Raw genomic sequence first — 70,234 nt, 5'->3', positions numbered from 1 at the left:
ACACAAAAGAAAGAAAACAAAAATGTTGGTAAGAACTCTGCGCGCACAGACTGCTGAAAACATTCCCTCCTGTTACTTCTGTCACTCACACCACGGACTATTGAGTGCTCCACACTGGGGGCTTCTTCTCCTTTATTTGTTTTATAACGCCATAACCAAGCGGTCAGCGTAGTATACAGAAGCATGTGCCGAGTCTGGCCTGGAAGTCCCGAGGTCAAAGTGGGAGACGCCCCCTAGAGTGGTGGAGAACGGCTGAAACTACTGAGTGAGAGTGATTGGATCACTCGAGAGGGCTCATCCGCTGACGGATTCTTTATTATTATTGTTATTATTAATGATTTCATCAGCTTTTCACCTGCAACAACAGAACTCTACAAATACGGGATGAATGAGGTACTTTTCATTCATTCACAACAGAGAAACAGCTGTTAGTGACCAAGGGAGACTTTAAATAAGACAACATAGGATCTGTGCGTTACCTTCAGTAGCTCTGGCATTAATACGATTCTTTGTGCTCTCTGACTTCTGTAGTGTTTGCTGAATTGCCCTCTGGGAGTCAAACTGAGCATCCTGTAGGACAACAGATAGATGAGCGTGAGCAGCTGTTAATCAGCTGAGTGGTCATTGAATAAAACTGTGCACACCTGCAGTGACTGAAGCCTAGTCTTCAGAGCCAGGGTAGAATTTAGCTCCGCCCTCTCCAGACAGCTCAGGTCATGAGTGGATGTTGGAGCAGGAGGTTCCACCACATGTCTGAGGCCTACAACGAGCAGCAGACGGGACAAAGACTGAATAATTCATTCAGTTTAGTAAATCAGTCAGGCGGACGGCCTAACGAGCACAGAAGTACACTCAGCTCTATTGGAGACGACAAAGCTGACGTCATCATCCACAACAAAACAAAAACGAGTTGTTGGTATTTCAGGAACCTGCAGTTCATTCTTTTTTTATAGTCTTATACAGTTTTTACATGAAGGATCTGTGGGGTCTCAAATATATACATACAGTCACTTAAATCTTTTAATAAGTGAATGAGGCCGGAGCCTTGGTGCTTCCAGAAACTGCTGGAACAAAAGCACCACTGTCCAAGAAGAAGGACACTTTCATTTCCTCTGTCATCCATCCGATCGCCGGGTGGAGAAGCGTAGTCATTCCACAGAACACAGTGGCAATGTGCTTTACACCACTGCAGCTGACACTTCACATTGTGCTTGGTGATCAATGTTAAAGACACACAACAACATAAGCTTGTCTCACATGGTGCAGAGAAAACACAAAAAGTAACATATGAATGAAGAGGTGTGGCTCAGCACTTTTGTCCGTGCAGTATATAATCTCCAATCTCAAACTGTAAAATACTGGCAGCCTCCTACAGCAGAGGCACCTGTGGTATACATTTGAAAATCTCTGCCTTTGAGTTTGAGGTTGAGATCAGTGAGATTCACACTCGTCCCAAGGTTTTAGCAAACGTACGTATGGTATCTATTTGGCAATGCTACATCGCTTTGTTCCAGAGTTACTGCATTCACAAATTTGGGTTTCCAGGCCAGCCGCCGGCCTGCCTCCCCAGCAGGGTGATGACACAGCTGAGGGGTGAGAACTACACCGCAATATAGCCATTAAAATATAATGATCTCGAGGGCCGGTGTCCTGCAGGTGTTAGATGTGTCCTTGATCCATCACAGCTGATTCAAATGGCTAAATGACCTCCTCAACATCTCTTAAAGTTCTCCAGAGGCCTGGGAATGAACTACATTTTGATTCAGCTGACCCAGGGTAAGATCTAAAACCTGCATGACGGCGGCCCTCAAGGCCCCAGAGCCAGATCGTGGCCCTCGAGGCCCCGGAGCTGGACACTCGGTACACATTTTTTGTATCAATCTGTGTTGCCCTGCGATGGGCCCGTGTAGAGTACACCCTGCGCTCGCCAGCTGGGACAGGCTCCGCCTCAGGAAACATCATTTTCTGCTGGGCTGGGTCCAGGTTTATTCACAGCCAAGAGTTTGGCAGAGAAGGTTCGACACAGTGACTCTACCAGAAATCCCCAGCACATGATGGCATCTTCCATACCAAGTACATCTGACTTTACTTTGGTACAGTTGCAGGTCATAATCTGCTGTGAAGCAGCAGCAGCAGCATGCTCTCACCTCTCAGCCAGTCCTGAAATGGGGCGTCACTGCTGGAGTCGATGTCAGGCTCTGGTGTTACTGTGATGACTGCCTCTTTAGAACACACCTGCAGGACACCATAAACGTGATGTCAACACACACACACACACAGACAGACACACACACACAGTCATTACCTGTCTGTTCCTCTTTCTGTCCGTCTGTCCTTTAGGGTTGTGCTTCAGCTGTGCTTGTTCACTCTGCTGACTCTGTTTCAGTTTGCGGGGCTTTGGTAGTGATTGGCTGGTCTTAGGGGGGAGGCCGAGCGTGACCGATAGGTTGAGTTCAGGACAACACGTCAGGGAGGGAGATGAGGAGAAGGGGAGAGGGACCGGGAGAGGAGAGGGGGGGGAGAATGGCCAGTGGAGAAACTCATGCTGACAGGAGAAAGCAGAGTGGATAACAGTCTGAGGTCCTCCTTAACCCTGATCATCATAATCACACAGCTTTACATATGAATATATTATAAAGACATGAAATAATCATCACAAAAACACTGCTGTGTGTTCATCAGGTGCACCAAGAGCCCGGTGAACACAGTTTTCATTTATAAGACGCATTACAAACCTGAAGTGGATGTTCCTGTTTCAGTGCAGCTGGCCAAACAACGAGGAACCACTGAGTGGCAGCTGGATTCTACGCTCCCACTCTAACCCTCTGAAACCTAACCTGTCGCTAGCGTCACGTGTTTCACAGCGGTTTTTATTTTCAACATCTTTAAGTCCCATAACTCCCGAACCGTTTGCTCATTTGACAGAATTCCAACAGTTACTGAAAGCCGCGCTTTTCAGTGATGTTAGGGTGATTAGTTGTTTGAGAGAACAAAGAGTGAGTGTGATGCAGCTCTGCAGACATTTCATCCTGCATGAGGGTTCTTTTTTCCTTGGTTTTGATTGTTGGGTTGTTTTCTGTGTTCATTGCCAGGGTTTGGATGGGGCACCCTGCCTGGGATCACCGCAATGACCCTAATATCACTGAAAAAGTACAGAGTTGAGTTGTTCAGGAACCATTGGAAGTTTTCATTGCACCAATGGTTCAAGAGTTCCAGTAGTTTGACCTAAAACCCAGCACTCCCATCAGTTTTAAGGGGCTACCTGTTAAGCTCCTGGGCTTTTTCTGAGCTTCCTGTTTGAAAATAGCATGTCTAAAGTGAACTGACTATTTCTGTGCAATTACAAACTCTGTGTAAACTATTCAGTTCAATTCTATTTTATTTATACAGCGCCAAATCACAACACTAGTCGCCTCAAGCTGCTTTATATTATAAGGTAGACCCTCCAATAGTACAGAGTGGGCGGGGCATAGCGCTGCATCCTTACCTGCATCACTGAGTGTTTCCCTCATGGACCAAACTGCGTCATTAAGTGATCCCGTAAACATGGTGCCATTTATATTACTGTATAACTGACAGCGTTGTCTTTAACACCGAGGTGTTTCATGACACTGATGCATGAATAATATTCCTCACTGCCAAACACCTGTTTTACGAAGGACGAAGACCTTTGACCCCTTCAGTTTCCACCGACACCGGAAACGGGTCCGTAGCATATACTGACCTCAGCGGAGCGGAGGTGTCACCGGTTACCGACTTCAACGTGAGACTGGTTGTTTGTATTGTTTGGTTAATTTCACGGACTAGCTAACGTGCTACCCACTAACCCACCGTCACTCTGCCGTATGTGTTACCTGCTTTAAGGCACACCGCAGGGATCTGTGCTGCTCAGCCTCCCGCAGTTTTAACTTTATATCAACAGAACTCAGCTTCTCTTTTGAATTCCCCTCCTTGTCTTCCGCTCTTCTTCTTCTTCTTCGACGGTTGACAAAACATCTGACGAAAGACAAGCCAAAAGCGTCTCTATCGCCCCCTGATGTCCGGCTGCAGTATAGGACATAAGCCCCGCCCTCTCCATGAGACTGGAATCAAACCAGCACACAAACATTTTCTTATCAGGCTGATTTGTGTTCAAGGGTCTCCTTTGTCATAAGTTTGATTTGAATTACTGTGTTGATGCTGTAAGAACAACGTCATCACACGGCTTGTCTGGCAGCTGCAGTCACAGCTGCACAGTGGGAAATCATAGTGAAGCTTTTCACTTCAAGCTGTAGATTTAAGCTGCTCTTCATGCTTTGGCCACCAGATGCTGTAAACGAGGACTGTGTTGAAAAGCTTCGAGTAATGAATCCTGTTTCAAATTATACGCGTCGATGCTTCAGAGAGCTTCATTTGGCCATCATGCTCATACCTTCATTTTTCGAGCCGCCAGTCGCAGTGAAACCATCAGCAGAGAAATGAGCAAGCGATGAGTTATAAGTCACTACTGCAAAGACTTTGGCTCAAAAATGGCCCTGTGAGTGGGAACGTGAGGTCATTTTTGTGCACTGAGGTAGTGGGGCCACACACACACACACACACACCCCTCGATAGTGGACATGAGCGGCTGGATGTTTATTTCCCATACACATGGGTATCTGCTTATTGTTATCACACAGTGTTTTAGAGCATGGAATTTGAACTTGCTGTCATTCACACATACAATGTTCTCCAGTGGAATACGGTCTGCGCCTGAACACAACAGCATGGTCATTTTCAAAAGCAGTAGTTGGAGGGCCATCTGGTGGGATCGACATACTTTGATATACTGCTCCTCTCAGATTGATCAGATTGATATCTCATAGTGTAATCCATGGTTTTAAATTCAATTCAATTCAATTTTATTTATACAGCGCCAAATCACAACAACAGTCGCCTCAAGGCGCTTTATGAACACCAGCTCAAGACTCGAGCAAACCTCAGCTCTCTACACAACAGAGCATTGACACAGACAAGCCCACAGAGGTACAGATACACATATTTCTTGCCAGATGCAAACATCACCCACCTGAGGTTTGCAGAATACTGAAATGAAGGTAGGAGTCTGAACCAGTTTGTAACAGGGGCGAAAGCTGCACTGAGCAGTTAAAGCCAATTATAAATTTACTAAATATAAAATACATTTATAAATAAATACATTTAAATGTATTAATGAAATATATTTCATATTTACTGGCCATAATGAAAATAAAATATGAATTTTCCATATACTGTGTTACGGCCCTGGGCCGGCTGTGTATATTTGTTGTGCTGTGTCTTTAAGACTCTACAGGCCCTTCCTGATTGGAGAGCTGGTGGCGGCTGATCGGTCCCCTCGTCAGCAGTTGAATGGCAGCGACTGACAGCAGCAGCAGACCTGACCCTGGCTTCCAAACCTTGTGTTATTCGTGTGTGGTTCCTCAGATTGAGCTTTGTAGATAGTGTGTAAATTAGTCTTCACTTGTAAATAGACACTGAAACAGAAGGGGTGAGCTGCCTTATTATTTTCCTGTACTGTTTTCTCCTGGTTATTTCAGTTAGGGAGTTAGGTGTGGTGTGTGTCTTTTGTTTGGTTTTTGTTTCACATAGGGTTTTAGAAGCGCCTCTTCTCCTGACTTAGCTTGTTTTCTTTGTTATTTTGGCCTTTGTTTCCCCGGAGTTAAGTTTTCAGTGTAGACAAATAAACCACCGTTTACTTAAGACATTAGTTTTTCTGTGTAAGGTTTTGGGGACCAGGGCGGGGTCACTTCGTTTTTAACCCGTTTGCTATGTTCCTGTACCCCTAGACTGGGGCGTAACATACTGTTACTACACACTATTCTTGGTACAGCAGTTCTTGCACAGTATTTTTATATCCACCATGACTTCTTTAATATGTTTTTCTTTTTTATAGGGTTATGTGGAACAGTCATATTAATCATACTACACATTATTATTATTATTATTATTGTTCTTCTTCTTATTCGGCAGCACTTCACTGGACTTCTTACAGATATTTACAGAGGGGTGGGACTTAACTTTCCTCTCCAATAGGAAATGAGATCTGACTTATTAAGCCAGTCAGATCACAGTTTGAGGAAAATTACTGACTTTATTTTTCTATTCTTTATTTCTTAAAAGAGAAATTGGAAAAAATAAACAGAAAATAATACTTTAAAAAAAACTACATAAAGTCCTAACCCCTGTGCAGGAAACAGTTTGGACCTTTGTAAGAAGTGAGGCAGACTGAAAGAGGAGATCCAGGGATGTGTATATCAGGAGTAACTGTGCTGGAACTGTTCCTCGGTGAGTTCATCTCAGCTAGCCTTATAGCCATGTTGTTTGTTAGCATTGTTGGCATAGTGGTCTCTAGTTTCCTTTGCCGATATGTGAACTTGACTTTACATTTGCTGCTGTTATAATTGTTTTAAACCTTTGTTTTTGTTGGTAGGTATAAAATCTTCCAGAGTGTCTCTTTCTTTACATATTTCTACAGAGTTCATGGCGTGCATTAATATATGCAACATTAAAGTACTAGATTAATGGACAGGTTACATAAATGAACTATTTCTCCCATTTCAGTTCACACCTCTATTGTTACATACTATTTACAAATTAATTTCTAACTTCTATTTCCTGGGATGTAGGGTGGCCATGGATCAGGTATCAGAGCAATTCATCTACCAATCGGACGGTCAGTGGAACAATCTCCAGCTCCTCCTGTGGAAGTATCAAGTATCCTTAGGCAAGATACTCAAACCACTGTTGCTCCCAGTGCATCCATCAGAGATAAAAGTACTTAGGTATAGATTTAAAAAAACTATGGACTTCCGACTAATGGCGGCTTGGAGTGAGTAGTGTTTTGGTGAGCTCCTGCAGGGTCGACCTTTTTTTTTAATAATTACTGGGCACTTTTTTTCTGACTCGACCCCAAGCGATATCTAACTCGTTTTAAAATAGTACACTTTTTCATTTTGGTCACTAAAATGCCACCAAAGCCGACTAAAGGAGGAAGCTCGATTCGGCCTCACCTGCGGCCTGCTTCTCCTGATGAGCCCTTGACCCATCCCGAGTCGGGGACTGCGGCCCAGGCCGCCACCAGTAGCGATGTCAGCGCTCTCAAGGCGGAGTTGCTTTCGGCTCTCCGCGAGGACTTTGCTGCTACACTTAAAACGGAGTTTCAAGCTATCCTTGGTGAAAGTCTTTCCTCCATTAAGTCCGAGCTTCTCTCCTTCAAAAAGGAATTGTCCTCTGGCCTGTCCGCGATGCAGGAGAGTTTCACTGGGCTAAAGGTAACGGTCACCGAGATGGAGCGATCCCTGTCTACCTGTACCGATGACATCGTCAGCCTCCAGAGAAAAGTGGAGCATCTAACTAAAGCGGTAGCCAAGTTGGAGGATAAATGTGACGACTTGGAGTCCCGGTCCCGGCGTCAAAACATCCGTATCGTTGGGGTTCCAGAGGACGACCCATTGTCGGCATCCACGGCCGCTATTTCACGGTTGCTGAAGGAGGCCTTTGACCTCGCCGAGGAGCCGCTGCTAGACCGTGCTCACCGTACTCTGGCCCCCAAGCCTAAAACAGGTGAGCGGCCCCGTCCCATTGTAGCGAGGCTACACTACTACACTGACTGTGTTAAAATCCTGTCGAGGGCAAGGGAGCTTCAGCGGATTAAGGTGAACAATATGACCATCTCCGTTTTCCCCGACTACACCGCCAAGACAGCCCGAGCTCGTGCGGCCTTCGCGGACTGTCGCCGTCAGCTCCGAGGAATCGAAGGGGTCCGGTTCAGCCTGCTCCACCCAGCCCGGCTGCGGATTACCCATGATGGGGTCACACGGGACTTTACCTCTCCAGAGGAGGCCAATACTTACATTAAGACGATAACCAAGTGAGGAAAAAAAAAATGTATATATACTATAATATATTTAAGGAAGCAATTGACGTCTCCGGTTTATATTTCACTGTTTGAGGAGTGTGTTTTTCTTCGTCTGGGGTAAGGTATTCTTTTAGGTTCAAAAATGTATGAGTCAGTTTTAAAATGTTTGTCCCTTACAGGGTTAATTTAAAAACAATATTTTCACTTAGGCATTCTTAGATTAGTGCCTGTCCTATGTTTCCATTTTATACTGTGTGTCTAGGCCTGCGGGATTCACCCGACACTTAAAGGTGTTTTTGTTTTTTGTTTTTTCTTGTTCCTATTGTGCTATTTAGCTGAAAGTACAACTTTGTCAATGACTCCCATAGGAGTCTGCACCGCTCCTTCGTTTGGGGAAGGACAGTGCAAGCAAGGGGAGGGGGGTGGGGTGGGTGGTCTTTGTTTTGTTTTTTGTTGTTGTTTTTCGTTCTGTTTTTGTTTTGTTTTTTCCGTCTTGTTTTCCTTTGGGAGGGGGGTGCCTACTTACTTCTGCTATAAATGACTGATCACATGTCCTGTGACATACAAGCCTCATCAAGTTCTTCCTCAGTTAGATTTTTAAGTTGGAACGTCAAAGGCCTTAACAACCCGGTGAAGCGTTCTAAAATATTTTCACACTTGAAGCGTCTAAATCCAGATATAGTATTTTTACAAGAAACACATCTGCAAGATACACATCATTGCAAGCTCAGGTACTCATGGGTTGGGGAGACCTTTCATTCAACCTTTAACTCTAAAGCCAGGGGAGTAGCTATTTTAATTAGTAAGAAGGTTGATTTTATGGTTTCCAAAACAATTGAGGATAAAAATGGTAGATTTCTTATAATTGCTGGTAAACTATTTCATACTCCTGTTTTGTTGGTCAATATTTATGCTCCAAATTTTGACAACCCTGATTTTACAAACAATCTATTTAGCACTCTTCCTTTTCTTGATACCCATTGCTTAATTCTCGCTGGGGACTTGAACTGTGTAATGAACCCGACACTAGACCGCTCCTCACCTCGTGTCTTTACTCAGTCCTCTATGTCCAAATCAATCTCTGACTTCATGTCTCAGAATGGGTTTGTAGATCCTTGGAGGACGCGTAATCCACAAACAAAAAAGTTTTCCTTTTTCTCTCAGGTACACCAATCTTATTCCCGTATAGATTATTTTTTTGTTGATGGTTCTCTGATGCCTAAAGTCACATCTTCTGAATACCACCCAGTTGTTATATCAGACCATGCTCCACTAAGCCTTGATATAAACTTCACTGGTAGACCTCGCTCCTGCCCTTCTTGGAGGTTCAACACTCTCCTACTATCTGCTGATTCATTCAACCAGTTCATTCTATCAGCAATCGATGACTTTCTTGCCTTTAATAAAAGCGATTCAGTCTCCTCCTCATTATTATGGGAAACACTGAAAGCATATCTGCGTGGCCACATTATTTCTTATTCAGCTAATCTTAATAAAAACTCCAGGGCCAAGGTAGCAGAAATTTCAGCAAAAATTCAGGACGTTGACAACCAAAATGCCATTAATCCATCACAGATGTTATTGAAGCAACGACAGGATTTACAGACTGAACTTGATCTCCTCACAACAGCTGACGCGGAACGTCTTTTGATTCAATCCCGTGCTACCTACTACGAGCATGGTGAAAAGCCAAGTAGACTTCTGGCACACCAACTGAAACGTAGAGCCAGCTCTCGCACAATTTCACAAGTTAAAGACCAGTCTGGCAATCTGGTTTCTGACCCTGTCTCTGTCAGTGGGATTTTTAAGAGATTTTACTGCAATCTCTACAGCTCTGAATCACAGTCAGTTTCAGATGAGATGCTTGCCTTCCTCCAGAATTCTGACCTTTCCACAATAAATAAATCAGTTTCTGATGAGCTCGATGCTCCCATTAAAATAGAGGAAATTTTTGGCTCAATCAAATGTATGCAGAGCCGTAAGGCCCCAGGCTCAGACGGATTTCCGGCTGAGTTTTTCAAAAAATTTAAAGACAAGCTGGCCCCTCTCCTTCTTGATGTATATAATGAATCACTGCGAAATGGCCGGCTGCCCCCCACTTTAACGCAGGCATCTATTTCAGTTTTACTGAAGAAAGGCAAAGACCCTACGGCCTGTGAGTCCTACAGGCCCCTGTCTCTCCTAAATGTAGATTTTAAGATTTTGGCAAAACTACTTGCAATTCGGCTCGAGGCCGTTCTTCCACAGATTATCTCACAGGAACAGAATGGATTTATTAAAGGCCGTCAGTTGTTCTTTAACACACGTACGGTGCTAAGTACAATTTTTTCTGCTCACTGTCCCTCGTCTCCTGAGGTGATCATTTCTCTAGATGCAGAGAAGGCCTTTGATCGGGTTGAATGGGATTATCTTTTTGCTGTACTGACTAGGTTTGGGTTTGGAGAAAGGTTTGTGTCTTGGATCAAACTTCTTTATACATCCCCTCAGGCTTGTGTCATCACCAACTCAGTTCGATCTGATTATTTTCCACTATGCCGTGGCACTCGACAGGGGTGTCCTCTTTCTCCCCTTCTCTTTGCTTTAGCCGTAGAACCTCTTTCTGTTGCTCTGAAATCCCTCTCTTCCTTTCATGGAATTATCCGTGCAGGTGTTGAACTTAAGGTATCCCTGTACGCAGATGATCTTCTTTTGTATGTAGCTGACCCCATATGTAGTCTTCCTCCAATTTTATCTGTCTTGGAAAAATTCAGCTCTTTTTCTGGCTATAAAATTAATTTGCTCAAGAGCGAATGTTACCCTGTGAACTCTTTAGCGTTAACACTTGAGCAGTCTGACATTCCTTTTAAGCTCAGCCCCTTGGGGTTTAGGTACTTGGGAATTAATATTACACGAACTTTGCCTTTACTGTTTTCTGAGAATTTTGCCCCCCTGGTCTCACAATTTGCATTAGATTTCCAGAGGTGGAATTCCCTCCCACTGCCACTAATTGGCAGGATTAATATTATCAAAATGAATGTGCTACCCAGATTTCTCTTTCTATGTCAGTGTATCCCCCTATTTTTGCCCAAACAGTTTTTTAAGTCCCTGGACCAGATGGTTTCTTCTTTTTTGTGGAATGGAAGGGCCCCTAGACTTAGGCTCTCTTTATTACAACAGTTTACCTCTAATGGGGGTCTTTCCCTACCAAATTTTTTAATGTACTATTGGTCTTCGCATATTCATAAGCTGACCTACTGGCTAAATTCGCCTAACCTGATTTGGTGTAAACTTGAAATTCAATCAATTTCTCCATATTTTTCACCCGCCTCGCTTATCTATTCATCACTTCCTGTTAAAACATCTTCTGTTGCTTCAAATCCCATAGTGCTCTCTACACTTAAGATATGGTTTCAGTTCAGGTCGCATTTTAAATTCATATCCCCCTCTACCAGATTACCATTGTTAAGGAATCATCTATTTTCCCCTGCCACTACCAACACCGCCTATTTGACGTGGCACGAAAGAGGCATAAAGACCATGAGTGCCCTTTACAAAGGTGATGTCTTTCTTAGTTTCTCAGAGCTATCCTCAAAATTTAACCTACCTCCCACTCACTTGTTTCTCTATTTGCAAATTAGACACTGTGTCTCATCACTGTTTCCAAATTTCCCAATTCTCCCTGCTGATCCTCCATGGGTTGACCTTCTGCTTGTTAGGCCTAATCAAAAATCACCTCTATCAAATATATATTGTATGCTTATGGCGACCGAATCTGACTTATCAGGTAAAATCAGAATCGCCTGGGAGCGTGAATTAGGTGTTGAACTGTTTGAATCATGGTGGGATAAGGTGAATCTCATCATGCGTTCAAGTACACCATGTGCTAGGCTACAGCTTATACAGTTTAAAGTGATAAACAGAGTCCATTTCTCAAAATCCCGTATATCTAAAATTTTTCCTTCAATTATAGACCAATGTGACAGATGTCACACCTCCCCTTGCAATCTAAGCCATATGTTTTTTTTCTGTCCGAGTTTGAACAAATTTTGGAGTGATTTCTTTTCTGTACTTTCGGGGGTTTTGGAATTCAGATCCGAGAAGACCCTCTAATAGCCATTTTTGGAGTTCCAAAGACCCCTCTTAATATAACTCCCCAGCAAAATGAGATCTTGGCCTTTTGCTCCCTTCTTGCTAGACGGTGTATTTTACTTCTTTGGAAATCTCCCACGCCTCCATCTGCATTGCAATGGCTTAATACTGTCCGGACATTCTTGAGGGTGGAGAAGATTTCACTCACAGTGAAAGGTAGTTCTGCAAAATTTATCCACAAGTGGACACCCTTTGTGGAATATCTCAAATCTGTTCCTTAGTACAATGCAATTTACCCATCCTGCAACTATATTGAAAAGAATTTGGAATTTACTCCTTTTTTTTTTTTTTTTTTTTTTTAAGGTAGGCATAGGATTTAAGCACCCCCCCTCCCCTTTTATTCTTTTCTTTTCTTTTTCTTTTTTATTTATTTATTTATTTATTTTAATGTTGTTTCTTCAATTTTCTGTTCTTCTGTTGGTATGATGTTTTTTTGTATTTTAATTTCTCTTTTGTTTAACAAGTTAAAGTTAAAATGATTGGGAAAGAAATGTTTGAGAAAATATGTCATGTAAGACGCATACAATACAATGTATATAAGTTTCTATAATCTCTCGATAAACAAATAAAAAAAAATATGAATAGGGTAGGGACAGGCTTGGGGCGTCGGGGGATTCCCCAGGAGCATCTTCCTTGGATGGCTCAACCCGGGGTTGCGGTCATGGTCTATTAAGGGCTCTAGTGCCTCTTAGGTGATGGTTTCCTAGTGGCTGCATGCAGCGGGGCTCGGGGAGGGTCTGTGCTGACCGACGTGGGTTACTGACCTGGTAGCCTGGCTGCCCCTGGGTGGGTCCGGGGCAGGCATGGGGTTCTGGGGGTGCTCCGTCTCCGGACTGGGGCCCTGGCTGGGCCTTGGGGGCTTGGGTCCTGGTTGGTGTGTCGCCGGGGTTGTGGGCGGGTGGGTGTATGGGGGCTCAGCCCTGGCGCGGGGTGCATCGAGCCACCTGAGGGGCTCTTCAACTGGTGGGGTAGGCTGTTACATCTTGCAGGAAGTCTCCTCTCTCCAGGAACTCACTCTGCAGGTGGGGGAGATATAGGAGAGGTGGAGGAAGAACTCAGCCTGGGTGTCTATTGTCTTGTGTAGTCTGGAAGATGAGTGGAAGACGGGGTGGGTGCAGTTTTTCCTGTGGTGGGGTCGGGTGGGCTGTCCCGGGCACTGCTGAACTGGGCCCCGGTCTGGATGGGCCTGGGCCCCCTTGCCCTGGTGGGTTGCAGAGTATGGGGGTGCCTACTGGGGTCAGCGGGGGAGCTGGCCCCAGAGAGGGGTCACTTGCCCCTCCCTTCCTTCCCTCCCCATCTCCAGCTGCCTCCCTCTTCCTGCTCCACCACAATCACCCACACATGCAGGGCCTTGGGGTAAAGGTGTGTCACCAGGGTGCAGGGGAGGCATCCCCCCCCTCTGTCCCCTTCTGGCTGCCTGTGCCTCAATTTTATCCCACAACTTAGACATTCACATTACTCACACTCTCATAACACATACATATAGGATCTTGGGGGTGGGCACGCCACACGGAATCCAAAAGACCATCAGGGTGTACACCTCACCCCTGGTGTCGTTGCCCACCTCTCAATTTTAAATACATGTAGACATTGAGGGCTATCAGGAGGGGCTATGCGCTTACCTGCTGCTCTCTGGCAGGTAGCTCCATGCCCTCCTGGGTTTTAAATGCACCTTAGAACACACATGAATCAACACTACATATGAGCGGGTGGAGGGAGGTTTGGAGTCTTCACACACCCCCATTCTCTGCGGCCTGTTGGAGTAGGGGGGCTGGGAGGAGGAGTTGGCCGTCCGATTGGGGTCTGGAATGTGGGGCCTCCCTGCTGCTGCCGAGTCGGGGCGGTCTGCTTCTCTCCACCCCAGGGAAAAGGGCAACACCACCTGGGTCTGGGTGCAGTTTCCCCCTCCAGGGGCAAGGGTACCTAGACCTGGGGCTTAGAGTACGCTTGGGGAGTGTGATTGTGTGTACAGTGTCTATTTATGTCTGTCTCTACGTTGGTTGAGTGCTGAGTAATTGCATATGAGAGCATGAGGGTGGGAATGGATGTTTGTATCTGTGTGTGCCTGTATGTCTGTGTCTATATGTCAGGTTGGGTATCAGACGCCACCTCTCTGGGGACATCTCAGGCCCTCCAAGGTATGGAGGCCTATCTCCCCCACCACTCCCACTGCCAGTGGCAGACGCCCTCAGACATCGGTGCGTTGGTGGTTCTTTGTGTCCGGGGGTGGGCGCCCAGGTACACACCGGCTCACTCCTTGGTGGCTGCTTATCGGGGCCTGGAGCCTGGGGCTCGCTCGGGCCACTTCGGGGGTGGGGTGCCCTCGGCCTCTCGGCCTGGGGCTCAGTCACTCTGGCACAGCTGGCTGCCGGCGGGGCTCACGGGCACGTCACTGCAACCCCCCCTGGCTTCTGCTCCGCAGCTGCTGAGTGACCCCTCATCTGGGACTCTCCTCAGCTCTTTCTGGGATAGTGGCGCAGCTGCCCCTCTGTTGGTCTTCCTTGGTCTCTTGTGTTCTGAGGGCCTCTGGATGTCTGGAGTTTTGATCTCCTCCATACCTGCTTCATGCCCTGGAGGACGGGGCTGTGGCCCCCCCACACCCTCTAGCAGATCATTACATGAAGGAACCTTTTGAATACAAGCGCGTTCATGCTCACAGGTGTACACACGGGTGCTCACACACACAAACTACACCCTTTTTGGCTCCTACCTCAAAGCACACTGTGCGCTGTCGATCTTACGTGCTGCACAATAATGTTTAATATTTAGTATTTACTGTTATATTCCCATAGATTATCGTGATGTTGGTTATTATGTTGCTCTCTTTTTTTGCTTGTTTGCCTTTCTTTGCCTTTAGACAATAATTCTGATGGCAAAAGAACCAAACGGGACAGGCGGGAAAAAAAACTAAACTGTATGAATGTGCGTGTGATTGGGTGAATGAGCCTTACAGCAGAATGTACTTTGAGTGCTCAAACTGAGTAGAAAAACACTTCTTAAATACCAGTCCAGTTACCCCCCTATACTGTTTCATTCTGAATAAATGTTCCATGTCCTGTCCAAAATATAAACTGGCTTCAGCATGGCTTTCCCATCCTTGAGTTGCCAGGAATTACTGTACCATGAAATCATTAGGAGTAGTAAGGGCAGGTGTAAGGCCTGAAGAAATGAGGTTAGCAGGGATGGAAAAAAGCACTGGGAAAAAATGGTCAGGTCTATCAGCATTCCAAGAAACTGGGTCGAGTTTATGTAATTATGTTAGACTGCAAACTTGTGTTATGGGAGGATTGTAAGTGTGAGCACTATGTAGTATAAAAGACTACTAATATAGGAATATGAATTTTACACTGACTTTAATTCATGGGGAATTTGCAAATAAATATATAGACAAAGAATAAAATACAAAAAAATGTCAACAGTTTCACAAAATTGAACAAGCCATTCACAAATGCCAACACTTAGCCTTCTATCTGGGTCTATCTTGGGAAATGTTTTCTTCTGCTGCTGAGGTCTCCTGCAGAATGTGGACTCTAATCAGAAATGCAGTGTACTATAAAACACTTGAGGATGTGCAGTTTAGATTCTGATTAAGCTACACACTAGAGAGAATATTTTGGCCTTATGTAACAGGATGCTCAGGAAGACATCACTGTGGGAAAAGAAATTTACAGGCACGTTCTGACTACAAGCTAGCTCAGCACTTTTTCACTCGTCTAAGAAAGTGGCAAGAGGATCTTAAACTGCAGCTTTCAATGCTTCAGCTCAGGTAACAGCTGTTGGTTGACTACTTCTTTGCTTCCATCCATGGTCTTTCTTCCTGCTGGAACAGAAGAATCGGGACGTCTGGATGATAAATTAGATGAAAATGTTGGGCTAGTTAGCCTCTGGATTCTAGAGATCTGTAGAAGGAGAAATAATGCATTAATCTATATGGTGATATATGACCACAGCTATACAGTCTACAGGGAGTGCAGAATTATTAGGCAAGTTGTATTTTTGAGGAATAATTTAATTATTGAACAACAACCATGTTCTCAATGAACCCAAAAAACTCATTAATATCAAAGCTGAATGTTTTTGGAAGTAGTTTTTAGTTTGTTTTTAGTTTTAGCTATTTTAGGGGGATATCTGTGTGTGCAGGTGACTATTACTGTGCATAATTATTAGGCAACTTACAAAAAACAAATATATACCCATTTCAATTATTTATTTTTACCAGTGAAACCAATATAACATCTCCACATTCACAAATATACATTTCTGACATTCAAAAACAAAACAAAAACAAATCAGCGACCAATATAGCCACCTTTCTTTGCAAGGACACTCAAAAGCCTGCCATCCATGGATTCTGTCAGTGTTTTGATCTGTTCACCATCAACATTGCGTGCAGCAGCAACCACAGCCTCCCAGACACTGTTCAGAGAGGTGTACTGTTTTCCCTCCTTGTAAATCTCACATTTGATGATGGACCACAGGTTCTCAATGGGGTTCAGATCAGGTGAACAAGGAGGCCATGTCATTAGTTTTTCTTCTTTTATACCCTTTCTTGCCAGCCACGCTGTGGAGTACTTGGACGCGTGTGATGGAGCATTGTCCTGCATGAAAATCATGTTTTTCTTGAAGGATGCAGACTTCTTCCTGTACCACTGCTTGAAGAAGGTGTCTTCCAGAAACTGGCAGTAGGACTGGGAGTTGAGCTTGACTCCATCCTCAACCCGAAAAGGCCCCACAAGCTCATCTTTGATGATACCAGCCCAAACCAGTACTCCACCTCCACCTTGCTGGCGTCTGAGTCGGACTGGAGCTCTCTGCCCTTTACCAATCCAGCCACGGGCCCATCCATCTGGCCCATCAAGACTCACTCTCATTTCATCAGTCCATAAAACCTTAGAAAAATCAGTCTTGAGATATTTCTTGGCCCAGTCTTGACGTTTCAGCTTGTGTGTCTTGTTCAGTGGTGGTCGTCTTTCAGCCTTTCTTACCTTGGCCATGTCTCTGAGTATAGCACACCTTGTGCTTTTGGGCACTCCAGTGATGTTGCAGCTCTGAAATATGGCCAAACTGGTGGCAAGTGGCATCTTGGCAGCTGCACGCTTGACTTTTCTCAGTTCATGGGCAGTTATTTTGCGCCTTGGTTTTTCCACACGCTTCTTGCGACCCTGTTGACTATTTTGAATGAAACGCTTGATTGTTCGATGATCACGCTTCAGAAGCTTTGCAATTTTAAGACTGCTGCATCCCTCTGCAAGATATCTCACTATTTTTGACTTTTCTGAGCCTGTCAAGTCCTTCTTTTGACCCATTTTGCCAAAGGAAAGGAGGTTGCCTAATAATTATGCACTCCCTGTATTAGCCAGACCCTATTTGTTATTCAGGTTAATCTAATGAGTCTTATAAGATCCAAGCAGCTATGTTGTTGTCACACTGTAGGAGGCCCTGGGTAGATCCTGCACATGTTGGAGATATTATGTCTTTGGTGTTTTGAGAATGCCTTGGTGTGTGGGGATCGGGAATTTTGGGCATTTCTGCTTAGGCTGCTGCCCCTACAATGGAGGGATGGATCCATGGATCCATTTCTCCCACCTATAGCATCTTTGTCATACACCACCTGCTTACTTGATACATTTGTAATTCTTTGACATGTTGCATGAGAAAAATAAGAAAAAAAAGCATCCAGTAACTAATCCTTTAAGCTCCATTTGCACTTGGTATTTGGACAATCGTGTTCCAGATAGCCAAATCCTATCATATTCAGTTAATTTCAACTGACTATGAGCAAGCGCTGGAGACAGTGGGAATGAAAAACTCAATTTTAACAGGAAGAAACATCCGCAGAAATGGGCTCAACGAGGGGTAGCCATCTACTGCAACCAGTATCACATCCAGACTATCTCACCACTCCGTTACATATCCCATTTGTATGGGGAATGATCCCGCTTTGTCAGGGCGTGTGGATATTACCTTAAGACACTCTCCACAGCTATAAACGATAAAACAGCTGTGCAGATACACTGATTGTTTGATCTCCACTTCACTGTTGACTGCAGTGTCTGTGTGGTACCGTTAGTCCATTAGCTTTGTGGTGGGAGCATGTCTTTTGGCAGCTTCCCAGGGTTGCTGTTGCCCTGTCCGTTTCTCTGTAGTGACTAGTTCACTGTGATCCCTTCTGGCATAATTCCCATGGTCTTGAAGGTTTACATGTCCAGTGGGACCTTGTTGTGGCTGACATCATTAGGCCAGTGAGTGAGTGGGCCCTCAGTCACTCACCCCAGCCCTAGGTGGGAGCCAGTAGAGGACAGCTGTTAGGAAGAAGACCTTGATGTGGAGACTGTCATCTCTGGGTATAAGGACTTGTCTTGTGGACAGCCATTGGCTAGCTCCCCAGGAACAGAGTTGGGCCAGAGTCACTTTTCGGATGTGATTGGCAAGGCATCCGGTGCTCTGGATATTGCTCTCTCTGAAAACCCTGTAGTGCCTGCATCCAGGTTTAAGACGTTGGACAGCCGCAGCCTTCTCAGATGTAGGTGTTGCTGCTGCCTGACTTTAAGGACCTGATGAGCCAGCAATTTGGTTCTTCTGCACAGGTGGCCCCTGACTGTAAGAGGTTCTCTAAGGTGTCCAGGTGCTCTGGGAGCGCTAGGAGGTCCAGGGCTCCACGCCTCAGTCAGCACCTAAGGTTCCAGCATGGGGCCCCGGGGACCTCAGGTCTCACCTTTTGTAGGCATAGCAACTGCCAACAAGGTAGAGGAGGAGGACGTGCAGCTAAAGCTTGGACGTCCTCCAGTCATCCCCCTCCCTGATCTTTCCTGGAGCCAGGCTCCTCTCCTGTCTGAGTCACGGGGTGGCTCAGTCAGCTGTTCGAACCCATGGGTGGTATCCACAATTATCTCGACAACTGTCTGATCTGTGCTGTGTCAAAAGAACAGTGCCGAAGTCATGCAGTGATGCTCTTGGCTCATGGTCTGCGCATGAACAGCCATTGGACCAGCCACTGGGCAACCCAGCACATAAATGTGTTGGAGCTGTGAGCTGTCCTCCTTGTACTCCAGCAATTCCTGCCAAGGCTGAGAGGCTACAATGTGATTTTCAGGACAGACCGCACGATCACACCAGCGTACATCAACAGGCACGGGGGCCTAGGCTTTCTCCTTCTCTGCAGGATGGTGACCAATAAAGTATAATATTGTGCGAATGTCTTGAGCCATCCCTATTTTCCCCCTCCCTATAATCCAGGGGTCGGCAACCCTAGGCACGCGTGCCACCGTTGGCACGCGAAGGGTTAACTGATGGCACGCACGACCATAGCTGGACTGGACATCGGGCATACCGGACATTTGCTCGGTGGCCCGATGATTTTATTTTTTTTTTGGTGGTGGATTGGCCAGACGCTGGTCGGTCTGTAAAAATAACTCAGTTGTTTGGTGGTGGCTATGGCGTAGCTTCCACAGATTCAGTAAAATTAACAAGTGGTGGAGGCCAGCAGGTGGATGAGGGAAAGGGGAGGCAGGAGGAGCAGAGACCCGAGGCAGCACTGGTCCGAGTGTCAGGTGAACTGAACTTCAGGTAAGAAGTTATGACCTGCAGTCTATCTGGGTCAGATATAAACCAAGTTTAGGTGGAGTTTATTTTCGTTGTGCTGACTTTTTACAGTCAGTTACAATAACTCGTACTGCGTGCTAGCTAGCATGACGGAGTTTATATACTGCTGGGCGGGTGCTATGATTTTATTGATAGTGAACTTTATTTTATTCATAAGGTTAGTTAGTAGAGTTGCCAACCCTCCGGTACAAACGGAATCGTCCTGCATTCAGAGAAATTATTACGCGTTTCATCTTTGTTGAGCTGAGAAGGAACACAGTTTGTCCCGGACTTCAGCCAGGATGGAAAAAGACACACAGCTGGAGTTATTGTGTCTTTGCTGCACAGCTGCATCTTCTTCTTCTCTCATTCTCTCCCCTCTCTCTCCTGTTGCTACTTCAATCGTGAAACTGATCAGTGATCAGCTGATCAGCTTTTCTCTCTTGTTTGTTTATCGCTCACTTTGCGCCAGAAAGAGGAAACAGCAGCACGTTTAAGCTTGATCAGCTGTTGTTAGAATTTATTTAATATTAATTTCTAGTATCAGCTGATGTTTGCTGGAGCCACAGCTGTAAAGCTGCTGGTCATGATATCGGTTTGTATATCTGGTGAGAGGGAAACATGAAGATGAAACCAGGAGATGTCCTTACTGAATCATCAGAGCTGAACAGGTGATGGAGAAACAGGTTTACCTTTTAGGTGACATGGATGAGTTGAAGGGAAGTTATGAACTGTTTCTGAGAGACAAATAACACCAGGATCCTTTTCTATGTAGCTGACAGCTGGTAACTGTGCAGGGGCGGGTCTAGCAAAGTTATGCCAGGGGGCCAGGTAGGGGTGTTAACAGGGAAAGGGGGGCACAAAGAAATACTTTCTTATTCTCATTTAAAATGTCTGGCTGTTATTAAATAATTATCTGAAGCTTACAACCAAAGTTTTTATCTGACGTAAAATGAATAGAAATCATACATTTACCAACAAGACAGAGTACATCACTGTCACAACAGCGTTTGTTTTCATTCAAAGGCTTTATGGCTTTAATATCTGGGGGGCCGGTCTTTAGTCAAAATGCATCCATAGACTCGAGACACAATGCATTTTTGGGACTTTCAGGTGTATGGACCAATGTTTTATTTTCTGATCAAACCAGAAATCTTTAATGAGCAGCTGGATTTGTCTGGCATTAAATGGCTGAGTTAATGCCAGTTAATGCGACATCGAAGCAGCTGGAATCCACAGCTGTGCGTGTTCATGGAGCTGCATTTTCACCTGCTGGACATCACTACCTGACAAGTTTAACTGTCTTCAGAACATTGCAGAGGCCTTATTGACAGTATTTGGCTCTACATATCTGTGTGAGCAGATTTTCTCTCACATGAGTGTCCTCAGGTAGCCGTCTGAATGCTGGACACTCGGAGACCTGTGTCTCTGAGTGGGAGACCAGAGATCACATTAACATGTGTATCCCTGTATTAACAAACATACCATATTGGCCCAATTTATTTTTCTTATTGTTGTGAGGAGACCATAAATAGCATTTGTATTTTCTGTTGTACAGTTCATTTGCTGTTATGGATAAAAAGAGTCTTTTTTTGTTTTCAAATAGTGGATAACTATTCGCTGATAGCTGCCAACATCTGCGAACAAATGTAATTCTGTAAAGTGGTTCTATATAGTGTGTAACTGTTAATATAGAGCGTTATTAAATTTATTGCTAATGCAATCATATGGCACACTGACTTCTGAGGAAATTTTAAATGGCACTCGCCATCAGAAAGGTTGCCTACTCCTGCTATAATCATTGCACAATAAGAGGTGCAATGATTTAATGAAAAATGTAAACATACAATGAAATATATCATAAACACTTTGTCCAATTCTAACAAGCTTAATAGTCAATATAAGGTAATCACCTTTTGCTCAATTCTTCCAGACACGTTCATTCTTTTTATTGCACTGATCAAAATCTGACTGTAGTCAGTCAGTCAGCAAGATTCCCAACACCACTAATTGAATTGGCCAAAACATGCCAGAGGCTTCACCATGTGTTGCTCTAGACACTGATTGTTGTAGGTTTCTCATGATCTCATTTGTACATGTTGATGATGATTTGAAGCAAACATTTCAAATTTGGATACATTTCTCTGTAAGACCTGGTGCCACTGATTTTCAGTCCAGTTTTTGTGTCATTTGGCATCCCAAAGCATTTTATCCCTGTTTGCCTTCCTTAAGAATGGCTTCGTGGTAGACCCTTTTCCACTAAGACCATTTCTGCTGAGGTTTCGGTAAATGGTACTGTCCCTTCAGTTCCATCTGTGTTTCCCGTTTCTAAAAACACGACTCTCAGATACTGTTTACTTCCTGTGAAAAGTTTCTAGACATGTCACATCTTGGGTTGCTGTAACTCAAGAGTTAGACCAGGTGCTTGAGTAGAAAAGTGCTTTCTAAGAACCAGGTTATTCATTCTTTTGTTAAGTTTCTTTAGATTTTTAAAGGTTACCTTGCACATCATAACAAGATATGCAAAGTTACTGGTTAATAGCTGTGGCAGGGTGTGGTCTGCTGCGCGGCTGCAGGGAAAGGGTGGAGCAGTGGGTTCAGGGTGTGTGTCAGGGGAGGCCGACTCATACAGCTGACCTCCATCATCTGATAATGTCTCCATTTGAGTCGCCAGAACCAGAAGAGAGATCTGTGTGTAGCATAAAGAACGAGGAGGGCAGCTGGAAAGCTGCCACAGCGACAGTCTGGAAATAAAGAAAAATGAACAGTGCTGTGCAGGGGTCCACAACAGCTTTGATGTTATTTTATACCTCCCAGTGTTATCTTTGGCAGTTTTCTTAGACATTTCCACTACATAAATGGGAGGAATTATTTGGTTTTGTTGAAAGGAAGGATGTTGGCCAGGCCTGACTTGCCCAAACATATAGTGTGGGTCTGGAAATGTCTGACAGAGGCCTCAGTCTGCAAGATCTTTGGCAGAACTTCAACAGTATGCTGAAGGAGGTTGGGGGCATTAGCTGGACCATTCTGCACTAGGATCCTGTGCAGGACTATTTTTTTCAATCTGGCTGCCAGCGGCGGCTCATTTAAACTTATTATTATTAACTCATTGTTTTTCCATCCAGATCAAAAATACATGCAGCTGTCTGTACTTTGAAAGCTTTCATCCTGGCAGGTGATGGATTCTCTAAAACACACACGTAGATGTCACTGAACAGGAGCAATGTGAAACTATCAAATACTAGGAAATACAAGAACTTTGCCACACTTCTCACAAGTGCAGCTCTTTACCTTCTTGGTTCTTAATGATGTTAAAACTTTTCCAAATAATTGATTTTCCACTCTTTCACTCCAGCCTTAATTTTGTTACTACCATCAGTTGCACTCTCCATCCTCCTAGCATTCTTGGGACCCACTGTCTATTTTTAGCCACCTGCTTCTGCCCACAGCAACCTTAAAACCGCCTGCTCCTGCAAGATTTGTAGCCCTTTCTCATTAGTACCCACTCAGGTCAGCTTGATGTTTTTAGGGTTTTCCACTAGGTCATAGCACATGTTACCAGGTACTTTTTTAGTACCTACTCTGCTGGGTTCCAAGCAATCCAAGGCAATCCGAAAATGTGACGTCAAAAGACTGCATGGTCCCCGAGTCTGACAAAAAGCAGAGTTGCATCGAGCCAGTCTGAGTAGGTATAATGGAAAAAGGGTTTAAGTGGCTGAGCCCAGCTCGTAAAAAACAACCCCACACCATAATCCCCCCACCACCAAACTTTACACTTGTCACAGTGCAGTTAGACAAGTGCTGTTCTCCACTAAAAACTGACCTGTCCTGTGGATTACCAGACACAGAAGCGTGATTCATCCCTCCAGAGAGCATGTCTCCGCTGCTCTAGAGTACTGTGGTGTTGTGCTTTACACCACTACATATGATACTTTGCATTGAACATGGTAATGTAAGGCTTGGATGCAGCGGCTCGACCATGGAAACACATTCTGTGAAGCTCTAAATGCACTTTTGGAGTTCTGTGACTGATGCTGCAGAAAGTTAGCAGTTGACAGTTTTATGGAGCTATGGCCACAAGGCAGTTGGTGCCAGATGGTAGACACTGGAGCTGCTGCAGTATAGGGTACTTGGACCAGTGCAACGGGCCTTCAGTCTCTGCACAACTGCAGTGAGAGCTTGCTCCCTATTGCTGGCAATACGTTGGAGCCATTTCCGGTGGGTGTTGGACTCTGCACTTATACTTTGTCACTGATTCAGTTCATAATTTTTCTGGAAAGAATTTCTAGGCATAGCCAAGTTCAGGAATGTGGAGCGAGGGGAAGGAGGGAGTGACAGACAGTTTGGTGCTGCTTCTGCAGTCATGCAGTGCTGCACCAGTCCACTGGGGTAAGGAAGGTTAAGTAGTGACTGAAAGAATGAGAAATGAGCTTCCTCTGAGGGCTGGCTGGACTCTCCTCCTAGAGATGGTGTGAGGAGATCTCAGAATAGAGCCTCTCTTCTCCTCCTCGAAAGGCTGAGGTTTTTCGGACATGTATCACTTCAGTGACACATATGATTTATACAAAATGATGCTGGTAGAAGAAGGAAATGGAGAAGCTCAGACAAATTTGGAGAGGTGAGGCTGAAGATGGCCTTCAATGTCAGTAGGAGAATTTTGAAGTTGATACAGAATTTTATTGGGGGCCAGTAAAGCTGTTGCAAAACAAGAGTGATGTGGTGAACAGAGGAGGTTCTAGTGGTAATATGGGTAGCTAAATCCAGGACCAGCTGAATCATAGGGAGGAATGTGTGACTAAGACCAAAGAAGAGGGAGAACAGGGAACTGCAGCAATCCAGGCAAGCAATGTGTTTGTGTTATTTTAGCCAACATGTAATTGGTGCAGACGGACCGTTTGTATGTGCGCTAAGTCACTTTTTCCTGCATCTGCTGACCTGCTCCCGGGCCAAACAGATGAAATCTCTGACAGGCTTAGCTGACCCACTCCCATCTCCCCATGCCCACATCCCTGACACTGAACCAGCCCAACTGATATCTGAAGAAGCAGCTGTGTTATTTTATAGCAAAATATATGTCTAACTGCAGGAAGCCACTTGGGAAATATAAGTCCTTTCCTATACACTATTTATTTTGTATAATAATACATTATCATTTTAACCCACATACACAGAGAACTTTTGGAGAAGTGTGTATTGCTTGATATTGTGTCTCGGAAGATAATGCCAAGGGGCAGATGATTATGATGATGTTAAAAAGGAGCGGCACCAGGACAAAACCCTGGGGCACACCTGAAGTGACTGAGGAAGGCTGGGATGTCATCAATTTGAGCTAAATGAACCAAGTACAGTCTGAAAGGTAAGACTTAAACCAGTCAAGTGGAGTGTGAGTGATACCAATGAAAGATAATCTGTTGAGAAAAGTGGTATGACTGATTGTTCCAAAGGCAGCACTGAGGTCAAGGAGGATGAGAACACTAAGCAAACCCAATTCAAAGGTCATGAGAAGGTCATTGGTAATTTCTCTGTACAATGAAACAAGAGAAAACCTGAGTGAAAACGTTTGCACAAACTGTTATGAGATAAATGGAAATGACGTCGAGTAGCTACTATTTTTTCAAGAAGTTTGGAAATGAAAGGAAGATTAAAAGTAGGACTGAAATGACTGAAGTTAGTAGGATTAGCACATGGTTTTTCAGGATTGGGGTTATTGCAGCAGTTTTGGAGGATGCAGAGAGAGTTCTGGTAATGACAGCGGAGTCGATGATGGGAGAGTCAAGAGGAACCAGAAAGGGGAGGCAAACTTTAATGAGGACTGTAGAAAGAGGGCCCAGCTGACAAGTAGATGGCTTGGACTTACCAGTGGGGTCTGACATTTCTGAGGAGGTGGGGAGCTGGAAAGGAGAGAGAGACTGAGTGGGTGAGGGAGGATCAGAAGAAATAGTGCAGGAACTTGGACCAAGATGCTGATGAATCTTTTTGTCCATTAAAGAAAAACATAAGAGAATTACAAAAAACCAACTGAGACCAGGTGAGATAGTAAAGAGTCCAGTGGCTGATATTGTTAAGCAATGAAAACTGTGACTTGGTGTTGCCTTCTTTAGAAGAGATTATACTTGAAGAGTACCTGGACTTGGTTTGTCCTTATAATGTAGTATATATTTCTTATACCACTCTTTATAAATACTGAGTCCATTTTTTCTACAGAGCCTCTCAAGATGGCAACCTTTGGCTTTCAGTAGTCCAAGTTCAGGTGTAACCCACAGGGCAGAAACAAAGAAAAACAGATTTGCTTTTTTATTGGAGCAAAGGAATTAAGAATATCATGCAGTCCAGTGTTGTGGAGTGAAACCAGTTAAGTTACGGTGGATAAGTTACGAACATTCATGAGTCAATGCTAGAGGAAAGAGAATTAAAATCAATGTCCTCGATTGTAGGGAAGAAAATAAGAGGAGAGTGAGTTTAACACTGAATGACAGACAAAAATGATCAGTTTTAGGTGGTTCGTCTGCTGAACAGTCAAGAGGGGTTACACAAGAGCAGTAAATCAGGTCCCACATGTGTGGAAACAGCAGTATGCTGCTGATATCCAAAGCTTTCAAGGCAGGATACAAAAAAAGTGTGTTATTAATGTTGTCTTTGTGAATTGTAACCCCCCCCCCCCCCCCCAGCACTATTGTGTTTGGTAAGAGAAAGGATAGCTTTGTAAGGAAGACAGCAACGTGACTTAATAAGTCAGTGTTAAATTTAGAGGGACGGTAGACAGCTGTAGTAATGATACGAGTAGGTCACGGCAGTTGATACTCAGCAGATTCAAAATAACTGAAGACCGGAGTAGACACCAATATGACTTTTCACTTCTAGCCAAAAATGATCATGAAGCCTCCTGCCTGGCCAGTTCCACAAGCTACACACATATACAGTGGCTTGCAAAAGTATTCGGCCCCCTTGAACTTTTCCACATTTTGTCACAATACAGCCACAAACATGAATCAATGTTATTTGAATTCCAGGTGAAAGACTAATACAAAGTGGTGCACACGTGAGAAGTGGAACGAAAATCATACATGATTCCAAACATTTTTTATAAATAAATAACTGCAAAGTCCAAAGAACACACCAGACAGGTCAGGGATAAAGTTATTGAGAAATTTAAAGCAGGCTTAGGCTACAAAAAGATTTCCCAAGCCTTGAACATCCCACGGAGCACTGTTCATGCCATCATTCAGAAATGGAAGGAGTATGGCACAACTGTAAACCTACCAAGACAAGGCCGTCCACCTAAACTCACAGGCCGAACAAGGAGAGCGCTGATCAGAAATGCAGCCAAGAGGCCCATGGTGACTCTGGACGAGCTGCAGAGATCTACAGCTCAGGTGGGGGAATCTGTCCATAGGACAACTATTAGTCGTGCACTGCACAAAGTTGGCCTTTATGGAAGAGTGGCAAGAAGAAAGCCATTGTTAACAGAAAACCATAAGAAGTCCCGTTTGCAGTTTGCCACAAGCCATGTGGGGGACACAGCAAACATGTGGAAGAAGGTGCTCTGGTCAGATGAGACCAAAATGGAACTTTTTGGCCAAAATGCAAAACGCTATGTGTGGCGGAAAACTAACACTGCACATCACTCTGAACACACCATCCCCACTGTCACATATGGTGGTGGCAGCATCATGCTCTGGGGGTGCTTCTCTTCAGCAGGGACAGGGAAGCTGGTCAGAGTTGATGGGAAGATGGATGGAGCCAAATACAGGGCAATCTTGGAAGAAAACCTCTTGGAGTCTGCAAAAGACTTGAGACTGGGGCGGAGGTTCACCTTCCAGCAGGACAACCACCCTAAACATAAAGCCAGGGCAACAATGGAACGGTTTAAAACAAAACATATCCATGTGTTAGAATGGCCCAGTCAAAGTCCAGATCTAAATCCAATCAAGAATCTGTGGCAAGATCTGAAAACTGCTGTTCACAAACGCTGTCCATCTAATCTGACTGAGCTGGAGCTGTTTTGCAAAGAAGAATGAGCAAAGATTTCAGTCTGTAGATGTGCAAAGCTGGTAGAGACATACCCTAAAAGACTGGCAGCTGTAACTGCAGCAAAAGGTGGTTCTACAAAGTATTGACTCAGGGGGCTGAATAATTACGCACACCCCACTTTGCAGTTATTTATTTGTAACAAATGTTTGGAATCATGTATGATTTTCGTTCCACTTCTCACATGTACACCACTTTGTGTTGGTCTTTCACCTGGAATTCCAATAAAATTGATTCATGTTTGTGGCTGTAATGTGACAAAATGTGGGAAAGTTCAAGGGGGCCGAATACTTTTGCAAGCCACTGTAAATAACCCTCAGAGAAGTGGGATCAATGAGTCGGGAGAAGTCATGGGGTTGTTGCCGTGTCTCAGTCAAGCTGGGAAAGTCTGATTTACGGTTGGTGAGGAGATGCTGGATTAGATGGTCTTTGCACATAAGTGTGTAATAGATCAACAAAGACAGTGGTGTTATTACATGTGGCAGACCGAGTTACATTGGATAACACACTGTGGTCATTAACCTGACCAATATTGCATTTCACCAAAACAATGTGGGACTCTGTAGTTTTCTTTGGTCCCCTCCCCAATCAGACCAGGAGTGACATGTTTAGCCGCATGTTCTCCTTAAATTGCTGGCTGTCTGAGTGGTGTCCCAGAAACGATGTGGGCTTCATAGATAATTGGCAAACCTTCTGGAGGAAACCTGGTCTTGTTAGGAGAGACGGCATCCATCCCACTTTGGATGGAGCAGCTCTCATTTCTAGAAATATGGACCAATTTATTAAACCCCCAAAATATGACTATCCAGAGTTGGGACCAGGAAGCAGAGTTGCAGTCTTACACGCCTCTCTGCAGCTTCTCTCCTCCTGCTACCCCCCCCCCCGAACCCCATCTCCATAGAGACTGTGTCAGCTCCCAAACAGGCAAAAAACAAACTAAAAACCAGCAATAAACAACTTAAACATAAAAAATCTGTAAAGCCAGAACATCTTACTATTCATCACTGATTGAAGAAAATAAGAACAACCCCAGGTTTCTCTTCAGCACTGTAGCCAGGCTGACAAACAGTCAGAGCTCTACTGAGCCAACCATCCCTTTAACGTTAACTAGTAATGACTTCATGAACTTCTTCACAAATAAAATTTTTATCATTAGAGACAAAATTACCAATAATCATCCCACAGATGTAATATTATCTACAGCTACTTTTAGTACCATTGATGTTAAGTTAGACTCTTTTTCTCCAATTGATCTTTCTGAGTTAACTTCAATAATTACTTCCTCCAAACCATCAACGTGTCTTTTAGACCCCATTCCCACAAAACTGCTCAAAGAAGTCCTGCCATTAATTAATGCTTCGATCTTAAATATGATCACACGAAGGTTAATTATGGAGTTCCACAGGGACTTTTTAGTGCTAGTGCTCAGAAGACATAGCATAAATTTTCACTGCTATGCAGATGACACGCAGCTCTATCTATCCATGAAGCCAGGTAACACACACCAATTAGTTAAACTGCAGGAATGTCTTAAAGACATAAAGACCTGGATGGCCGCTAACTTTCTGCTTCTTAATTCAGATCAAACTGAGGTTATTGTACTCGGCCCTGAAAATCTTAGAAATATGGTATCTAAGCAGATTCTTACTCTGGATGGCATTACCTTGGCCTCCAGTAACACTGTGAGGAACCTTGGAGTCATTTTTGACCAGGACATGTCCTTCAACGCACATATTAAACAAATATGTAAGACTGCTTTCTTCCATTTGCGCAACATCTCTAAAATTAGAAATATCCTGTCTCAGAGTGACGCTGAAAAACTAGTTCATGCATTTATTACTTCCAGGCTGGACTACTGTAATTCATTATTATCAGGATGTCCTAAAAACTCCCTGAAAAGCCTTCAGTTAATCCAAAATGCTGCAGCAAGAGTCCTGACAGGGACTAGAAAGAGAGAGCATATTTCTCCTGTTTTGGCTTCCCTTCATTGGCTTCCTGTTAAATCCAGAATTCAAAATCCTGCTCCTCACATACAAGGTCTTAAATAATCAGGCCCCATCTTATCTTAATGACGTTGTAGTACCATATCACCCTATTAGAGCACTTCGCTCTCACACTGCAGGCCTACTTGTTGTTCCTAGAGTATTTAAAAGTAGAATGGGAGGCAGAGCCTTCAGTTTTCAGGCCCCTCTTCTGTGGAACCAGCTTCCAGTTTGGATTCAGGAGACAGACACTATCTCTACTTTTAAGATTAGGCTTAAAACTTTCCTTTTTGCTAAAGCATATAGTTAGGGCTGGACCAGGTGACCCTGAATCCTCCCTTAGTTATGCTGCAATAGACGTAGGCTGCCGGGGATTCCCATGATGCATTGAGTTTTTCCTTTCCAGTCACCTTTCTCACTCACTATGTGTTAATAGACCTCTCTGCATCGAATCATATCTGTTATTAATCTCTGTCTCTCTTCCACAGCATGTCTTTATCCTGTTTTCCTTCTTTCACCCCAACCAATCACAGCAGATGGCCCCGCCCCTCCCTGAGCCTGGTTCTGCCGGAGGTTTCTTCCTGTTAAAAGGGAGTTTTTCCTTCCCACTGTCGCCAAAGTGCTTGCTCATAGGGGGTCATATGATTGTTGGGTTTTTCTCTGTATGTATTATTGTACGATCGACTGTGCAATATAAAGGTGACTGTTGTTGTGATTTGTCACTGTTTAAATAAAAGTTTAAATAAAATTCAATCTCGTATGCATCTAATTTTAAACATTTGATATGTATTTTGTGTTCTACTGTGAATAAAATATGAGTTTATTAGATGTGCAAATCATCTGTTTTTATTTACACAGAACTGGTGGTGTATTGTGTAAACACTGAAAAACTGTCCACTGTCATTGACAATGGTCACCTGACTAGTTGCCACACTCAGGATAATAGCAGTGTGTACTCAAACATATGGTTACATGTATTACATTACATATCAATATGTGTATGGGTGCACACCACATAGAAACATGCTGACTGTAGACTAACGAGTAGCTGGTGTGCTGCTGTCGTCTCCGGGCACTCCTTATCTTCTCAAAGCGAGCCTCCATTTCCTCCAGCACCTTCGGGGTGTAGCGGACCACCAACTTGACTGATCCCTGTGCAGCCTTCAGCAGCTCAACAGCCTTTTCATGGTGCTCCCCTTCAACACTCTGCATGAAGACCAACACAAAACAGAGGTCTCACATGTTACAAGAAGCTGTTTCTCCCTACTACGTTTACTCTTTCACTCATAAAGTCAACATTTGATGACCTCCCCTCTACCCTTAATGATGTGGTTTGACAGTGATTGGAATAGGTTGTGGGTTTTTCCGAGGGTTGCCCTGGTAAGCCGTACGGACCGAGATCACCCTCATTAACTTCTGATGCACACCCAGTCATTTTGTTCTGGAAGGAGGCCTGAAATATGACAGAAATGGCTCCGTCGAGAAAAGAGAAACAAGAACGACTTCTTATCAACCTTCCCAAGAGCGAAAGGACAGTGCTAACCTGTTTCAGCTATGAAGATACACTGACATGTACTTCTACAGTATTCCTTCATTTCAGAGAGATGGATGTACTCTTATGTTTTCACATCTCTTGTCACGTATGGGTAGAGTACCTCTCCAACCTCCCAGTGATGTGGGCTGGGCAACCAGTTCTACCTCTCAGGGTGCTAGTAACCTGTTGTTATGGTTACATCTGAGACATATTAAAGCGACTGATGGAGTAGCTTTAACATCTTCACTATCAATGTTGGACAAGGTAGACTGTAGGTTAAGAGCAGTCTTTTAAGCTTTTCCACTGCATTTAGGGAGAATTTAAAGCCGTTGCACAGATTCTCTAACCTCTCTCAGCATGCCAGCATAAGAAACACTGCACCATTCACACATTTAGGAACTCAGGGTGAACCTCACCCACCCCAGAGGCCCAGCCACCACGGAGGTGTTTAACTACCTCAGTGATGGACGAGTCGTCTCTCCTGTCCCCAGCCTTTGCTTCTACAGGAGACGGATCAGTGGGCTTAAGGAGGTCCTCAGAGTACTGACTCTGTCGTCCCATTGTCCCAGTGGGAACAACAGTGAGATCTGAAGGGAACTGACAGGGAGGAATGGCCCTCGACCCCCACCCAACACACTTTGCCCCTGACCCCTACAACACCTTATCCAGGCCAACAGGTAGGCTAAATGAATCAATTAGTATCAAACAGTATCAATTATTTATACCAATTATAATATAACAATACTGTATATTTATTTAGATGTTCTACTGAACATACATAAAGTACAAAATGAACTAGAAATGATAATAAATGTGACTGTTGATGCGCTTCACCACTCCTTTCTTAAAAACAAAGTGTAAATGTGCCGTATATGAAGAGATGTTCCAGCATTTTGTGTTTATGTTTGAATTTATAAATTTTAGAGACAATGGTTTTAAATGGTGTCTTGAAACTGGATAAATAATTAATAAATAATCCCATGATTCAGTTACTGCTTTTGGTCTGGAGTTTCAAGCTTCCCGCTGTGTGCACCTCCCCTCAGCAGGTTGTCAGTGGGCTTCTGTGATCCTCTTACCACACCATTGACAGAAAGTAGCTGGTCTCCTCTCTTCAGCCCACCTTGGCGGTCAGCCACTCCTCCAGGGATAACTCTTGAGATATAGATGGGTGAGTTCTGCTCTTTTCCACCCATGATGTTAAAGCCCAGCCCCTCTTCTGTCTTGGGCAGTTCTACCACCCGTGGGTGGGCGTGCCCCTCACTGGCTGCAAAGGCTGCCACTGTGGCCTAATCAGAGAGGAAACCACATGATGAGCAAAACAACAGGTTCTATTTTACATCACATCTCCAGTTACCTCCCTCTATTTGTTACACAAAACAGAGGATCTGACCGTACACATATGGGAGGACAAATATATGCTGCATTCAAAGGATGCGGTGCAAAACAAGCTATTTCCCACACTGGTTGTGTTAAATGTGGGCCTGTTTATAGACGATCATGCTCTGAGTAACTGATGAAGTCCACAGCATGTCTTTGTCCTGTCTTCCTCCTCTCACCTCAGAGATGGCCCCGCCCCTCCCTGAGCCTGGCTCTGTCGGAGGTTTCTTCCTGTTAAAAGGGAGTTTTTCCTTCCCACTGTCGCCAAAGTGCTTGTTCATAGGGGGTCATGTGATTGTTGGGTTTTTCTCTGTATGTATTATTGTAGGGTCTACCTTACAGTATAAAGCACCTGGAGGCGACTGTTGTTGTGATTTGTCGCTGTGTAAATGAAACTGAATTGAACTGAATAAAGTAAAAAGTTGTATACAAAACTGAGCCGCCACATTGGTGTTTTGTATAAAAAATACTTTTAAGAGAAACTGCAGCAGATACACCCACAGCCCAGAGAGACCTGCTGTAGTTAGAGCTGACTGTTATTAGTTGGGTGGTTACATGTCAGATCAACCAAGCTGTATCTGATTGGATAAAAATGTTATGACACATTTGAACATCCCAACCAGTCAGAGGAACATGGAAATCTCAAAGAAACTGGCAGCTCCCAGTAGATGCACCCCTGGTAATGTCTTTCCCTCTTCAGCTGTTAAGAGGAGGGACTGACAGAGAGACTCAGCACTTTTCATCCAGACTCAGACCACAGGTCAATAATGTAAAAGATGCAAAACTGAAATAAAACATGTCACAGCTGCAGAGTATCATGTTTCCTATATGCACTGCATCTACAGTCTAAGATGACCTAAATCAACAGTCTGCTGGGTGTGTCTGTGAGCCACCTCTCCCTCTCACTATCCAGAACGTGTTGTGACAAAGACACACACACACACACACACAAACAACACTGCTGTGCTCTCTCCTCCGGTCAGCTCTGCCACTGGAATATTTCATGTGCACTTTGAGCACCTTGAGGCAACTGTTGTGATTTGACTCTATAGAAATAAAACCGAATAGAACTGAATTACATAATTTTAATAAAAATGAATAAATAGATCAAATATACTAAAATAAATACTGAAAAACAAACAAACAAATAGGAGCCTATAGAGAGTATACAGAGCTCATCTTAGAAATGCAAATATGTTTTCTGATTGCAAAAGCTGCCAGAAAAGAGGAAAGGGCAACAAAGGAAGAAAAAACCCAGACAGACAGAGTGAGGACATAAAACCAGGACGTGAAGTTGCCAAGCGCTCCAAAGTGCGGAGAGGAGAAGGCGGGGAGAGCACACTGGGGAGCCGCCTAACCAGCATTTGTCCTCACATGGCACCATGACAGGCTTTTACAAAGATATCCGTCAGATGCAAACTCTGGAAGGATGTCAGCTGGTATTCGTCAATGCAAATTCATGTATTAAAAGCTGCATTCATCTGTAGAAATCTCTGTAGCATTTTGAGATTCCCTTCAACCATGCATTCTGCTGTTTCAGTGGGAGATGTACGATCACTAGATCTTCACTTGTTTTGAGCAAAAACTAATTTCACACTCTGCCACTCTGGTACAAATGCCTTTATGACAGAGGTCAGCTTAGGGTCACCATATTCCAGGACTGCAGGAGTGCTGCACTGTTAATTAAGTTAATCCTATTTAACTGTGTTACTTTTGTTTAAACATATTTATCAGTTTAACAAATTCATATGGCACTGTTGTCAGTATCTTAGTGTCTGCTCAGTACAGTTAAATATTCCAATGTGTAGTTGGAAGCAGTAAAGATGCCACTACAGTCTGTGTAGTGGCATCTTTACTGCAGTGTCGTAGTCTAAGAACTACGGCACTGCTGTGGTTTGCAATCACAAACAGCCCAAATCTCTAAAATAAAGCTGCTTTGTAATTTGTAATACCTTGGCTGTTGCCTGGGCTCGCACCTCTGGTCCTCCAACAATGTCTAGAGTGTCATAGAGCTGCTCATAAACCTAAGGACAACAAAGCAGAGCAAAGGTGGCTCAGACTGGAGTCTAGTGGTGTTACAGCATCACACAGTGCAGCAATGGATTACACTGCAAACATCCATGATAAATTCTATTAGTAGCCAAATATAAGCAACTGCATCATGTGCTTTCAGTCAGGTGTTTGATAACAGCTTCAAGGCTCACACTTATTTACTTTCTATTCTCTTCTTTACTGTTTAGTTCATTCATTAAGTCATTAGTTGTTACGTGATTCAGTCATTAGTTATCTAAATTAATTTTTTAAATGAAAGTGTTGCCAACGTGGTGGCTGGCTGCTCGTTCAGCATCTGATTTAAGTAAATGGCCTTAAACTTAAAGTGTAGTTTTCACTGATTGGAGACTAAATATGTGGCTGCAGCTCAGGAGGCAGAGCAGGTCATCTACTAATCTCTACTAAAGGCTGTACGGCCGGTGTGCAGCGGCCCAGCTGAGTCCAATCCACGGTCCTTTACTGCGTATCTTCCATCTTCACTGCACCACCATTCAATAAAGACAAAAGTGTCCAAAAAGAAAAAAAAGTGCACACGTTCTCTAATTAGTCATTTACAAAAGTCAGATAATTAAATGAAAACAGTTGCTTTTAAACAGACTGTTGTGTGAGGACATGACAATGCTCACTTTATGCACTGGAAGAAGACATTAGGAAAAAGATTATAAAAAACATTATTTTAAATGGGCCATAGCACTTTACCTCTCTAATGGCAGCACAGAACTTGCTCTGTAGGACTCTCTGCAGGGCCTGCAGTTTGGGAGGAGGCAGCTCACCAGTCCGCTGCAGTCGGTCCAGCAGCTCGATCACCCTGCATACATCTAACCCACAACACACAAGCCAGGATTAACAACACAGCAACACAACACTGTCTGTGGACTTTACAGACCCTCCCACTGTCACAGTATGCTAATTAGGTATTACTATTATTACGACATTTCTATAAGTAAATTCACTTAAGTGATATCAATTTTATTTTATTATTCTAAGGTCTTTATCTTATTATTAAGTGCCGTGAGGCAACTTTGATGTGGTTTCACACTATATAAATAAAACTGAATTGTATTCGAGTAATAATGAGTTGATTGTGACAATAAGCAGTCAACATGATGTTGAAACTAAGGTAGGAGACAGAATAGGAGTCAAGATGGTGTTTGAAGAAGGTTTCAGTTTCTGTAGCACCAATTTATTAGATTTAACATATAACATTAGATATAACAGAAGGGTACGGTGACAGACGGGTCTTACATGAAAAAAAGATGTCCATAACTACAGAGGCTCACAGCTCTGGAAAAAATACACAAGAGAAGCAGAGGTGAACAAGTGGCCTGATCCCCAAAGATCCATCCAGGATGGCAAAAAATCCTATTTTGCATGGTTGGATCTTACGAGGTTCCAAGTAGAGCTTCAACATGCAACAAGAAGAAATGGGAGTGAGGCAAAACATTTTTTTGAGCATGCAATTTATTGAAAACAACACTTAAACTGAAACAGGCTGTTTGACAGGTGATCACAAGTTTAGGACATTTTAAGCGTTTCCATGAGGTGAGTGGGAACATTTCTCCAAGTGGTGCAGACGGCCACACGAAGGGCGTCTACTGTCTGGATCTGTTGTCCATTTCTGTAAACTTCCTTTGCCATCCATCCCCAAAGGTTCTCAGTTGGATGTAGATCAGGGAAGCACACAGGATGGTCCAAAAGAGTGATGTTATTCTCCTGGAAGAAGTCTCCTGTCCTGCAACATTGTGTACTGTAGCGTTGTCCTGTTGATAAACCCAGTGGTTACCACACAGATGAGGGCGCTCAGTCATGAGGGGTGCTCTCTGCAACATCTGGACTCAGCCAGCAGCTGTTTGACACCCCTGCACCTCCTGAAGCTCCATTGTTCCACTGAAGGAAAAAGCACCCCAGACCATGATGGCAGGAGACTACCTGACAGAAAGTGACAATGTATCATCGTCACAAGGGATGAGAATACAGGGATGTTGGAATGTTACTTTGGCAGCAATCCGAGGGGAAGGAGTAACATGAGCAGGAAGTGGGAGCTATGGAATCTTCGATACCCAACATCTACACTACAGACAAAAGTAGCTCAGTGTTCCAACTTCTGAAAGAAGCAACTGCTATCACAAGTAGAGATCAATAAGTACAACACAAAAGCCATGTCAGGTCAGGGAGCTATATCACCATCCCCACCCTCTGAGATTGGGTACCAAGCCCCAACTGATGAACTGAAGGCACTGAGTGGGAAAGTAGCTGACCTGAGAGGTAGGATCATGGCTAAACTGGAAACGTGGACCCTCCTGGGGTGATTACTAAGACCATGTTTAGTACCCTCTGAAGGTCTACTTGAAAATGTGAAAGGAGCATTACGGACGAGGCGTGAAGCATGAAGAGTTGGTGCATAGCACCAGCCCCTGACATGATTCACACCTACTGGCTAACACAGGTGGCAAAGGTACACACATTCTGTACTTAAGTACACATATTAGTGTATGGGGAAAACAATTACAACTCACAACATTTTCTATTGAGCGCTCCAGTAGCTGCATGCTGTGATCAGCTGATCTGGGCTACTGCTCCTCTGAGTTTTACTGCTCTTTGTGGATTTACACAACTGAATTGAACAAGACGTAAGCAGATGTTTCATCGGTTGTACTGACAGTATACTGCTCATGCTGTCTTTATACTAGATGGTATAAAGTTGGCATGAAGGTGGAATGAATCTCAGCATCATCAGCTTAACTAACTAATCCCTGCTACACTTGATGTAACCTAACTCTGACCATAAGCACCACAGGTACTGTGTATCAGTCACACACTGTTCTTTAATGTAGATCCATCGCAGTACAGCAAACTAACCTGTTTATCCTGCACTAAATGGCAGAATGTTTTTCAAGCAACACTTAAATAACACTATTTTGTTTCTCAGTAGATTTCTCAATATGAAGACATGTCACATGTATAAACCCAAGATCTAATTTAAAAACACAAGGACTCACATGTAAACTTTACATTTCTCATTTATCAAATACCAATTCAATTTTATTTATACAGCACCAAATCACAACAGCAGGGGATGGGGCCTGATTATTTAAGACCTTGTACACGAAGGTTTAACTGGGAGCCAATGAAGGGAAGCCAAAACAGGAGAAATCTGCTCTCTCTTTCTAGTCCCTGTCAGGACTCTTGCTGCAGCATTTTGGATCAGCTGAAGGGAGGTGTGGAATGGAATGCGGGCCATCACTGGCCTGAGACAAAAGAGAGGTGTTGGGATGGATGGGGACGTCGAAAGTGCTAACAACCTAAATCTACACTTCAATAGGTTCGACTGCCCTGCGTCTCCTGTCTCCACACCCAGCTCTTCCCATCTTCTCCTTTCGCCTCCCCCCTCTCCTGCCCCCTCAGACTGTTTCACTCTGTCCCTCTCAGCAGATGACATCAAAAAAGAATTGGGCAGACTCCACTCCGGCAAAGCTGCTGGTCCTGATGGTGTCAGTCCCAGGGCCCTCAGGTGCTGTGCTTCCCAGCTGTCTGGAGTTCTACAACGGATCTTCAACATGAGCCTGGAAATGCAGAGAGTCCCATCACTCTGGAAGCAATCCTGCCTGGTTCCTGTCCCTAAAAAGATCAACCAGTCGACCCCCAGTGACTACAGGCCAGTGGCTCTGACCTCACATGTCATGAAGACGCTGGAGAAACTCATCCTGAAACATCTGCGTCTGCTGGTGGAGCCCTGGCTGGACCCCCTGCAGTTTGCTTATCAACCTCGTATCGGTGTGGAGGATGCCATCATCTACCTGCTGGACCAGGCTTATTCTCATCTGGACATTGTTGGGAGCACTGTGAGGGTCATGTTCTTTGACTTCTCTAGTGCTTTTAACACGATCAGACCATCACTGCTGGGGAATAAGCTCACGGAAATGCAGGTGGACGCCCCACCGGTAGCTTGGATCACGGACTATTTAACAAGTCGACCACAGCATGTCCGACTGAAGAGCTGCCGCTCAGATAATATCCTGAGCAGCACGGGGGCGCCGCAGGGGACGGTCCTATCACCCTTCCTCTTCACTCTCTACACATCTGACTTCAGGTACAAGTCTCAGTCATGCCATCTGCAGAAATTCTCTGATGACTCTGCCATTGTGGGCTGTATCAGGGATGGACAGGAGGAGGAGTACAGGAGTGTGGTGGACAGCTTTGTCGAGTGGTGTGAGCTAAACCACCTACAACTTAACATCACGAAGACAAAAGAACTGATTATGGACTTTAGGAAGCAGGCTCCTCCTCCTACCCCTGTCACCATCAGTGGGGCTGATGTGGAGATCGTTGAGGACTACCGGTACCTGGGGGTACACTTGGACTGTAAACTGGACTGGACCAAGAACACCAATGCTATCTTCCAAAAAGGGCAGAGTCGGCTTTTCCTACTGAGGTGGCTCAGGTCCTTCAATGTTGGTAGGAAAATGCTGACCATGTTCTATCACTCGGTGTTGGAGAGCGTTGTGTTCTTTGCAGCTGTGTGCTGGGGAAGTGGGGTGAAGACAGCTGATGCCAACAGGCTGAACAAACTGATTAGAAAGGCTGGTTCTGTCCTGGGTGTCAGACTGGAGAACCTGGAGGTGTCTGAGAGGAGAATGCTAAAAAAGCTTCTTTCTATCATGGACAACCCCTCCCACCCCATGCACGCCCCCATGATGGACCATCGGAGCAAACGCAGCAAAAGACTCATTGCCCCGAAATGCAGAACTGACTGCCACAGTAAATCCTTTGTACCGGTGGCAATAAGACTGTTTAACTCTTCCTCACTCTGTAGGTGATTCTCCTGAGACGATTACCTATGTTATTCTGTTCCCTCCCAGACCGTGCAATATTACCCAAGAGTACTTATTGAATATTTGTTTTCATCCCCCCCATCATACGCTGCTACTCCCTTTATTCTATTGCACAATACTTTGTCACTTTCTAGAATCGCCTGCACTGATAGTTAAGTTATTTATTCACCAGGATATAGTTATGTATATTACTTTGTTAGAGTTATGCGATTATTTGTCTTGCACTATCCTACTGTATATTACTGTACACTATTCTTATTGTATATATTGTATATCTTATATCTATTTCATCTGTTCCTCTGTCTCTCCTGCTGCTTTGAGCATGTACATGACAAAAGAATTTCCCTCGGGATAAATAAAGTTGTTCTTATTCTTATTCTTATTCTTTTCAGCGAGTTTTTAGGACATCCTGATAATAATGAATTACAGTAGTCCAGCCTGGAAGTAATAAATGCATGAACTAGTTTTTCAGCGTCACTCTGAGAGAGGATATTTCTAATTTTAACTGAGCAGTCCTTACCTTTAAATCTAACCTCTCTATTTGTTCCTCCTCTGTCCTGTCTTTCTTATTTCTGAGTGAAGTTAGCTCTCTTTCGTTTCTCTCTCTTTGAAATACAGCACCTGGACTTTTAGCTAGCTATGTGACAGACTGCACACAGTTTGTGTTTGTTGATGTGAATAAAGCTGATAGAAATTATACATTTGAAGTACCTTTTACTTAAAAAAGGTTACTCCTTTTATGTTTGCTCTTCATTTTTAGGGCTAGCCAGATGCTGAAATACCACAACCACTTAGTTACATTTTAAAAACACGATACACAACCTGAATACGTAATAAAGCATAGACCTTTCAGCCTAACTCTATTTTTTCTGCATAATCTATCATATAAAATTGAATCAAATGGAAAAGTCTCTATTTAAAATTTGTTTTATTAGTTTTAATCTTTTAATTTTATGCACATTGCATCAAACAAAAATTAAATTACATGCAGCAGTCTTTGACTTGAACAAATTGTTTACCATTTAAACCTATGTTCTGCATATTCCAGCATATAAAATAAACTAATGTTTTGTGTTTACACTCACTTTTTCAAATAGATGCAAGTAAAACATAGCAGAAATAAATAAAATCAGAGACTCAGCAGCTCTGAGTCTTGTCGCTCTTAAATCTACTGTCACCTGTTTAGCAGGAGTGGGGCGGGTGGAGGTTTGCCCACAGCGGTCATGTCAGTGGGCGGATCCGCGGGTTTCTCTGTGAGTGTCACATTCCCGTGGCAGCGTGCTCGCTGCTCGCTCAGATTTGAAGTTTAATTTTTCGCTGTAGAAAGAAGTTTTCTTCCCACGCAGAGTGCACAGCGGACACTAATGTTTGTGTCACTTTTTAAAGAATTAAACTCAAAGTAATGTGAGTACTTCCACGCTTTAAACACTGCATGTTCGTGCTGCCACAGACGTTGCACGCTCGTACGTCATTGTCATGAGACACTCTCACAAAAAAAAATCACAACCATTTAGCATCGCATTGACGTAGCGTGCTTATGAGAAAGTAACAGAAATCTAATTCCTTTTTTGCAATAGCAATCCCTTACTTTACTCATTACTTGAAAAAAGTAATTGGATTACAGTATTACGTGTTACTTCCTATCTCTGCTCAGCACCACATGGAAGCTCCTGTCAGGCAACATAGTGACTAAGATGAACAGACAGATGGCTCAATACATGAGCAGGGCACAGAAACGAATCAGCAGGAACACCAGAGGGGCAAAGCATCAACCAATGGTAGACAGAGCAGTTTCCAGAGGCCTGGGAGCTTGAGGGTCCTGCAGTGTATCTCTGTTGTTCCTAGGACTGCGCTCTTCTGGACAGAGATCCAGAACCTCTCTGCACTGAATCACACTCGTTATTAATCTCTGTCTCTCTTCCACAGCATGTCTTTATCCTGTCTTCCTTCTCTCACCCCAACCGGTCACAGCAGATGGCCCCGCCCCTCCCTGAGCCTGGTTCTGCCGGAGGTTTCTTCCTGTTTTCTTCCTGTTGAAAGGGAGTTTAAAGGGGTGAGATATCATCACCCCCACCCGAGATTGGGTACCTCGCCCCAAGTGTGATGGAAGAAGGATCGTTGAGTGCACTGATCCTGAAAAATAGGATCATGGTGAAGCTTGAAACCTGGATCTTCCGTAGCTGGTTAACGAAGACTACATGAAGTACCCTCAGAAGATCTACTAGATAGAGCTGCACGATTAATCGTTAAAAAAAAATCGCGATCTCGATTCATACTTATGTGCGATCTCATTTCCAAATGACAACGATTTAAAAAAAAAAAAAAAAAAAAGACGACGACGATTGTACCGCATTTTGATCCGGGACGTAATCTGCATGAAAACAAGCGCTCACTCTTCCTGCTCAACAAATGACAAGGGCGGAGCCTTATACCACATGATACAGAAGCTGTGCCGTGATGCTCAAATTGGCAGGGAAAAAACAACGGAGAACACGTCAGGGATGACGAGAAAGTGACAGGAGAAAATTCGTCCCGGTCAACCACCCAAACATCAATAACGGGAACCTTATACAGCGCTTCCCTATACACGTCGAACTCCCGCAGGCACAAAGAAATTACGGAGGCTATCACTTATCACCTGACCGAAGATATATCAACACTGTGCAAAACGAGGGATTTAGGAAAATGATCAAGACCCTAGACAAACGCTACACAGTGCCGTCCCGCAACTATTTTTCTATTGTTGCACTACCTGCTCTATACACGCAGTGTCGAGCAACGGTGGAGACGGAATTACAAGCAGTACAACATTTTGTGGCAACCACAAAATATGAGGCATTTATTGTTTTTATGTTTATTTATTGTTTTTATGTTCAGTTTCAACTGTTACGAAGTTGATGTGCAGTTAATAAGTGCAATAAATATTTATATTGGAAAAGAAAATCGTGAGAGAATCGTAATCTCAATTCTAAGCAAAAAAATCGTGATTCTCATTTTATGCAAAATCGTGCAGCCCTACTACTAGACGATGTGAACAGGGTCCAGTAACATCACAATGGCAGATATCCAAGACAGGGTCTCCAGTATAAAGTATTGGACAGCACCAGAACCTGACATGGTTCACGCCTACTGGCTGAAGAAGCTGACTGCACTCCACAAGCGTCTGGCAGCACAGATGAACCAGAGAGACATCCGGATTGGCTAACCAAAGGCCAGACAGTCCTGATCCCCAAGGACCCCCAGAAGGGACCGGTCCCATCCAACTACTGGCCCCTTCTGGGTCAGTACTACATGGAAGCTCCTGTCAGGCATCATAGCAGCTAAGATGAACAGGCACATGGGTCAATACATGAGTGGGGCACAGAAAGGAATTGGCAAGAATGCCAGAGGTGCAAACAGCAGCTACTGGTAGACCGAGCAGTCAGCCGAGACTGCAAGACCAGACTAACCAACCTGTGCACTGCCTGGATTGATTACAAAAAGACCTATGACTCAATGCCCCACAGCTGGATCCTGGAATACCTAGACCTGTACAAAATCAACAGGACCCTAAGAGCCTTCATCAGGAACTCAATGGGGATGTGGCAGAAAACATCAGAGGGCAACTTCAAGCCAACTGCACAAGTTACCATCAAGTGCGGGATCTACCAAGGAGATGCTCAGCCTCTACATGGATGACATTAAGCTGTAAGCCAAGAGTGAACAAGACATCGATTCACTGATCCACACTACCAGGATATACAGCAACGACATCGGAATGTTGTTCGGATTGGAGAAGTGTAGTCGGATGATAAAAAGAGAGGAAAGGTAGTCAGAACTGAGGGGACTGAACTACCAGAAGGCAACATTGCAGACATCGAGGACAGCTACAAGTACCTGGGGATCCCACAGGCAAATAGGTGTGATCATGTACCCTGCTGGGATAATAAGCTGGCCAAAGGAGGAGATAGAAGCTCCTGACATCAAGACCAGGAAGCTCCCGACCATGCATTGAGGGTTTCACCCCAAGTCCAGGACCCTGAGGATGTATGCTAAACAGAAGGAAGGAGGCCGGGGACTGGTGAGTGTCAGCACCACAGTCCATATTGAGACAACAAACATCCATGAATACATCAGAAACATCGCCCCAACCGAAAGCATGCTCAGTGAATACCACAGGCAGCAGAAACCCAAGAATTAGGAGGAAGAGGAGGCACCATCATGGAAGGACAGGCCCCTGGCAAAGTATGTACCACCGGCAGATAGAGGAAGTGGCTGATATCCAGAAATCCTACCAGTGGCTGGACAAAGCTGGACTGAAAGACAGCACAGAGGCACTAATCATGGCAGCACAGGAACAAGCTCTGAGTACAAGATCCATAGAGGCTGGGGTCTATCACACCAGGCAAGACCCCAGGTGCAGGCTGTGTAAAGATGCCCCAGAGACAATCCACCACATAACAGCAGGGTGCAAGATGCTAGCAGGCAAGGCATACATGGAACGCCATAACCAAGTGGCCGGCATAGTGTACAGGAACATCTGTGCCGAGTATAACCTGGAAGTCCCGAGGTCAAAATGGGAGACGCCCCCAAGGGTGGTGGAGAATGACCGAGCTAAGATCCTGTGGGACTTCCAGATACAGACGGACAAAATGGTGGTGGCTAACCAACCGGACATAGTGGTGGTAGACAAACAGAAGAAGACGGCCGTAGTGATCGATGTAGCGGTTCCGAATGACAGCAATATCAGGAAGAAGGAACACGAGAAGCTGGAGAAATACCAAGGGCTCAGAGAAGAGCTCGAGAGGATGTGGAGGGTGAAGGTAACGGTGGTCCCCGTGGTAATCGGAGCACTAGGTGCAGTGACTCCCAAGCTAGGCGAGTGGCTCCAGCAGATCCCGGGAACAACATTGGAGATCTCTGTCCAGAAGAGCGCAGTCCTGGGAACAGCTACGATACTGCACAGGACCCTCAAGCTCCCAGGCCTCTGGTAGAGCTTGAAGGATAGACCGCCCGCAGGGGGGAGAGGGGAATTAAAGAAAAAAAATTGCTGGAGCCACTCACCTAGCTTGGGAGTCACTGCACCTAGTGCTCCAAAGAGGAATTTTTATACATATATATATGTATATATATGGTTTTAATAGCAGGGTGATCACTGGCAGTATTCATAGAAGAAGTAGTTCTGAAAGAAATCATAAATTATTTGACCATTCTTATAAATAAGGGGGAAAGAGATCTGCAAAATGTCTTGTGTTTATGTTACCTCCTCTCCTCTCTTTCACTAATGAGGCCCTCACCCTGTCAGCTCTGGAATAAAAAGACTAACACGAGGAGCCTCCACTTGGCAAAGCAAATATTTTTGACACAACCAAGTAGTCAGATGATTCTACTTCTTAAAACGATTGGACAGGACCGGTATAAACAAAACAAAACAAAAAGTTTAGTAGCTTCACTGCACTGTGTTTGCACATGGGACTGAAGAAGATAACAGAGGAATTTAATCATTATTATTATGATGATGATTATTATTAATCATCATCATCATCATCATCATCATCATCATCATCATTAAGGATACAATCCAAGCACCCTTTTTCACACCTTGGCTCATGTCATGAGGCACATGATCAATAGTGGGTCAACCACTGGGATAAATACCTGGGACTCTCCACCCAGTCTTAGAACTGAAGAAGCTTCTCAGATGAGAAATGTCTTCATGAAACTTAAAGAAGTCCAGTTGCATTTTTCCCCAAGCTCCTTAGACTACCATGACCTGGATGACTATGAACCTACACAGATATAAAGTTAACCTACTTTAATGATTCCAAAACCAATTTTAATGAGTATTTGGAATACTTGTCCTGCTGGAACATCCAGTTTTACCCATACAGCTCTTGACTTGAGGTTAAGTTGAAGAATTTACTCTATCCTCTTTGTGTGGATATACCAGTAACACTTGCAGAAAAACAGCCCCAGAGCATGATTTCACCACCATGATTCACAGTATATGTGTATCATTGGCGTAACTGAGGGGTGAAGATCTCTGTCTAAATAAATAAATAGATCTGGGTAAATTCCCAGATGATTAAACACGCAGCTATTTTGCTGGTAATGCCTGAAATGACTAAAGAAAATCAACAGCCTATTTATGCAAGATAATTCATAATTTTATTGGGGGGGTTATATTGGTTGTGTCTGGTAATTTCCAGGGGGGGTCATAACCCCCCTGGAAATTACACCCCTGATGTGCATGTAGCACAGACTATACAGTATCCCAGACACTTTTGATGCTTCATGCTTTGCTTGAAGTTTGATAAGTTTTACCAGTGTAAACCTGGTGTATTATATTGAAAACATGGGCTAATTTATTCTGAATTATTCTTTGACACTACAACAGGTCACCCCACTAATGAGGGTTGCTTTTGAAGGTGGTATTGTGATTAAATAAGTTTAAAAATTGAATGTGTCTGCAAGCAGCATATTGCGCTAACAGTAATTGAGAGGTAGGCATGACACTGGGGACCGAGCCCCCCTAAAGGTTACATCCTAGTCACCCCTGCTGCGCACATCATCAAAATAAAACTAAGATTCTGTCGTGGTTAAATTATTAACTTGTTTCGCTGAAGTCTGTGTGCATTAACAGTCGTTTACTTCTTATGTATGAAAGACCGTTTGGATAATCACCTCGTTCTCTGGCTCGTACGGCGAACACGATCCTCCTCACCGACTGGATCATGCCGTACGCTGATGGATACTCGGCACTTTAGGCCCAACCAAGCTCTACACACGTAGGCTACATCCAGCTAAAGACGCAGTAGAGTGCGCCGTCCGTAAAACCCAAAGAAGCCGACCTCACGGCCGTTTGTATATAGCAAACAAACGTGTTAGTGTAGGAGCGGAGGCGGGGCTCAGAGACGTGAACATCGGCACCTTTGTTTGCTTTAGATAAGCCAACGTGTTTCTTATCGTTTCGCCTTTGTTGTGAAATCAGAGTGCTCCAGATGCAAGCATGTCTCCCACACACAGACCACACTGCATGCATCTGCTAGCTACGTTACCTCTCTCCAGGCACAGTGGTTCTGTCATGGCCGCCATGTCTGCTTCTTTAGCCGGGTGGTAGTACGAGGACATCATCGCGGACTCGCTGCACACTGATCCAACAAACACCGCGTATGACCGATTAATGTTGTTCACAGCAGTGCGTGGCCCATCGTTGCCCACGGCCTGCTTAGCATCGTGAGTGCAGCCCCGAGACTAGAACCTGACGCAGCAGCTCTCCTCCAGCTGCGGCTTCAGTGCGCGGAGGAGCGATGTCATCTACGCAGGACTCATGTGCTCCACTCACTGACACGAAGGACATCTCTCACACACTGTCAGTATCTGCTATTGCCTAATGGGCGTTTTTAATATTTATCATCCAGCTGAAAGGCTAATACGAGCACTGCTACATGTGCTTTGAATATCCTGTAACTGGCCTTCGTATATCTGGGGTGACAGGTTTGTTAAGAATTGATCTGAGACTACAAATAAACAGAAAACATTTGGCAAAGACTCGTGGACAAAGGATGCAAAGTGAATGGTGTGAAATATTTTGGCTTTAAGTCACATCTTTATTAAAATGTCCTTGCATTATACCAACAGCAGGAGAGATCAATAAAAAAAAGGAATAAACAGAAGAGCTCATAACTGCCACAACACTACATTTTCTTCCATCTGACAGGATGCTCATTGGGATACAATTACCAAACTCCAAGTGGCTCCTAAATCTGGAAATTAAAATGGCTACACCATCGACCCATTTCAAAACAAAGTTTATTTGTGTCTGTTTGTTTGTTGTTTTTTTGTTTTGTTTTTTTTTTGGGGGGGGGGGCGCAAAAACTACAACCAAAAACATCTCTAGAGTAAAATGAGAGTGTGATGTAGTGGCACACAGTGGGGTCATGTTGAGAGTGTGAACCATGACACCAGGTTACAGAAACAGACTGACAGGAAGGCTCGCTCTACATCAGGAGCCCCTGACATCACAAAGGTCAAAGAACACAGACAGGCGCTTCGTTTCAGTACTCATCTCCTGCAGCCTCCATCTTGTAGCCATTTTCACTGGAAACATAGCCATCAGCTGACGGCGCAGACTGCTGGCCCGCCATCATCCCATCCTGGCTGTATTCCTCCATCTGTGGCGGCACTCCTCCATCCTCCTCGTTTACCATGTCGTCTTGAGGGCCCATGTCATCTCGTAGGGAGCCGTGCCGTTCCTCTCGCCGATCTCCCCTGTCTCTCTCTCCACGCTCCCTTTTGTGCTCCCTGTCTCTGTCCCGATCTCCCCTGCGTCTGTCCCTATCCCTGTGGCTACGCCTTCTGTCCCTGTCCCTGTCTCTGTCTCTACGCTCCTCTAAGCCCTCACTCGCTTCTCCCTCGTGTTCCTCCAGCATGCGCTCTCCGACCTCGGGGGCAGCTTCTCCTTGGCCGATCTCCTCCCCTCCTTCTGGCCCCTTAACCCTGTCCCTGTCTCTTTTCCGATCTCTGCTCCTGCTCCTTCTCTTCCGGTCTCGACTCCTCTCCCTGCTCCTGCTGTCTCCTCCTGATGCCGCCCCACGCTCCCTTTCGCGATCTCGACGCCGGTTACTACCACTGTTGTCGTCTGCTGCTCCGATCTGTCGGTCCCTTTCCCTTTCTCGCTCCCGGGAACGGGTGTGGCGACGGCGTTCACGAGATCGGGACCGGCGACGCTCTCTGTCCTTGTCCCTGTCCCGTTCACGGCTGCGTTCCCTCCGGTCTCCACGGTCACGGTCACTGTGAGCAGCACAGTTGCAATACGTATTTACAGCAGTTCGTATTTTTACATCACATTACAAATCTAGAAAGAAGAACAAAGACCCACCCCCCAAGAGGACGGTCGTCATAGCGTGATGCGTCATCTCGACCAGAGTGCTTGATGTTGACATCAGCACCGCCTCGCCTGGTGCCACCCAGTCCACCTCCTAGACAAAGAAACCACAAACAACATTTCTAACATGCTCATGAGAAGTCTGTTTTCTTCAGATGAATGTTTACAGCGCCACCTTGTACAAACACATTATGGTCCCACTATCACAGTGAACCATGGAGGGACGCCTAACGGCGATGAACTTAGAAAGCAGTGCTCACCTAGCCTGCGAGGACGCCACCCTTTGACAGTACGTCCTCTTTCCACATCCACCAGGACCCTTCTGCCATCAATCTTCTTCCCGTCAGCATGCTTATAGGCGGCTGGAGAAGAGTAACGGGAAGAGGGAAGATAAAAGGTGAGGAAAGGGAGCGAGGGAATATGGCTAAGGAAACAAACAGTGCATTATTATACTGACCAGGAGCAGGCGAAGCCGACATGGCTGCTCTCTGGGCAAAAGTCGAAGGATAATGGGAGTAGACTTCCTTCCACCCGAAGAGTGATTGTTACATTACACCGTTTCTTTTAATTACTCAGGGTCCTACACCATTGACACCAAAGAGCAACTGCTTTTTTATATATCAACTAAGGTGCTATTTCATTAAGCTGTGGCATGTTTGAATACACTACTGCTAAACCTTTGTGTCACCCGCTGGGACAGCTGACACAGTCTACAATAAGAGTTTGTTTTCTAGAAGATTTAAATGCATCAAGCTAAAACCTGTTGGTAAAAAGCTGGAACAGCTTCTGTTATTATACAAAGCTGCTAACATTTACAGGTTTACTGAGAGCAACATACAGCAGGAACATCAGGACCTGGCAGACTGTCCACTCGTATACCACACAATGTTATGACCCCTGTTGACTGATGGAAGAACGTGCCACGATCCAGACTGCTAAGCTACTTGGATGATGTGTGAACCCAAGGCTAAAACGTTCACATCCATGAAAGGGGCCTTACCAAAACCCACCAGACACAACATCATTTCACTGATAAGAGTTCAGAAAGGCTCAGGCCAAGCTTTAAGGCCTTACTAAAGTACCTCCACACCAGGACAGTGTCACAGCACATCTACTTACCATACCCCGAACCCATTTCCCTCTTCAAGAAGGATTTTACCACCAGTCCTACTGACATGGACCACGTGGGGGAAAAAGGAAAGGAAACGTGCAAAAATGTAACAAAAACCCAAAACAAACAAAACTGGGCTCGCTTCTCTGCAGGACTGGCTTTATCACAACTCCAACCTACTGAGAAAGAAATGTTCCTAACACTGGCATGCCATGAATGTGTAGGCTGAGATGCATTCAGTGCGGAGATGTTATAAACTGTAGTTGTAGAAACTAGCCCCTGGAAACTTTGGCCTTGGGTGTTATTTTCTATTTCATTTACTATCTGCCTGGATACGCAGTAAAAATCATTAAAGCTAAGTGAGAGCAAGACTGAGAACCAAAACTGTTTGTTTGTGGCTGCAACTACGTAAAATGCCTGATCACATGACCCCGACAAGCCTGGTCGAGGGAAGAAAATCCAAACTGGGTGGGGGGGCTCGTACACGACACTCGGAAACTTCAAGTGAATCGTGTTAAAGATAGTCAAAGATGTTTTGCAGCCCCCCTGCACTAATTTATCCATTTTGTTTGTAACCCACCCTGAAACACTGAGGACACATTAGAAAATGACGTATTGTTCTGTGTTGGACCTGACAGCACAGAAACCTCTTGATTAACGTGTGGAGCTTCGCTCTTCACTGTGACGAACAACAAGATTATCAAAGTAAATAAATGATGAGATTAAAGGGTTTTGGTGACAGTCTGCAGTTTGTAAGTCTGCCAAGTTAAGCATTGCAGCAATTTAGTGCTGTGCAATAAGAAAGACTGCAAACTCCACGTCACAACAAACTCCAGCTAATGCGAATGGCAGGTCTTTAATAATGCGTGTGGATCTCTCAGGCTCGGCTCCCTGCACGCAGCTACCATTCTGCCTTCATTAACCTGAGGTGACATTTAGGACAGGCAGTCGGGGTGTGTTCAATGGTAAAAGTCTAAATAGAAGCTCTTTAGGGTCTGCAAGAAGACGCTTTACCCATTCAACCCTATCCCTATGTAGGAGATGGAGGGTGGAAAAAAATCTTACCCATCATACAAACCCATTATACCAACCATATACTGAGCTGTGGTAGTAGGGTGTAGATGTATCATAACCATCATCATCTGCCAGCCAGCTCTGGCCAATAGCCATCACAGATTGGCGGCTGCAGTGGCAATGAGAACAACATACAGTTAATACACTGTTTACCCCACATTCCCCATCAGTTCATCCCCTGCTCCAACTACACAACTGTGATTCAGCAACTCTGGTCTTGAAGAGCTGATTGCACCAACATCCCAGAATGGCGTCATTGTGTTCGATGACACCATTCGACTAAAGAGACAGTATTTACTGTGGCATCGCCACCAGCTTAACGTATCTCGCTAGTGTGGAAAGGCTGAATTAATCTCACCATGACCAGGGTTGAAGACCACCGATAGAAACTTTGTGGTACAAAACGTGGGCTTTGACACATGTCTGGTAAAAAACCCATTCAATGCTTGGTGACCAGTCTGACTATGTGCTTACCATTATAGTCCAACCGGGAGAGCTGCTCTTCCACAAAGCTACAAGGCCTAACAGTTAAAAAGACAATGTGCCTTTGACAGGCAAAGATGTTCAGGCTCACAAATGAAACAGTTGACCCCGCCCCCACACACAAGATGCAGAAAAGAAAACAAGTCTTTATTGCTGAGAAGAACGCCGTTCCCTCTTAGACCAGACTGATGACACACACACACACACACACACACACACACACACACACACAGTGTAGAGCTCCAGCACTAACCAGCAGCTGGGTTCTAACTCAGCAGCAGTCACTACAGAGAAAGCTGCTGCTGTTACAAACACAGAGTGCTGCAGAGGAGAATCACCCTGCACACAGTATTTGGTCTTTATGAAACATGTTTGGGTTAATATTAGTACTTACAGTGCATGTCTCTCTCATGCTCATATTCAATGAATGCATAGCCCCGAGGCTTCCCCGTCTTCTTGTTGTAGACTATGTAAATCTGGAACAAAGAAAGATGGAGTCACTATCATGACATTCAACCGCGTCACATCTGACCAAGGACAGAAATGCATCTCCTCCACGTACAGTTTAACAAGTTCGCAAAGACATAAATACACAACTGACACGACACCTGTGCAACCTCAGCCAAATGTCAACACAGCATCTCCCTTTGTTTCTTTATGAAATGTGTGTTCACCCGCCACTTTAGGTACACCTGTTCCACCGCTCGTGTGTGTGTGTGTGTGTGTGTGTGTGTGTGTGTGTGTGTGTGTGTGTGTGTGTGTGTGTGTGTGTGTGTGTGTGTGTGTGTACGTACACACACACACACACGCGATCCTGTTTGTTATTTATCCCTGCTGTCTACCATTTATTTGTTGATGACAGGAGGTCAGAGGAGAATAGCCTGACTGCTCCAAGCTCACAGGTAGGCAACAGTAGGGGTGGGCAGTATAAATGGTATGAATTTGGCCAACAGTAGAGATGTTGACTATACTGCTCTACCGCGATGGCGCATGCTGATGGTGTCATCAATCTGCTACTGTTTTGGTCAAAACTGTCGAGCAACAATCCATCAAGCAATGCGGCTTCATAGCTTACCAAAGTTGTAAAAAAATAAATAAAATAATTTAGGATTTTTGAGCGCTGTGTACCACATAAAATCAGAATTCATACATAAGGCGCACCGTCGATTTTCTGAGAAAATTACAGGATTTTAAGTGCGCCTTATAGTGCAGAAAATACGGTATACAGAAGAAAAGAATATATCACAATATATATCGATACTGCACATGCTTCAAATTATACGGCAATATGGATTTTAGGCCATATCGTCCAGCCCTAGGCAACAGTAATTCAAATCACGAGTTGTTACAACCAAAGTATGCAGAAGAGCATCCTGAATGTGCATGCACAGACACCACCCCCAATGCAGCAGAAAGCAACACGCCCACCTAGGACCACGACACGCCCACCTTCTGATGGCTGCTTCCAGCAGGATAACACACCGTGTGATAAAGTTGATTAGTTTCTTGAACATGACAATCAGTTCATTGTGGATAAATGAGCTTCGCGGTCACATAGATGTGAATCCAACAGAGCGCTACTGGAATGTGGTGGAACTGGAGTTGTGCATCATGGATGTGCAGCTTGCAAATGAATGAAGTTGATATGGACTACAGTTTCTGAGGAATCCATGTGTTTTACTCTCTAGGTCAACATGGAGTCCAACCTGTTACTATCAAGGTGTACCTTATAAAGTGGTTGGTGAGTATACACTTGAGCGACCTGCCCAGGACGTGCACATGCATTAGTTTGTCTTCATAATAGAAGGGAGAAATAAGTATTGAACACATTGTCGACCTTTAATGTTCTAAAGGTGCTACTGACATCAAAGGTATCAGTAACAAGCCATCCACACGCCAACACATCAAAGCACAGCTGTCCATAAATGATGTGTAATAATGAGAAATGAGAGAAAGTCTTTGTAGAAAAGCTGTTGTTGGTGCTGACAGCTGCTGTGTGCACAAACCAGTCAGACGTTCCTCAGGTGGGATTCTGGTCCACTCTTCCATTCTTGAAGCTTCTGTGTTTCTATCAGCTCTGAGCTTTACTTCTTTCCGTAGGTTTCCAGTTGGAGTGAGGTCAGGTAACGGGCCGGGCCATCTCAGCAGCTTTATTTTCTTCATCTTAAACCAACTGAGAGCTTCCCTCATCTTCATCATCCTGGTAGATGAGTTTTTATCAAGAACGTCTTCCATTCATCCTTCCTTCAGTTACACGAAGCATCCCAGTGCTGTACACTGAAAACCGCCTCCAAACGTCACTGTTGACATGGTAAACACCATGTGGTGACACGCGGTGGACCTCCAAACACGGACTGGTATTACGGCATCCAAACAGCCCTTTCCCACTAGTACCAGCTTGGCTCGACTGGACTTTGGTCATTTTCCATGACAATCGAGTACCAGCTAATGTGCGTGGGGTCGTTATAGCAACGCGGCCAAAACTGTCGTGGTTTCATGTATGCGACACAGGAGCTCGTTGTCAGGACAACAGAGGTTTGGATTTGAATGAGACGCTCTCCTCATTCAATCACATTGAGTTCAGTTTTGGTCTTCTGTGACCAGTTTATGGTGAAATGATGTTCCTTCCACTCCTCCACTACGGCCCAACACTGCTGCAGAGTTTAGAGATGTTTCTGTAACCAGTGCCACCAGTTTGCCAAAGTCATGAGAGAGCTCACTGGTTCTCCTCATAATAAGACCTTACTTGTGTGACACCTCGGTAACGATACAGCTTTCTGCAGGTTGGGATTGAATGAGCTGATGTTAATCTGAGTGAAGCAGGAATGTTTTCTCCTTACTGACAGATTTCAGCCGGTGTTGTGACTTGGCCTTCAACACTTTCTCTCTGTGTCATTTCTCATTCGTGCACATCATTTATGGACAGCCATGATTTGAATAGATGAGCTGTTAGTGACATCTGGGGAAAATTTCATGTCAGAGCACCTTTAGAAAGACATCTGACTTCAACTGGACACGTGTCTAGTACTTTTTGGTGGAGCCCGACAGTCAATACAATTATTACAGCAGCTGGAAAGTATTCCAATAATCGAGGTAACATTAAATTTCTCTTCCTGTAGAAAGTTATCTGCAACAGTTTTAAAGGCTAACTGTTTTCCTTGATATTCTTTACAATCCGGGGATTGTTGCATGACTCAAAACACTAATACTGTTAGACTCGATGCAGAACAGGCGTAGCTGAATCTGGATGGCTGTAAGCGTGGCTCAAATACCCTCTGTTCCATTTACCATCTCTGCACTGCTACATTTGATAATTAAAGAACAACGCAGAAAAGTGTGCCGACGTCAGTTGTATACTGTACGCGACAACTGAAAAAAAGTACTAAATGAATAAATATGACATTAAGCACAACATTACTCAGACAGGACCGTGTTAACGTACCCGTTTGATGGGGCCGTACACTTCAAATTCTCGGCGAAGCTTGGACTCGGTGGTGTCATAATTCTGTAGAAAGAAGATATTTAAAGTTCACACAGTCCATAGAGGTAACACCCCCGCCCAAAAACCCCAAACCCAACACACTTGGATAGGCAGCTATTTGAATATACTAACCACTCGTGCCACAAACAGAGTCTTGAAGGCATCGCCCTGTGCGTTGGGGTCATTATGAGGGTCCCCTGATAGCATGCAAACAGAAAACCAAGATTAGGCCAAATCACCACATCACGCAGAGTTTGCAGAGCGTGTGCCGTGTCAGAAACTTACAAAGCTTCAGCTCTGTCTCTACTACTGCTTGCCTCCTCTCAATCTTCTCTCGTCTCTACAAAAACAAAAGATTCACAGGAAATGGTTAGTGCTCAGCTTTCTTAATGATCGTTGTCTTTTCCTCACGTTATCATGAGATTCTCAGAAAACCTGACACATACAGACTTCACAGAGCTTCATCTGTTCCACGGTCTTTCTTTCAGCCTTGGATTAAATTCATTTCCACCTCAAAATTCTTCACAAAACACCCCAGAAAGTTAAAAGATGCATCCCGTTTCCACTGATCATCTGTCAGATGTTATGTCTACAGCCTGACTGGAGTCCCAGCTGTGGTAAATAAGGCGAACTGGACATTATTTGGAAAGAGACACACACTTCCTGTATAAAGGTCCCACAGCTGACAGTCCACGTCAGAGAACACACCCAAGCCGTGAAGTTCAAAGAGTTGTCCTCAGAGACTGGATTGTATCGAGGTGAAGGAGGGTACAGAGAGTTGGGGAATGGCTGCAATCACAGCATTGTAAGATGAATGGTACTCATGGCCATTGATCAGTGGGTTTTGGTCAGTATCTGTTGATCAATGGTCATGAGAATTTGCATAATTAAGATTAAGGAACTGACCTCACAGCCCATTGTTCCTTCAGTGGGCTGGTTTCAGTCATTCTGCAAATGTACTGTTTATAAGATCGGGGAAACCTGCAGTCAGCTGAGACTGAAGAAGTCACTTGGATGAGTGACGAAATGTTTCTCCCACAAAACGCTACGTCCAGATGAACAGAATCAACTTTTGGAGATTTACTTTCCTGGATGATTGAGCATGCATCAAGACAATCTGAACTGCTTTCTTACACAGTGTCAGTCTTACTTTTACCAAGTCTGCAAAGCTTTCAGTCAAACGTTCTTTGCTGTGTCATTATGGGCTGTTGTGTGTAGGAGAGAGAACGAATGTGGACAAATGGAACAGGTGAAGTGCTGTGAATACTCACTTTTCTCTCCAGCCGCTCTTCACGGGTCTCTGCTCTTGTTGGAGGCGGTGCATCTCTCGGGTCCTGGTCAGAGAAAGGAGATATTTAACAGGACTAATGTGGGACGGAAGAAGAAGGGCTAACCAAAGCGCACAGAAGATTTAATATTCACCTCGAAATGTCTGATGAACGGGGCGATCCCACTGTAGGGCTGATTGTGGTGCTTTTCGTGGGGTAACTTTACCAGCTGAGGTAAGAAAGGTATTGGGTCCCGTGGAGCAAAGAGGGCCAGGAGGTTGGGTGGTAGGAACTGCGTCATTTTTCACCTATTGCAACAACAAGGGGATCACTTCATTGACACTTATATGCTGGTCAATCCGGGCATTGAAGCACGCGCCAGCCTCAAGAGCGGAAGTTCTCGTAACATGCTAACTGTTGTCCTGATTACGACGACACTCCTACAACCATATGGCTAGCACGCGTTTCATTTTCACCCAACATCTTCCTTAACTTACAAACAACACGGCATCGATATCTGAAATGTATGCGCTGACAGGTTTTACTTTAAGTTCTATCGACATGTTTAGCGTTTAATTGAGCCTTTCGAATTAGCACGAAGCACACAATGCTAACATGCAGGATCCGCGGAGTCTTACCTTCTCTCCTCCAGTGTTTAGCAAATTTCAGATCATGTATCAGAAGAAGAAGCGCGAGATCAGGTAGTTCCTTTGTGACAAACTTACTTCGACTGAAGCAGATAATATATTTGGATCTATTAGTAATAAGAATCTGATCTTCAAGGTACCCACAGCGTGCAGCGGCGACAAATAGCTAACTGTGTCGAGTTCGCAAATAAAATGGCGGGATGCCGCAAAATAACGACAATTGTCGTAAACCCGAATCGTTCAGGAAATGCCAAGTTGATTGAGAATTAAGCGTTGAGTCGACATTATGATATTGTTTGGAGTGTTTCTGAAGGAAGCGAAAACCAATTATGGTGTTTTATTAATCTCGTGTAAGCAATATATACATAAATGTCGTTTTTTAAGACCAAACCAACCCTACTTCACTGGAAAAACGACTTAAACCTGTTGGTTAAATCTTTGACTTTAAAAAAAAAGGCTGCTTTTTTTGTTTCCTTTTTAGAAGATTTTGATTTAGTGAGTTAATACTCTGTTAACTTTTATGACCCCGTCTTTATATCTTTTTTTTCTTTGTACAAAGGTTGCTAATTGGTAAGAAGTTTATATTTTCTGAATGTATAATATGGTGCATTTTGTTTGTATGTTGATTTTGCGAATAAAAAAAGAAGCTTTGAGTCGGCATTAATTTATGAAAAGAAAGACGCACACCCTCTGACTCTTCACATTCTTTATAGTGTATGCGCCAAAGCGATTGTTGTTCCAGAAAAAGTCCAAAATAACTGGATTGTTTTGGTTCTTATGAAGATACGAAGCTACGACGGAATATTAGAGCTACTTTAAAAATCAAGTCAAAATATACAGATTACAGTTGTTTCAAGGCAAACTGGCAATAATTCATTTGTATTGTACATTAATAAAATAATAACTTTATTATTTTATTAGGGCCACAGAAGGAAAACACATTGTTGATCATTTTGAGAATAAAGTTAGTGGACTCGTACTTGATCGTAGTAACGTAGGAGGGACGTAAACACGGCGTGAACAGGTGGTGCAGGGAGCTGCGTGTGCTCAGAAGGAAACCCACGCAAACGTGGAAGAGTGGATTTGTACCAAATGAAATGGCTGGTAGTGGACCAATGGTCACAGTCACGTGCAGTAAACAGGATGTATGGTAGGTATCCTGCTGTAACCCACGACACTCGTGTTTCACTGTTTCAGTAAAACTCACTACTTCCACTTTAGTTGTTGCAGTGGAGGCGGAGTCATGTGGATCCGCGCTCCCTGCCCCGTGCGCGCTCCCGTTCTGTCGCGGACACCTAGCCTGGCACGGCACGTGCCTTCCAGATGAGCTGGAGACGGTCAAACAGATGTGTGATAAACGCTTCCGCCAAACCAGGAAATAAACACCGGATATTCCGTTTGTGTGGCTACATTTAAAACCAGGGGTGGGGAACTCCAGGCCTCGAGAGCCGGTGTCCTGCAGGTTGTAGATCTCACCCTGGGTCAACACACCTGAATCACATGATGAGTTCATTACCAGGCCTCTGGAGAACTTCGGGACATGTTGAGGAGGTCATTTAGCCATTTAATCAGCTGTGCTGGATCAACGACACATCTAAAACCTGCAGGACACCGGCCCTCGAGGCCTGGAGTTCGACACCTGTTATGAAACAGTTCGTCATTCTTGTTGCTCTTGACCAATAAAATACCATAAAACCAGTTTCCAGCCAACTACTGCCCCCTTGTGGCCAAGCGCCCCAGCCTACAGGCAGCTTGACTTCATCAGGTCTGGCGCGTTTACCTCCCATTTCATGCACGTTACATTTGTAACTTTCAGGGTTTCACGTTCTTGTGTCTTGCAAATAAACCAGTAAACTAAATGAAATGGTTTTGTGTATTTATTTTTAGTTTACGCTGGTAAGAAATGTCCAATTATACAGATGAAGTTCTAGAAATTGCCACTCCTACTGGTTGTGACTTTAGAATTCATTTTATTCCATAACAAAGAAATGTGTTTTGGACAAATATTACACAGTAATATTTGACTAGTGTTGTAACATCAAACCTGTTAGCCTAGTCTGCCTGTGTCTCATCTCTGGACATGAATTCAATTTGGAAAGTGATGTGTTAGTGGGTTGTATGTACATTTATGTAACGAAGGTCACCTGGGACCATCATGTAGTGTTTATTAGGAACAGCTGGGGCCAAAATAGATAACTGATCGACACAGCTGGCCAGAGTTTGTATTTATATACAGTCTGTTATATTATTATAGTTTAGTCTACAGGCTGTGTCCAAGTTCAGGGGCTGCAGCCTTAGGACCCTACCCAGTCTCAGGGTGGTTAAACTGGTCTAGCCTGTGACAGCAGCAGCTACAGCTGTGGTAGACGCGTCGAGAAAATCCTGAACAGTCTCTCTATGAACAGAAACAACTGACAGAAAGCAGACAAAATAAATAATACAATGTTTACCAGTGTTAAGTAACATTTATAGTGTGTTGGTCATTTTATAAAGAGGCTGAGTATAACTGTCATTCTCAGTAACATGCACAGAATACACAATAAAAGAAGTGAGAAATCAGCAGTGACCAACAGCCTACGTGCTGCCTGTAAAGACACAGGGACACGGGGGACACGCAGTTCTTCTGTTTAGTATTGTTTAACTCCTTTTGGTGTGCAGCTGGGTATTACATCTCCTCTCAGTTTGGATGTTGATATAAAGGAGAGGTGGGGTAGATCATCATCATAAACATTTAATTCAATACTATTAAAAAAGGTCCTGTAATTAGTCCCACCATTGAGACACTTCTAACAAATCCAACCAACAACAACTAAGCACTAGACCCTTGACAAAGGTAGGATTTATTGCAGGGTTCAATACGGGACTGTACTAGCTCACACGAGTGTCTAGACAGGATCTACTTACTGAACCTTGTGTTCATGATACATCTGGAAAGGAATATTTACAACATGATTACAGCGATGAGGATACATACTTCTACATGAAAGTATAGACAAGGGAAGGTATGGAAACAATAAAATTAGGCAATGACAATCAGTGAACTGCTCACGTACTGAGCAGATTGTGGCAAAGGTGGAACACCCCCACCCCCACCCAAAAGTCTTGTATTAGGCAGAGGGATGCAGTGCTCCTGGCTCCCTGTCATCCCTTTCTTCCTCGTCCATTTTGCGCCCGTGTTTACGGAAGTATCTGTAGCGCTGAACATACAGCTTCACAAGGTTGCTGACTTTGACTGGGTTGATTTCTCCAGTGCGGCTGTGGCAGATCTAAGATAAAGACACAGTGTGATTAAACAGTCAGTAACAATTCAGAACAGAAGAACATAACTTCATTTATGGACGCACAGTTCAGACATTTTGACCAGATGCTGGTCCAATCCCATCATAAAAGCTCCAATGAAAGAGCAGGACAATCCACTCAGGTGCACTACACAGCAGCAGGGCACTGTTTGGCAGCTGATAGCTAGCATAGCAAAGAGAAAGCTAACAGCAAAGGGTCAGCAGTTACAAAGTAGTTCACGCCCATGGCACCAACAGCGTTCCTTTGTATGTTTGCAGAGTGTGACTGTGTTTCATGTGAGTCTGCATGAATGAAATGTACAGATGGTGATTCTTTGTTCTTACGTTCTCTGTAAGAGTTGCCAGGATGCTTTTACTGCTCTTGTGATTAAAAAACCTGATGTCAGCAACATTATCATTTCACCTCACCTTCTCTGGCCACTGAGGCTGTGTGCAGATGTGTAACGATGTGTGAGGCTGTGTGCAGATGTGCGAGGATGTGCTCAGGTGTGTGCAGATGTGTTCAGGTGTGCGCTTATAGGGAAATCAGAAGAAGAAGAGACTAGTGCCAGTGTCAATGAATCCAAGCTAATCTGAGACTAATGCAAATAAACTATGCTAATAATGTCAATATCCATATATTTGTCTTTATTATTCTTATTTCATATTATTTTACTGATAAAGACCAATTCACTGAATGTATATTATTGCATTTATTTGTTAATGCATTACCCAAAGGCATGGTACCAGGATCTCAGTGGAAACATCATAGTTTTATTGTAGAAATACTGCATGTTTTAGCCACACTGTAAACTTTAAGCTGCAAAGTGCAAAGTCAACATGAGCCATGTGATATATAAAACAGTATGTGGTTGGATTTGTGTGTGAAGGCTCACCTTATGCACTGCTTTCCTGAGGATGTCTTTGTATTCTTCCTTGTTGATGTCTTTGCGTTGATAGTAAGGCTTGATCGCCAGCTTGACCTCCTCTACTGCCCGCTCCTGTGTGTGCAGCTTCTTCAGGTACTGTGCAGTTCAGGTAAGCATCATGTTAAATAAAGGAACCCACAAAAACAAACAAACAACACAGTTCCAGTTTACCTTATCCGGGTCTTTGCTCTCATTGTCCCATCCAGTGTCACTAGAACTCCCAGACACACCCGTCATCCCCACAGGTACGATGGAGGGTGGAGTCTGAGCGCATCCACCACCTATTGAAGGGTGCAGGTGTGAAGGTGGAGTTTTAGTGCAGCTAACCAATGGGAGGGAGCCGTGCAGAATGAACTGGGCTGGGCTCAGTCCAGGAGGTGGGGGGAGAGAGGGAGGGGGAGGAATCTGTAAGGATGAAGAGGAAGAGGACGCCGAAGGAGTGAGCTGGGACTGGTTCTGATTGGCCTGTGAGAGCATCTGCATGTGAGAAAGGAGATAAACGAATTCACGGTCATTCAAACAATAACAGGATCATCATTTCAACACACAGAGGAGCCTGCAGCTCCCATATACACAGCAAGGTCCCCCTCTAGCACTGTGTGTGTGTGTCTGTGTGTGTGTGTGTGTCTGTGTGTGTGTGTCTGTCTGTGTGTGTGTGTGTGTGTGTCTGTCTGTGTCCCCGTCTGTGTGTGTGTGTCCCCGTCTGTGTGTGTGTGTCCCCGTCTGTGTGTGTGTGTCCCCGTCTGTGTGTGTGTGTGTCTGTCTGTGTGTGCGTCTGTCTGTATGTGTGTGCGTGTCTGTGTGTGTGTCTGTCTGTATGTGTGTGCGTGTCTGTGTGTGCGTGTCTGTGTGTGTGTGTGTGTGTCTGTGTGTGTGTCTGTCTGTATGTGTGTGCGTGTCTGTGTGTGCGTGTCTGTGTCTGTCTGTGTGTGTCTGTCTGTGTGTGTCTGTCTGTGTGTGTGTGTCTGTGTGTGTCTGTCTGTGTGTGTCTGTCTGTGTGTGTGTGTCTGTCTGTGTGTGTGTGTGTCTGTCTGTGTGTGTGTCTGTCTGTCTGTGTGTGTGCGTGTCTGTCTGTGTGTGTGTCTGTCTGTGTGTGTGCGTGTCTGTGTGTCTGTCTGTATGTGTCTGTGTGTGTGTGTGTGTGTCTGTCTGTGTGTGCGTGTCTGTGTCTGTGTGTGCGTGTCTGTGTCTGTGTGTGTGTGTCCCCGTCTGTGTGTGTCTGTCCCCGTCTGTGTGTGTCTGTCTGTGTGTGTGTGTCTGTGTGTGCGTGTCTGTGTGTGTGTCTGTCTGTATGTGTGTGCGTGTCTGTGTGTGCGTGTCTGTGTGTGTGTGTCTGTGTGTGCGTGTCTGTGTCTGTGTGTGTGTGTCCCCGTCTGTGTGTGTCTGTGTGTGTGTGTGTCTGTCTGTGTGTGCGTGTCTGTGTGTGTGTCTGTCTGTGTGTGTGCGTGTCTGTGTGTCTGTCTGTCTGTGTGTGTGCGTGTCTGTGTGTCTGTCTGTATGTGTCTGTGTGTGTGTGTGTGTCTGTGTGTGTGTGTGTGTGTCTATGGCGTTATTTTTGTGCCACTATTCTGAGCACACGTAAAAAAAAAACATTTGCAGGTGCAAGTGTTGCATTTTGAGGAGAAATTTATTTTGAGTGAACAAAATTGATTGCGGAGTTTGAAATATTACTCTTTCTGGATCACAAAATAAACTTTTAAGATATTTTCAGGCGAGAACGTAGCTGTGTAAACTTCAAATATCTGCTTGATTTACCAAGACATCACTCTAATGTTTTCGGAGATGCCTGTTACCCACCAGCTGACTGCATAGCTGGACTGATTTTTCATTTTTATGTTTGTTTGTTTTTGTAACGGTATAAACAATGAAAGGTGGTCATGATCAACTCTGGGCTGGCCCAATTACAATACATCCGTATTGAGTGGAAAAGGAACACGATTTGTCCCGTACTTCAGCTAGAATGAAACAAAGACACAAAGCTGGAGTTATTCTGCGTCTTTGCTGCAGCTGCCTCTTCTTCTCTCCCTCCCTCTCCTGCTGCTACTTCAATCATGAAACTGATCAATGATCAGCTCATCGGTATTTCTGTTGCAAGTCCCGTCTCTCTTGTTTGTTTATCGCCCACTTTGCACCAGAAAGAGGAAACCAGCGGAACAACAGCAGCACGTTTAAGCTTGATCAGCTGCTGTTAGAGTTAATTTAATATTAATTTCTAGTATCAGCTGATGTTTGCTGGAGCCAAAGCTGTAAAAGCTGCTGGTCATGATGTCGGTTTGGATATGTGGTGAGAGGGCACACCTCGGGTGTCATCGTCCCCCATTGTCCATCACTACGTTCGTTGCAGAGAAACAAGCACAGGGCTCTCATTGATTTAGCATTATGGTGAATTATATATTTTCATGTACTTTACATTTGTTTTGTAGTTTCAGGAGGACAATTCTAATAAAGTTACAAAATTACACAGTGAATTTGCGTTGATTATTATATTTACAAAATACCACAGTTTTTGTTTTGGTCATATCATTTTATTTTGTTGTATTTATCCATGACACGTTAAGGCCGGTCTGTGAAAATATTGTCTGACATTAAACTGTTCCGTGGTCCAAAAAAGGTTGGGGATCGCTGGTCTAAGTGACTTATATATTATGTTTAACCTGAGTAGCGAAAGACCACGGGGGGTTTGAAAATGATGTGCCGGGAGCCGCGCCTTGACCACCGGGTCAGCTGGTGCGTAACAGGCATCTCCGAAAAACGTTTGCAAATATGTGATGTCTTGATAAATCGAGCAGATATTTGAAGTTTCAGAATGGTGTTTGAATGGTAAATTTATAAGAATGGTATTTTTATTTTGTGATCCAGAAAGAGTAATATTTCAAACTCTGCCACTCTGCGTTCCTCCGCCACTCTGTCTGTGTGTGCATGCAGTGTCTTTCAGGACTGACTGTGGCTACATCCACACTAGCCTGGATAGATTTGAAAACGGCGTTTTCGTCTGAAAACGCTCCGCGTCCACACTAGCGTTTTCAGTCGTTTTCACAGAGTTGTGCGTCCACATTGAAACGGTCCAAAACGCTTACGTTCCAGTCCTGCGCATGCGCATAAGCGAGTGAGAATTAGAGAATTTGAAGAAAAGCTATCTGGAGCATGTACAAACTGATATTAATCTTTTTTAGGGCTGTCAAAATTGAGAGCAATCAGAACAACTGCTGTATAATGCACTCCGCTATCTTTGTTTAATTAGTAACATGACTGCATCACATGACTAAAATGCGTCATCGTTTTAGAAAGCCTGCGTTTTCGAGTGTCCACACTGTGACGGGGCAGCTCCGTTTTGAAATGTATGCATTTTCGAAAGCGTTTTCAAAACGCTGCGTTTTTCCTCGGGGAAAACGCCGTCTCAGTGTGGACGGGAGGCCAAAACGGAGAGAAAACGATGCGTTTTCAAACGAAAACGCATTAGTGTGGACGTAGCCTGTGTAGCCTCCTCCTAAGAACATGCACTAAAATGTTCCTCCCCCTGCAGATGAATGAAGCTCCACTGAGTGTCACCTGGCTGGTTGCTTGAATGAACTCTTGTGCTTTGGCTCTGCTGGCGATATTGGCCTCTTCCATTTTGAAGAGCAGAGCAGTCACTGTGAGAAACAACAGAGACTGTTTAGGGAAACAGACTGACAAACATACATTCATGTTTTATAACAGGGCAGCATGATCTTTAAAACTATAGATAGAATCATATGATCGTCTAAAAGCTTAAAATAGCGCTGCACAGCCTGTCCTCCCCTTGGACACAAGCTGTACTGGGACAGCAACTGTCAGTCTACACTTTACCAGAAACCTGGAAAATACTCCGACAGTGACCAGCAGCATGCGGAAAATTTGAACTTGTCCTTAGTTTACCCCCCCCGCCCCTTTCAAAAACGGAGCCTTCTGATAGGTTGTCTCATGAAGGACTTTGTTTTGGTTGCTGTTATGTAAAGAAGCGCTGCTGCTGTCAAACCTAAAGCTCTTCTGGTCGCCTCTTTGCTGCCACTTTGTCACACATGCTCCCTCTGTACATTTTACAGTGCACACATCTATTTTGATTATTCTGTAAGTTACTGTAAAATGTCCAACAGCATTAATAAAGTGTTCTGATGATGTTTAAGTGCAAATGTGAGTGAAATGCTGGCGCAGTAACTCTTCCTTCATTTTCTCCACAACACTAAGAACTACTTCAGTAATCTCATACACTTAGGTCGATGTGAAGAAATGCTAGTAACAGCAAAACCCTGTTAGTGAGAATCTGGTTCAAATAGGAGAGACCATGTGACCAAACTCTGCACGGGCCCAAACTGCCCAGTGACTCACTAAATACCCAGCTGTGCACAATGCTAATAGCTTAGTTTCTGCGTTTGAATAACATGTCTTCTCTGCATAGGGAGAGGGAACTTACATGCTAAGACACCTCCGGTTGTGCAGTCCACCCCAGTCTGGAGACTCCAAGGAAGAGTGGGTGCAGGAGCTGGAGGGGGAGGAGGAGGCGGAGGCGGCTTACCGGCAGATGAAGAGGACACAGATGAGGATGGGTCAGAAGAAGACAGAGGCAGAGCCAGGGAAGGGAGACCGCAGACGGTTGAGGACAAGGAAGAAGGCGAGCCCAGAGATTTTGACAGATCATCCTGACTTGGCAGCTTGGCTGTGGGTGGGGCGCTGCTGAGACCAGCTCCTTGTGAGGTGGCCAGGTTGGAAGGACTGGATGCTGGTTGTGTAGGACTAGGCTGTTTTGGACAGTCCTCAGTTAGGAAAGAAGGATCTGGAGTCTTACAGCTGCTGTCTACAGTTTGAGAGTCTGGTGAAGACTCCCTGGTGTCCCGCAACGATGGTGCAACAGGTGGCGGAGGGGTCTGAGGAGGTGACGAGGATGGTGGGAGCACACTAGTGGAGGAGGATGTGGACGAGGAGGAAGAGCAGGGTGCGGGGCCAGCTTGGCCAGTATGTGGACTGACCGACTTGCTCCCATCTCCAACGCCTGACTGAACATCTAAGGAGACGCCCCCACCCCAGGCTTCGGACATAGCTTTAGTTTGGTTGCTGCCTCCAGCGGTCAACCCCACTGCTTCGGCCTTTTCTCTCGTCTTCTTGGCCTGGCGGCGCCGCCGCTTGGTTACCAGAGAAGATGAAGGGGAGGAAGCGGAGGAGGAAGTGGATGTAATGGAGCTGGGTTTTGCTTTCTTGGATTTCAATCCTGCAGGACCGGTCAGCGATGACGGCGGTGCGGACAGACTGCTGCGCTTTCCCATACTGACCAGGTCTTTACTCCGCCCACCCAGTGACAGTGGCTCTGAACAAGGTTTCAGAAAAGGTGACCTGCTTTCATTGTCCCTGCAGAAGACTACTGCAATTGAGCCACCCACCACAGACCCCCCAGTACTCCCTGCTGCACCACCTGGGCCGAGAAGGTCCATGTTCAGTTTTCCAGAGCCAACCGAAGACCCCGTGGTACTGCTTACGCCTTCGCGCACCAGAACCGAAACTTTAGACTGAAGCTTACCTTTCTGACTAGCACCACCTTCTTTCTTGGACTTCCCAGATCGACTTGTGTCTTTTCTGCTCTCTTTGTCCCGGTCTTTGTCTTTTTTGATCTTCCTGGTTCGCTTTGCTGAGGGGAAGCCAGGCGAAACAGAGGCAGATCCGGAAGAGACCATCAGTGAAGAGAGGCATTTGCTTTTGGCTGTACTGGCAGACGCCGAAGCTTCAGAGCGGGCAATTTTCTTTAATGTGCGAGATTTCTTTTTGGGTTCATGTCCAGTCTTGGGCGTAGCTGTAGCTTTAGGGCTGGGGACAGGAGCCTCTGGAGGCAGAGCAGCAGGGGGCGTGTCCTCCAAAGATGGGTAGTCTGAGTCCAAAGCTTCACCATCCAAAGACAACACATCAATCTCCAGTTTGTCTGAATAGCGGTCTGACTCATAGCTGTGATACCTGGGAGGCGAGAGCGACTGCGATCGGCTCTGACAACTACCTTGGTTCTCCGCCTCTCCAGCTGAATGCCATTTTCTCTTCTTTTTACGGGGCTTGTCGGAGTCCTTTGTGGCCCTCCCAGGAGAGGATGGGGTAAGTCTCGGAGACCCGGGAACGGTGGTGGTCGTTGTGGTGGTTGTGACCGTAATGGTTCGCTTAATAGCGAAGAGGTCAGACCCACTGAGGTCTTGGATGGACGGAGGTACGACGGGACGACCATCTCGTCTCCTATCCCTGTCCCGTTCCCTATCTCTATTGCCTTCTCTCTTTTCCCTGCTTCTTTTGGACCTCTCTGAAATGCCTCGCTCTCTGCTCCTTGAATGATGTTTTCCCTTCCTTTCCTTCTCCCTCTTTCTGGAGCTAAAATCTTCATCCCGTCCATCTCGTCTGTGGCTACTGATACGATTGTGTTCCCTCCCTCTGTCTCTGTCCCGATCTCCAGTCCGGCTCCTGTGTTTATCCCTTTCCCTCTCTTTGTGTCTTTCTTCAGACAGGCTGGAAAACGACCATCTGGTGTGGGCATCTCTTCTTGAAGAATTGCAGGACCGTGAAGTCTCTGGGCTGCTGTGCCATCTTTTTTTCCTCTTCCGACTGCTGCTCCTGCTGCTCCTTCTTCCTTTATCCTCTTTGCCCATCTTTTGCGCCTTTTTCTTGTTCAACTCCTGACCCCACTCTTTGCCTTTCCTTCTCTTTTTTCTTCTAATCTCCTTTTCTCCGTCTTTTCTATCTTTGCTTTTTTGTTGGCTGTGGCCCTTGGAGTTTTTGCCGCCCTGATCTTCAGGAGGCGTTAAAGGGGATGAGGATGTAGAGGTTGGAGGATGAGAAGGAGGCGGCGGCGGTGGTGGCGGTGGCAGCTGGGGGGAGCAGGGTGAAGAAGCAGGAAAGGAGAGATATCGTTCCTTCCTTCTGCTGACCAGCTTCCTTCTCAGATCCTCTACTCCTACCACAGGCTCATCCTTGAGCTCAGTGTCTACTTCCCAGCTGCCCTCTGTGCAAACAGACACAAAGCCATCCCCATCTAGCACTCGGAAGATTCGCTCTGGCTTTGACCCAAAGAAGGAGATGCTGGGAGAACTTAGGGGGAGGGTTTCCTCTACAGGTCTCTTAGTGCTTCCATCTCTTTCAATGGCTCCAACTATCTCGCCCTCCTCTATCTCAGAGTGATCTGAATCAGCTTTCATGGTGCTGCAGTCCACCCTCCTCCTCAGAGGGAGCTGAGTGCTCAGACAGGCGCTTGGAAGGTCAGTGAAGGCGTCCGTGGAATCTGGAGGTTCCTCCACCTTCTCCTTTTCTTCTCTCATAGTGTTTCTCTTCAGGATCCTTGCTTTGCCACTCTCATCATCAACATCTGATGCTGGGGAACCAGTGGGGTCAAAAGGATCGTATTTCTCTCCTTCCCCCACCTCCTTCATCTCTGTTCCTTCTCTAGCTCCATTATTTGGATTGAAAGGATTGTACATCACCCTTTTCCTCTCCTGTTTTTCACAGTCAGCACTTTGTTGCATTAAAGTGTGAGGCAAACAATCTGAGGAGGTGGTACTGCATGTAGGTTTAGAGAGAGACTGCGTAGCTAGAGAGGCAGAAGTGGAGGAAACCCTGGCTCTCTCTGTTCCATTGAACTGGCTTTTTACACGGCTTGGATAAACTGATGTGTTGGCACACATAGAGGAGGATGTAGACAATGGTGAAGATGGACTGGTTGAAGGAGATGATGCAGACAATGAAGGTGAGTAGGAAGGAGGGCTCTTTGAGGTCTCTTCAACTCCACCTGGGGAAGAGGAGGCACCAGGCCTCCTTCTGAAGCCTGTTGCCAAAGTCAAGTCCATGAGCCAGAAATACCGGTGGGTCAAAAAGTGAGGGAAGTAATACTGAGACACCTAGGGCGTGGCAGGTCACACCAGAAAACAGGGCTCAGGAACCAACCTTGCAGAAAGAAAAGAACATGTGTCACTTTACGTTACAATATAATCCAAGTGGAAATGCTCCGTGGAGAGCCTACGATCGTGACAAATGATGAATACCATGGTGGATACTCAGAGGTTAGACTGTTTCTACAATTGTGTTGTCAAAGAGAGGGCATGTCTTTAGTACAGTACAGCGAAACAAAGAAAAGACTGACTGAAGGAATTTGAATGATATTATTATTGTTGTTACAAAGAGCTAAACGTTCATCTGCCTGTTAACATGCTTCTGCAGTCGGGAGTGTAATCAGAGTTTGGAGTCCAGTCATACGAAACAGAAGACCAGAGCCAGTCTGAGGGGGCCCACTGAGTCCCACTGCGCTCTCACCAGGGTGAGCTGAGAGACAGCTGAAGGCAGCCGTCGGAGGAGTCGACCCTTACACCGGGTCAACACACACATTTTTCAGTCTACACTCATTGAACACAATCATTAAAAAAAAACTGCGCAGCACATGACTGTCTCTCTGTTGTTTACACGGTGAATTAAACATTACCGTCGTTCTCCTTCTCTGTTGGGACGCTTACGTGATTTCTGACTTGTAAAAGAAAAGAAAAATACGTTTAGCTTCCATATTAGGGACTTTTATTTCTCAGTGCTTGTCACAGATAGCATTATCATTAGATTTTCGTGCCTGGACAGCGCGCTGGCTGCTTTACAAAACATCTTTCCGCCTTGCGTTTTGACCATTAACTCCATTATGTGTAATGCAGGTTTGTCACGGGTCGCACACTCGATTTACTAACAGACGCTAAAAATGTCTGGCGGCAGATTTTCAGTTACCCATGTAGCTAATTAGCTTAGCGCACCTAGCAAGAAGAGGAGTATGTTGATGGGTTCCCTTCATCCCGGTGACCTTCTGTCTCAGGCCAAAGCCACCGCTTCACATCTACTGGCTGTTACTTTGTCAGACATTCAATCAAACCACGAAATTAGATATATGCTGCTTTTTGTGGTGCTTAAATACGTACCAGTATTTAAAACGGGTCTGTTCCACCAGTCACCGCCATCTTCCCTCCCCTGAAACCGGACACAAAGAATGATGGGAAACCGAGTGAATCGCAGGTGCTACAAAAGAGCCGCATACATCGTTTACCACACACCATTAAAGTTGCCTTTGATGTGCCGTGATCATGACACCGTTACACATTTACACATAGAAGTTCAAACTGGCTTTTAAAAAAGTGTCTTTTTTGTAACAACTAATTCATTTCTGCTGTGACTGGTTTACAGACAGCTGTCTGAAGTATGCTACCCTAAACCGAACTCATAGATCAAAGTAACATGAACATGTTTACTGTCATAACTCACTTTTACTTTTAAAAGGTTTGCATAAATGGATTCCATATATGAAGCATCAAATGTACCAAAACACAGACAAAGTTTAGAAATTGGCAAAAGCAGAACTCCTCAGGTAAAAACACCTGTTACTAAAGTAAGGAGACAGTAGTTCTTCAGCACATCCAGGCTCAGCTGGCTTTGAACATCACCCATCCATCCAGTGTCTGTCTATCCCAGCTGCCATAGTGTAAAAGCCCGGACAGGTCATCCACCGGCTGCAGGGCTAACACTCATATTTACACTTGTGATGATAACCATGCATGTTTTTGGACTGCGATAGCACATTGGAGTGAACAGACATGATAAGAACATGCCATCCAGTATGGCCACAGCAGTGTTGTGAGGTTCTTCTTATTCATATCTTTAGAATATAATTTCCCTCTTTTTTAAATACTAACCTTGCTGCCTTT

General features: G+C 44.7%; 4 protein-coding genes across 11 annotated transcripts in view; all 4 read right to left on the bottom strand.

Annotated features, from left to right (window-relative positions):
* Nucleotides 1–3,976, bottom strand: part of ppp1r35 (protein phosphatase 1, regulatory subunit 35) — a 4,784-nt gene extending 808 nt beyond the window's left edge. Inside the window, exons 1-6 of one of the 2 annotated variants that reach the window (XR_002062023.2) lie at nucleotides 3,488–3,976; nucleotides 2,306–2,545; nucleotides 2,148–2,235; nucleotides 645–760; nucleotides 480–570; nucleotides 90–233 (exon numbers count right to left, since the gene is read on the bottom strand). Coding sequence is in view for 1 of the 2 variants with exons in the window: in XM_005461606.4 (XP_005461663.2) it covers nucleotides 480–570; nucleotides 645–760; nucleotides 2,148–2,235; nucleotides 2,306–2,545; nucleotides 3,488–3,493 (541 nt within the window). In the remaining variant the exon portion in view is untranslated. The remainder of the gene's footprint in view (nucleotides 1–89; nucleotides 234–479; nucleotides 571–644; nucleotides 761–2,147; nucleotides 2,236–2,305; nucleotides 2,546–3,487) is intronic. The other variant, XM_005461606.4, reaches the window with a different exon arrangement.
* Nucleotides 3,977–15,338: 11,362 nt separating this feature from the next.
* lin7b (lin-7 homolog B (C. elegans)) lies at nucleotides 15,339–46,829 on the bottom strand. 5 transcript variants are annotated; one of them, XM_019358364.1, is made up of 7 exons: nucleotides 46,428–46,829; nucleotides 35,804–35,842; nucleotides 35,258–35,376; nucleotides 34,459–34,530; nucleotides 32,206–32,415; nucleotides 30,608–30,801; nucleotides 15,339–15,903 (listed from the first exon to the last, which is right to left on the bottom strand). In XM_019358364.1, coding segments are annotated over exons 2-7 (615 nt in total). In that variant the 5' UTR covers nucleotides 35,823–35,842; nucleotides 46,428–46,829; the 3' UTR covers nucleotides 15,339–15,902. The 5 variants fall into 5 exon arrangements, with proteins under 5 accessions (XP_019213909.1, XP_005461666.1, XP_019213907.1 ...); XM_005461609.2 differs by lacking the exon at nucleotides 35,804–35,842; XM_019358362.1 differs by lacking the exon at nucleotides 35,804–35,842 and having other exon boundaries at nucleotides 30,627–30,801.
* Nucleotides 46,830–46,958: 129 nt separating this feature from the next.
* snrnp70 (small nuclear ribonucleoprotein 70 (U1)) lies at nucleotides 46,959–56,523 on the bottom strand. 2 transcript variants are annotated; one of them, XM_025906573.1, is made up of 10 exons: nucleotides 56,312–56,523; nucleotides 55,828–55,981; nucleotides 55,677–55,739; nucleotides 54,691–54,745; nucleotides 54,538–54,602; nucleotides 54,367–54,429; nucleotides 51,319–51,400; nucleotides 48,517–48,618; nucleotides 48,252–48,350; nucleotides 46,959–48,157 (listed from the first exon to the last, which is right to left on the bottom strand). In XM_025906573.1, the coding sequence occupies exons 2-10, from the start codon at nucleotides 55,972–55,974 to the stop codon at nucleotides 47,427–47,429; spliced, it is 1,407 nt and encodes a 468-aa protein (XP_025762358.1). In that variant the 5' UTR covers nucleotides 55,975–55,981; nucleotides 56,312–56,523; the 3' UTR covers nucleotides 46,959–47,426. The 2 variants fall into 2 exon arrangements, with proteins under 2 accessions (XP_025762358.1, XP_003456916.1); XM_003456868.5 differs by having other exon boundaries at nucleotides 46,959–48,162; nucleotides 48,251–48,350; nucleotides 56,312–56,522.
* A 2,242-nt stretch (nucleotides 56,524–58,765) lies between these two features.
* Nucleotides 58,766–69,522, bottom strand: scaf1 (SR-related CTD-associated factor 1). Of its 2 annotated transcripts, none has more exons than XM_003456877.3 (6): nucleotides 69,455–69,522; nucleotides 64,960–68,447; nucleotides 64,077–64,159; nucleotides 60,699–61,004; nucleotides 60,495–60,623; nucleotides 58,766–59,586 (listed from the first exon to the last, which is right to left on the bottom strand). In XM_003456877.3, the coding sequence occupies exons 2-6, from the start codon at nucleotides 68,348–68,350 to the stop codon at nucleotides 59,428–59,430; spliced, it is 4,068 nt and encodes a 1,355-aa protein (XP_003456925.1). In that variant the 5' UTR covers nucleotides 68,351–68,447; nucleotides 69,455–69,522; the 3' UTR covers nucleotides 58,766–59,427. The 2 variants fall into 2 exon arrangements, with proteins under 2 accessions (XP_003456925.1, XP_005461669.1); XM_005461612.4 differs by lacking the exon at nucleotides 69,455–69,522 and adding an exon at nucleotides 69,293–69,439.
* Nucleotides 69,523–70,234: the final 712 nt, after the last annotated feature.

Source organism: Oreochromis niloticus, linkage group LG4 (genome assembly GCF_001858045.2).
Source record: "Oreochromis niloticus isolate F11D_XX linkage group LG4, O_niloticus_UMD_NMBU, whole genome shotgun sequence".
NCBI classification, from domain to species: Eukaryota; Metazoa; Chordata; class Actinopteri; order Cichliformes; family Cichlidae; genus Oreochromis; species Oreochromis niloticus.
Note: the sequence above shows the minus strand (reverse complement) of the source record. Positions and strands in the feature narration are given on the sequence as shown.

Excerpts from the sequence above, each read along its gene's own strand:
- lin7b (XM_005461609.2), bottom strand. The coding sequence starts at position 46,503 with ATGATGTCCTCGTACTACCACCCGGCTAAAGAAGCAGACATGGCGGCC. Across the intron at positions 35,377-46,427 it reads ACCACTGTGCCTGGAGAGAG|ATGTATGCAGGGTGATCGAG; the intron begins GTAACGTAGCTA and ends GTTGTGGGTTAG. Across the intron at positions 32,416-34,458 it reads GAGCCCAGGCAACAGCCAAG|GCCACAGTGGCAGCCTTTGC; the intron begins GTATTACAAATT and ends CTCTCTGATTAG.
- snrnp70 (XM_003456868.5), bottom strand. The coding sequence starts at position 55,974 with ATGACGCAGTTCCTACCACCCAACCTCCTGGCCCTCTTTGCTCCACGG. Across the intron at positions 54,746-55,676 it reads AAGAGCGGCTGGAGAGAAAA|AGACGAGAGAAGATTGAGAG; the intron begins GTGAGTATTCAC and ends TTGTTTTTGTAG. Across the intron at positions 48,619-51,318 it reads GCATGAGAGAGACATGCACT|CCGCCTATAAGCATGCTGAC; the intron begins GTAAGTACTAAT and ends ACTCTTCTCCAG.
- scaf1 (XM_003456877.3), bottom strand. The coding sequence starts at position 68,350 with ATGGACTTGACTTTGGCAACAGGCTTCAGAAGGAGGCCTGGTGCCTCC. Across the intron at positions 64,160-64,959 it reads AACCGGAGGTGTCTTAGCAT|TGACTGCTCTGCTCTTCAAA; the intron begins GTAAGTTCCCTC and ends TGTTTCTCACAG. Across the intron at positions 59,587-60,494 it reads TCAGGAAAGCAGTGCATAAG|ATCTGCCACAGCCGCACTGG; the intron begins GTGAGCCTTCAC and ends TCTTTATCTTAG.